The sequence below is a fragment of the Nelumbo lutea genome, chromosome 1 (genome assembly GCF_056320005.1).
Source record: "Nelumbo lutea isolate HS-2025 chromosome 1, American lotus-T2T, whole genome shotgun sequence".
Classification (NCBI taxonomy): domain Eukaryota; kingdom Viridiplantae; phylum Streptophyta; class Magnoliopsida; order Proteales; family Nelumbonaceae; genus Nelumbo; species Nelumbo lutea.
The window spans coordinates 6811890-6883978 of record NC_142684.1 but is presented as its reverse complement, the minus strand read 5'-3'; the positions used below and the strand labels follow the sequence as shown (position 1 = coordinate 6883978).

Below are 72089 nucleotides of genomic sequence, written 5' to 3'. Positions count from 1 at the left end.
ATCGATTTCAGTTTCAGAGCTACTCTTTTCGTTGCTGGTAGCACTATACATCAAAGAGTTTAAGAAATAGTAAGAAAAGGAGAATTCGATTGCTACTTGTAATCCCATTGCTACAGATCTGGGCGTCCCATTGTGAAGTGATTCTCGACAACAAACAGGTGTCATTCTTGCTTCTGACTTTAATTGGAGATGCCAGGATCCTCAGATATCCCCTTGAATGGTTGATTTGAACCTATTGAAACCTCCTATATCTATTAATCCATATCAACAATATTGTTCTGCTTTGCTTCAATTCCTTATGATATTCCTTGGCTACATATGACCTTCACTATATGATTTAGATCGTTGACAGTAGAATTATACAATTTGTTTTTCTATATTTTACTTGTCTTGATGTTTGTTTTGATGTTAAAACTATTGATGATGCATGGACCATAGGGGGAATATGGATTTACTGTTAAGGGTTGGGATTGTTGAACAGCCAAACTTCTTTCAATATTAATTGAATTCTCTAAACATAAGTTGGGGAAAATTTTATGGAGATGTGGTGATTAGTTTCCTAAATTGAGTAAAATAACCCAATAATCCAAAAAATAAGAAAAATAATGATAAAAGTAAAATAATAAATAGGTAGAAAATAAAAATGGGAAATATGAATAGAATAAAATAATAAAATTAATTTAAATGGTTAGTTAAATAACAAAAGTAATAAACTAATGCAAAATGGGATGGACAACATGAAACATGATTTTTTTAGGGGGGAGGGAGATGGACAACATGAGACATGAAATTTCATCTAGTTCCCCCAAGAAGAGAAAAATTATGCACACATCCCACTAAAAGAAGAACTTTGTATTCTTACAGTCATTGTTTAAGAAGAATGGCTTATTCATTTTGCAGAAATTGTAAAAAAAGAACTTTTCTTAAACACCAAAAACAACTCTAATTGCTCCTTGTTTAAGAAATGATCTTGAGGTAACATTTCTGTTTGGTTGTACAAAAACAATTTTCATGTTTGATTACATAAAGAAAATTAAAACGAAATTGATCTATTTGGTAAATAGAACATGAAATCATTGTCTTTTTTTGATTAAGAGATGCTCACAGCATATTGACCTAAAAGCATGTATGAAGCTTGGGTATCCAATTTGAACCCAACTAAGCCTAGCCTGAGCTTTTGCACAGGTTGGACTGGGATTTGGTCATGTCCTTCCTAATAGCCAAAGCAGATTCATCCCTATCATGATAGAACAAGTTACTAGGAGTATGGGAGGGGAGTGGAATAACTGGAAATCCCATTTTTTTCAATCCATTTTACTGCTAAAATCCATTAAAATAGAGTGTATATACCAGGAAGCAAAACGACAAGGAGAACATCAAAGAAAACACAAAACCATTTCACTGTGATATGGTGCAATTCACAATTGCCATTCTGTTATGTGTGTGTGTAATGAGATGGATAAGAGCCAACGTAGATATTTGAATAAAACAAGAAAACTATTGAACAAGTGCAAACCTGTTATTGTCAACAGCAAGGTTGAAAAGTGCCATAACTCCAAATTCCACAGCCTTCTCGTTAAGATCATGAACAACCAACCCCAAAAACCGCACAAGGGCCTCAACAAACCCATTGGCTCCCATAAAAATTCCAGTCTCTTCATCATCCTTCAGCAAGTGTCGTATATGTTCCACTAGTTTGAATTACATCCTTAGGTCATTTCCTTCATACAAGACAGTCAGGAAATTCTCATACACCTGAAACAGGTCTAGTTCAGAGTTTTCTTTTGGGTCAGGCATATTTTCAATCTCATTTCTTTCAATCTTCTCAACAATCCTATTCTCCTCAACAAGGCACTACCTTGATTCTCTTCAACTTATAGGAGTCAACACTCTCTATGGATCTAGAATTAGTTCATTCGCACTCAGATAATGCAAGCCTCCAGTGGTTTAAATCAAGACTTGTGAATTTTCTTGTTCCAGGTATCACTAAAATGTGGCAGCTGCAAGGCTTGCACAACACATTGAGTAGGGAAATGAAAATGGGCTATTTATCAGCATTGTGGCATCATGTTCAGTCCTTGTTCTGGATGCAAGCATTGGTTTCACTACTCAATTTTATGAGCTTTCACCTTATTTTCTTCATAAAGCAAGTAACTACTTGCACCTTATTTTATGAGCTTCCACTGTTTCATGTTCATGTTTGGGAATGCTTGGGCATGGACAAGTGGGTTGGTGTGTGAGGGGCAAGGAGTGTGCCTGTTATGGACGCATTCCTCGGGAAGACGTACTGTCGCCACCGGCAGCAACAGGCACCTGACCCACCGCCAGCAGCAGCAGTGATTCAATGATTCTCATCCTACCCAGTTCAGCAACAGCAGCCTTATCTAGATTAGATTAGATCATCTTGCTTGTTCTTATCTTATTCTATTGCTCTTATCTTATCTTGTTAGTACCTTATCAGATTAGGATTAACTTATCTTATCCTTAGCAAGATAGAACTGGAAGTCTCCCTATTCAGTAAGGAGACTCCCTTTGATTAGGACTCTTGTAATCTCCTATTTAAGGAGATCCCATTATTGAATGAGGAAATCAAATTTCCAGTCAAGAAAGAGAGTAAAAGGAGAGTTCGGTGATCTCTTGGACAAATCACCTCTAGGACGCCAAGATAGATTCAGCTAGGAAGGGGAGGAACAAGGGAAAACAAGAACTTTTCCCCGTGGACTGACCCGTGATGAGATCCTATTCCCGGGCCCATAACAGTGCCTGTGGCTTGACTCAATTAGTTTCTTGAACTTGTGCCAACATCATGGAATGCCATCAAGAAACTATTAAATTGACATAGCTTATATTCCCATTGACATATTATCAGAAGAATTTCAAAGAAATCTCTACTTCCAACTTTACCTTCTCTAGATATGGTTATTATGTTTCTCACTAATATTAAAAAAATCACATTCCTTGAGCAAAGCACAAAAGTAGAGTTGATTTAGTTCCTAATTTTCAAGCCTTGTCTTCTGTTAAGTTGATTTGTTTCATATGGATGGAATTTGTTAAGCTTGTTAAGTGAAAATTCTGCAACTGGGAAAACCAATATAGTTATTTATGTTTTTTTCCCTTTTCTTACAGGTTTGTAGCCGATGCCTATATAGGGAAATGTGACAGGGTTTGGTCTACTGACCATATGCTGATCAAATATTGGGATTTTCTCTGGTTATTAAGAAAATACCAAGATTGAGACTTAGTGAATGGAAAATGATTTGGTTGTTTACATGGTACATAAATTTAAGAATGTCAGCTTTTTGTGTTTGAAAAATGTGAGAGCTAGATCTATATGATGTTCTGATTCCTTGAACCACAATCCGTGTTTATATTCAGAGAACACAAAATGTGAGAGATGGTTGTTTACATGGTTCCTGGGTTGGCTTCTATCCAATCACCCCCAATTTTATGACAATCCATCTACAACTACAGGGGAAAAGGAGAAAAGGGGGAAACCGTAGAAATAAGGGACACAATGTGTATGATTTGTTTCACATGGACTTAAGCTCAAAGGATAAAATTGGCAAGAGGTGAAAAAGATTACAAATTTACGCAGAAAAGTAGGTTTTGCAAAAGAACATGGGAAAGTAATGAAACTCCCTTACCTGAATAAATTAAACAAAAAAACAACATGGGTAAGTATACTTACCCAGGTAAATGTATTTCCGAAAAAAGAACAGGGCCATAATAGTAAATTAGAGCTAGGTAAGCATCAGTTCACGTATTGGCTTCACCGTAACGGTGCGATAAATGTATGTTGCAATCAGCATTGAGCACGCCGATAGTATCACTCAGTAAATGTGTAAATATGCCAATATGGAAAGTTCCCTTTTTTTTTTTTTTTGTATTAATCAATGCCTGACACTCTATAAGGATCGTTACTTTTTAAGTGAACAGTATGTCATCACATCCACAGTATAATATTCATTTTTGCTTGAAAAATGAATTTTGGGATGGGATAAGTTCTGAGATTTTGCAACCCATGGTACAGATAGAATACAGTATTAACCCTAAACCCAGCCCTCTTCGACTCACATATTATTGAAGGCATAGGAACTTATATATAAGGTGTTGAATTTAATGATATTTTTGAATTTTATATGGATGACAATTGATAGTTTATGTGTTTTCTATATTTTTAATCAAATAATTAGAAATTTTGATGTTTGTTCATATTTTTTTTTACTTATTTGTTGGTTATATAATAGGAAATTAGATGTAGATTCTGGCTAGAACCAACTTGCCCACCCTCATGTCGGAGGGTAGGGTCAGGGAGGTTATCTATTTTTAATTAAATTATAAAAAAAAATGTAAGGAGTTACAATAAAAACTCTCTTATGTCTCTCCTCCCTGGTCTAGACCCAAACTGATATCAAAATCCAAATTTGCGGATCCAAACCTAACTAAATTTCAATTCAAGCCTATAAATTTGCATGGATTTACTTACTAGTTTATTCGGGCGAGAAATTACAATTAAGTGAGCCAATATTCTGTAAATGAGGTTGAATTTCCTAAAATATGTATCATTGCAAGCTTTGCCAAATTAACCACAGGGTATGGGAAAATATTGTTTGGTGAATGATGTTACCAGAGGTCAAATGCTGAAATTAAAACCAATATTCTATGAGCCATTATAAGAGGGCTTCTGCTTTGGTTGAGGTGCATTGGTCGAGCCACTTTGAAGGCTAGGTGAGATAGTTTCACCGGAAAGTGGATTTTGTGACTTATATAAATGTAATTAGGAATGGCAACGGGGTGGGGATCATATTCTCCGTTCCTGACCCCGATTATAAAAGTAACCCCTGTCTCCATCCCCAACCCCATCAGGGATAAATTTTGTCCTCCATCCCCGATCCCCAACAGGGATGGGTTCCTCATGGTAACCCAAATTCCCGAAATTTTTTATATATAATAGTATTTATTTTAAAAAAAATTACTTAAAATAAATAAATATTTTAAATTATAAATAATTTTTTAAATATGTTTTGATATATATAATATGAATAATATAATAATATATATTTAATATATAATATAAATAATATAATAAATATATATATACATAATCGGGATTGGGGTGAGGTGGGGACCTCAATCCCCATCCCTGACCCCGACCCTGATCGGGGATTCTTACTAATCCCCGTCCCCATCCTGCCAAAACAATCCCCATTTCTGATCCCATCGGGTCAGAGAAGTCGGATCCCCACCGGGGATGGGAAAAATTGTCATCCCTAAATGTAATTCTGAATTTCTAAATGCCAGAAGCCACTGTGTGAATGCCCTCCCAAACGGTCACTATATATATTTTGGTTACCAATCATTTGTTATCCTTAGAGTGTGGTATCAGAAGACACTCACAAAATAGGGGATAGTGAAGTTTCTTTTACTAAGATTATCTCGACTCTCGAGTTGGAAGTTTTCTAACCCATATTTTCCAAAGAAAAAAAAAATAGTATGATGTGTCATTGAGTTTTCCAAACGACACTTACATAAGTAGTTTCTTTTGTCTGATAGTCCACCACTAATGAGGGCATATGTTGATTTACTTGTGATTAATTAGACCGGATTTGACTTGTAGGCAATATCCATTTGTTCTACAATAGCATCTTGAGAGAGGGGGAATGGCTTTAATATTTGTTGATGATTGAAGTAGAATATATAAGATACTCTATAAGCTGATTATTCCAATTCTGATTGTGAATGATTTGATTCACACAGTAAGCGGTTTAGGGAAGGGGCCTCGGCTAATGAAGCTTATACAACAAAGGAATTGAATAATCACCCACTTGTCTTCGCATAGTTGACCATTACCCATAAGTCTCTACAGACCTTGTTTTAATATTTGAATCTCCAATGAATACCACTCCATGCCAAGGAGTCTTTAAATTTAGTTCTAGTTTCCAATATGTTGAATCCACGACTTTATTTGTATAGGGAAATTTGAGCCCACAACTGGTTTTGGTTTCTCCTTGATCTCCATGCTAATTTAATAAAAGCAGAGTCAGATTGTAATGTAATGCACTCATTAATATATATATATATATATATATATATATTAAAAGGATTGGGATGCTCTTTCCGTGCAAGAAATGGAATCTACTCGTGTGAGTAGATTTCCATCTGAGAGCAATCCATTTCCTAATTATCTAATTATGTTGTTATATACTTATCGAATTATATAAATATATAATAGTTATTATAAATATTGTTAATTCCATTTTCTATTAATTATATAAATATATAATAGTTATTATATATAATTATAAATATTGTTATTATAATTATCTAGTTATATAAACATTGTTTATATGATTATCTAATTATTGTTTATATAATTATTTAATTATATAAATATATAATAGTTATTATATCGAGCAGTTATGTCAGAACGGCCGACCATTCGACTTAGTAACTGGACCCTTGACCGGTTCGAATCGTTCGACCCAATAACCAGACCCCTAACCGGTTCAGTCTCTGGGTTGGTTTTAAAAACCATGATGTTATGTCATTCAAGCGTGTGACTCATACGACCCGAAAATAGAACCGTTTTGGCCACCGGCTTTTGAGTTGACAGTTTGAGCGTCCGATTCGAATGGACGGCCCGTTTTAACAACAAAATTTAAAAAATAAAAAAAAAACATCCAAAAACCATCGAATGGGTCAACGGATTGACGGTTTCGACCACTCGGGTCAATGGGTCATTGACCGATTCAATGGTTTTTGGCCAGGGACCGTGATTGGGGTAAAATGGAACTGTTTGCTTGGACGATTCCCAATTGAAAAAATAAAAAAAAAGGACAACATGTTTTGACGACAAAAATTACAAGCAAAAAATTGAGTGTGTGAGGTCCATTAAGCAGTACCGTACGTGTTATGTCATTTGAATGTGTAACTCATACGACCTAAAAACGGAATTGTTTTGACCACTAGTTTTTGGGTTGACGATTCGATTGTTCGGTTCGAACAAATGGCCCGTTCTGACAACAAAAATTCAAAAATAAAAAAATGACCAAAAAACATTAAACGGATTAATGGTTCGACTGCCCGGGTCAATGGGTCATTGACCGATTCAATGATTTTTGGATAGGGACCGAGATTAGGATAAAACATAACCGGTTTCCTGAATGGTTCCCAATTAAAAAATAAAAAAATGGCCAAAAACCATTTTGCAGTCAACGGGTCAATGGTTCGACCGCTCGAATCCATGGGTCATTGACCGATTCAACGATTTTTAGCCAGGAACCAAGTCAATAGATCAACAGGTCGATGGTTGTGCAGGGCCCCTCCGCTAGTATATATCTATCCAAATTAGCCAATAAACTTTATGTTAAGTAATAGTTAACCCTATAGAAATGGAAATTGTTTTCTCATTCTATTCTACCTATAGCATGAATTGTTTGTTTAGGGATATGGAAGCTCTACATAGCATGACTGTGAATTGGAGTTATAATACCATTAATTAGTTTATGTCGCCTAGCCATGCTCCAACCATTAGTTTATGTTTTATATTGTTTTGAAGTTCAATGAACACACCCATTGTTGGCCTTTCAATGAAAACCGGAACACCTAAATATTTCTCATTTCTATAGAGTAGGGAACACCACACTATGAGCTAGGACCCTTTGAATTCGTCGTGGGATGTTTTTTGAAACAATTATATAATTCAACAGGATTGAATAAAATTAATGGTTTTCACTAAAATGAGTGCAAAATTTTTTCTACATGTGATGTTGTTAGATTTGAGGTGTCTTAGACCGAGGGAGCAATCAAATAGTCTTGCTAATTGGACATGCCAAGGTGGAAGGACAAGGTCGCGCACCAAAGTCTACAAAGACAAATGAGTCAAAGGCTCGAGGAGCAGTCCCTGGGTAAGTAATTCCAACACTCAAGTCAGTGGTGAGAAGTATGGGGTGTTCAAGAAAACTAGAAGGCAAAAGTCTCGTACCTTGAGTGGGAGGTTCCTATATATAATTGAGTGTTAGATTTGTGTTCTGATTCGGACTCCGGGTTTGTTGGGATGAAGTCACCTTCTAAGGGTATGAGGGTTCATTCCGTCTTGGCCCGGATTCGAGAGACTTATTGAATACTAGAGGACTATGAGTTGTGGTGTCTGGGGATAGTGAGAGGGCCACTTAAGCGCGGCTTGGGGAGATTTGTGTGTATTTCTACAGCTTGATGGCTGGCCTTAGGCTTCCCTTAGACTCCGTGGTAGTGGTAGTGCTGAGGTGGTTCCAAGTCCTACCCGTCGAGCTAATATTGAACTCGTTTTGGTACCTAATCGGGCTATTCTGCTACTGTACCCTTAAGGAAATAGAGATCACCCTGCTGAAGTTCAGTTACTTCCTCCACCTGAAGAAGCACCAATAGGATTACTACTATCTGTCAGCCAAGCTGAACTTCAAGGTGCTCATCAGGGCTCCCTCCTCCATTAAGCATTGGAAGGAAGGGTTCTTCTTCATCAAGCATCGAGGAGGTTGGTCATTCCCTAAGACTCTAACCATCCTGAGGACCAAAGACAAGGGGCCTTCCCGATCCGAGCTATTAGAGGAAGAATCAGCCACAATCAGGAGGATAGTGTGGATGTTGACCCTTGTTGGGCTGATGAGCCCATTTGCTAAGCCATCTCAGTCTGGTTTGTAAGTTGCATAGTTAATCCTTAGTAGGCTTTCATTTTAATAGCCATCTTTGACTAACGTAGTGCTTTTTGTGCAGATCCTAATATGGTGGGTACTGAGGACCAAGCGAGGCATATGTAGGCCATGGCTGCAAGGAAGGCCTAGGCGGCTAGGACTTCGGGCTTGGTAGCCGCTAGCGCAGAGACATCACTCTGTTCTGGTGAGGGGCTCTCCATCAAATTATGGTGGTAAGCCCGGTTCCACTTGTTATCTTTAGTTGATATTCCTTCTATGTGCTAATTGGGCATTTTGTAGTTTGTGTGTTCAGCCATCAGCCTTATCGATCGCCTTCGCGGGTTGTGGCGACTATATAAGGCGAGGGAGGTCGAGAACATCCAACAGAAGGCAGAGCTGGCCAAGTTGAAGCGTAGAGTTGAGGAGAGGGACAACACCATTTGTAAGATGAAGAGTCAGGTTCACAACCTCAAGGATGCTCGTGACCAGCTGAGGAAGAATCTTGAGGAGGCCAAGGCAAGAGTGACTCGAGCAAAGGAGGAGGGCTTCACCAAGCACAAGGCTTCAGAGGCCTACCAGAATGAGCTAGACAACAATGCCACTAACTCTTGGCAGGAGGGGTTTGCTCTTTGTCAACGGCAAGTGATGTGCTAGTTCCTAGAGTTGGTCAAGGTTGTTTGGGGATTTAGCCTGTTCGAAGCTGAGGGATCGCCCCAGGAGACTATCAGGGTGGCCGACGACCCTCCCATAGAGAGCTGGTCTTCGGTCCGGCCTTTGTTTTATGGTTCTTTGGTTTCTCTCTTTTTTTCTTTTTTCTTTTTTGTTGTATATAGCTCAGTATGCCGAGCACTCAATCGATGTAACCCTCCTTTTGTCAATGGAATTCTGCAGTTCTCTTTTAAGCATGTTCTTTTACATGGTGTGTCTTTTTTTCTTTCCTCTTTTCCTTTTCTTGCCAAGGTCTCGAGCTTGTTGGTTAGGTGTTTGAAACCTTATGGCAGCCAGGGTCACCGGCTTGGTAACCTCAGTCTTATGCTGGCCGAGGTGCTTCCAAGTTCTCAGTGTCATCTGGGGCTTAGTGTCACCTGGTCTTCAACAGCTCACGCTCTTTGGTTGGGCTAGCCATGGTCATCGGCTAGCTCAGCCCTGGTCCCAGGGCCAATGAGTGCTTGGGAGTCTTCGGTGGATGACTCCGAGCGTGGAGTTCGATAGTCGTCCTCTTGTCATGTGTGGCAGGGGCATTGTTCCCACCTATATTTTTATGAAGTATAGAGACCTCAGTCGTTTGAAGGTCAGTTGGGTTCTCAAAGTGACGAGTGTGTTGGGCAGAGTGCTTGTGGGTGTGTAGTGCTATGTGTCCCTGGTCGTTAGACTTCGGTTGGATCGTGTGTGTGTGGTAGCCAACAGTTCAAAACAAAGGGAACTTTATTGGTTAACTCTATTAACTAGATGCCCGATCCGGATTACTGGTAGTACATCCTTAAATTGGCCATGTTCTAGCTTTTTGATATAGGTTCACAATCCAAGTTCCCCAATTTGCAGGATCTCGGCCCGAGTACTCTGGTCACTTAGTATGATCCTTCCCAATTGGGCCTGAGCTTCCCTTCTCTTGGTTCAGGTACGATGGCTTTTTGGAGGATGAGGTCTTCGGTCTTGAATGCTCTTCGCCAGAACTTGACGTCATAGTACTTGGCCATCCTTTGTTGTTGTGCCACCATTGTGATGTGAGCCCTATCCCGAGCTTCCTCTATCAGGTCCAGTTTGGCTCAGAGGTCCTCATTGTTGGTCTCCTCATTGTAAAGCTTGGTTCGAAGTGTCGGGGATCCGATCTCTACGGAGACTATCACCTCAGCCCCAAATCCAAGCTGAAAGGGGTTTCTCCTGTGGTAATCTACGATGTGGTTCTGTAGGCCTAGAGTATGCTTGGAAACTCTTCTACCCATCACCCTTTAGCCTTGTCGAGCCTCGTCTTCAAACCATGTTGCAAAGTTCAATTCGTGACTTCACTTTGACTGCTGCTCTGAGGTCGATGCACGGCCATCATCTGGTGGTCAATCTTGAGCTTAGTAAAGAAGGCTTTGAACTTTCGGTTGATGAACCAGGAGCCGTTGTTGGTGATGAGGACCCTTGGGATGCCTAAGCGGTTGATGATGCTCCTCCATAGGAAGCCCTAGGCATTTTGCGCGGTGATGCATGTTAGGGGCTCGGCCTCAACCCACTTCGTGAAGTAGTCCATGGCGACAATTTGGTACTTCTTTTGTCCAACAGTGGTAGGAAAGGCTCTGAGTATGTTCATGCCTCACTATGCAAAAGGCCATGGGCCGGCAATGTAAGTGAGGGGAGTCGTTGGTTGGTGGTGTAGGTTCGAATGCCTCTGGCAACGATCACACTTCTAGACTAGTTGAGTTGCATCTTTGTTCATGGTGGGCCAAAAGTATTCTTGCCGGAGTGCATAGTAGGCCAGGGTCCATGCTTCGGGGTGGCCTCCGTAGATACCCTTGTGTATCTCCCTAAGCATGCAGTCAGCTTCACTTGGGGCTAGACACCATAGATACGGGATAGTGTGCGACCTGCGGTAGAGCAAACCTCGAATGAGATAGTACCGAGCTGACTTGTGAGTGAATTTCTTTGCCTCTGTCGAATACTCAGGGAGTGTTCCGTCCTATAAGTATTGCATGATTGGGTCCATCCTGACAGTGACACCGAGGTCATCTTGCAACGAACTTGCAAGATTTGATGGTGCATCTACTCAGACATTCTCAGCTCAGGGGATTTGTTGTATAGCGAAGTGATCGAACTGCCCAATGAGCTCCTGCACTCTTTGTACATAACTTGCCATGGCGGACTCTCGTGTCTTGTCATTGCATTGACAAGCTGCTTGATCCTCAATAAGGGGAAATCGTACTTCGGGTAAGCTCAGTTTAGGTCGATAAAGTTGATGCAGATCCTCTACTTTCCATTCACTTTCTTCACCATCACCACATTCGCCAACCAGTCCGGGTAATCTCTCGGATAAAGCCGGCATCCAACAGTTTCTGCACTTCTTCGTTGATTACCTTCCACCATTCGGAGGTGAAGCTCCTCTTCTTCTACCTCACTGGTCAGTAGCGTGGGTGTGTTTTGAGCTAGTGGGTTATGACCTTGGGGTCGACCCCTAGTATGTCTACTGCCATCCAAGCAAATATGCCAACATTAGCTCTCAGAAATCAGGTGATGTCACCTCGACTAAGGGCACATGGACATGGTCTTCCATTGGCTAACCATGCAATGACCAAAGCTCGTCTCTCAGGTCTATGCTCTCGACAGAGAGTGCTTTGTTAGCATGGCCATCCTTTGTAAGCTATCAAATGGCATTGTCATGTTGTTCACTAATTTTCTCAGGTCACGTTAACCCCCTGGGAGTTGGGAACTTCACGACGAGATGGTATGTCGAGACTGAGGCTTGAAGTATGTTCAACGTTAGTTTGTTGAGGATGGCGTTATACGGGGATAGGGCACAAACAATGATAAATCCACCATGATTGTACCACTGATGAGTTTGTCACCTATGAGCAACGGTAAGGTGGTTCTCCTCTGAGGCATCAATGACTCTCTTGAGAAGCCGACCAGAGGGGTGTTCACCACTTGCAGGCAGTCCTTTCATATGCCAAGCCATTTAAATGCTTCTTCGAAGATAATTTCAGTCAAGCTCCCTATGTCCACCAATATCCTGTGCACCTCAAAGTTGGTGATCTCCTATGTGAACACTAGGGCATCATCGTGTGGCATCTGCACACCCCTGAGATCATCATCGGTGAAGGAGATAGGGGTGTCCTATCTCAGCCTTTTGGGCTCCTTGGTGTCGACTTAGTGCATCCGCGCATAAGCTTTCTGAGCTAAGTTGCTCTCTCCTCCAGCGTTCCACCTAAGATAACGGCAATGACTCCGTTCGGGGGAGCTCGGTCTGTGGGTGCATTTGCGCAGCCTTGCTCTTCCCTAGGTTTCTTTTCCTTTATGTTGATGAACCCACCAAGGTATCCATGGTGAACGAGGTCTTCCAGGTGATGTCAAAGGTCCCAACAGCTCTCAATCACGTGGTCGTGGTTCCAATGGAAGTCACAATACTGTTCTCGGCTCCTCTTGTTGTTTTGGAACTTCATCTTTTTAGGCCACTTGACAAAACTGTGATTGCATATTTGCATCAAGATTTCTGCTCGTAGCACATTCAACAGAGTGAAGTTGCGATATGAGGGTGGCAAAGTCCTCGGCCTACAAACAGCTTGACGGTCCTACCTTTTACTATCACATTCAGGCCTTTGGTCATCATGGTCTCTGTTCTTCTAGTCGTGGTGATCTTCCTCCCTTTTGCACAATGCCTATGCTCCTTCGACATTCATAAACTTTCGCACATGTTTCATGAGTGCAATCAGAGTAGGCGGAGGATTCTTTTAAAGGGAGAAACTGAATATGGAGGAGTGTGCCCCATTCATAATGGCCATCACAACTACGAACTGGTCTAGGGCTCGGACTTGAAGGGCTTCGACATTGAACGTCGCCAGATAAATTTCTAAGAGTTTCACCCTCCTACCGTACATGAATGAGGTTGGCTAAAGTCTTCTAGTGCCTCTAGCTAGTCGTGAATTATGCTAGGAATTGCTCCTCCAACTGTTCCCAGGAGGCAATGGACCATGGCGGGAGGGAGGTGTACTGGATTTTGGCGACTCCGTGGAGAGTGGCAACGAAAGCCTTGCACATTAGGCCTTCGGATGAGCCGTAGAGCATCATGATGGCCTTGAACCCTTCGAAGTGGTCGTTGGGATCCAAGGTACCATCGTATTTCTCAAACTGTGGCAGATGCCATCCGACAAGGGGGAGCTTGTCAACGGTTTCCTAGATGAAGACAGGCTCCTTAATGGGGTACAACTCAACTGGTCGATCTATAGGTGGTGTCATGTTGTGGTTCATTTGGCTATGTTCTAGCTCATTCAGCTTGTCCCACAAGCTCTTGATCTTTACGTCTCAATCTATCAGAGCAGCGTTCATGGATCTTTCTACTTTGAGTGTTGCTCGTCGGTCGCAGACTGAGCACGACTCGGCTACCGATATAGGGGGATGCAAGCGTAGGCCAAACCACTCCTTCGCGAGTATCCGGGTGGAGCGATGGGAGCATTTATGGACTTCACAACTGTGGAGCCACATCTGAGACTTGGTCCTCTAGGACAGTTGATGTTCTCAGTCCGACTGCACCCTTGGTCAGTCTGAGATGTGCCTTTTGGGGTCCTCAGCTCAAGGACCGACCATCGTAGGCAACTGCGTGGGAGGGTAAGCAGTTTGGGGGGGCTGTCCTATTTTCCCGAGTTTCCATCATGGCTAATATGCGGTCAACCTTTTGTTGCATGGCATTGAACTAGGTGGGGCCGACTGTTTGAGGTTGGATCTCCCGGGGGCAGAGAGCTATTGCACGAGTGTGATCCCTGGGAAGGACACCGGGTTGTAGAGCGGTCGGAGGTGTTTTTAGGCATGGTTGTTGGTAGTGCGTGATAAGAAATTAAGGAACTAGATTTTTGCACAGTTTCCACAGGCGGCGCCAATCTAATGTTGTTCGACCTGAGGTGTCTTAGACTGAGGGAGCAGTCAAATAGTCCTACCAACTAGATGTACTGATGTGGAAGGACGAGGCCACGCACCAAAGTCTATAGAGACAAATGAGTTAGAGGCCCAAGGAGCAGTCCCCGGGTAAGCACTCTGATGCTCAAGCCAATAGTGAGAAGTATGGGGTGTTCAAGATAACTAGAAGGCAAAAGTTCCATATAGGAGGTGCCTATATATAGCTGAGTGTCAAAGTTGTGGTCGGATTCGGACTCCAGAGTTGTCGGGATAAGGTCACCTTCCAAGGGTATGGGAGGTTCATTGCATTCTCAACGATGACACATTTCCTTGTTCGGGCAGGACTCTGCTTCCTTGCAATGCAACCATTGTTGACAGTGCTGACATGGCTCGAGGAACTTGACTATGGAGGGTGACACATGGCAGTCTGGGCTAGCTCAGGCACCGCTCAAACACTAGGACCCTTTGAACTCTCCGTGGGATGTTTTTGGAAACATTTATATAATTAAAGAGGATTTAATAAAATTAATGGTTTCACTAAAATGAGTGCAAAAATTCTCCTAGCTTTGATATGAAGAATTGTTCTAAACCGAGATAAGGATGCTTTAGTTAAGATGATTAAGTCAACGGAATGATATGATTCAAAAGGTGACCATCCTTGGAGAGTCTTAATAGGTTGAAACCATTTTCTCTATATTGCATGTGGGCTCATATCTACTAGCCACAAGTTGTTCCCACATCCTTATTCACGGGACATTACAGCTATGTATTGGGAATATCTCCCTTTTTATTCATATAGATTAGAAAGTTCCAATTCATAGCTATTTGGTCCATGGGTAGAGATGTGGGTACATTTTGTCGATAGTAGATCCGGAGTGATTGCCGGAGAGTTAAAAGATTCTCAAGACATAGAACAAATAAGGGGAGAGTTGAAAGATTCTTAGGACAGAGAACAAATAAGTTGGAGAGTGGGTTTCTTTGTCTTAATTCCCCTTTTGAGGTTTGAAAATAAGATTAAATTCTCCACTGAAGACTATAAGAAATTGAAGCAACACGACATAATTAATTTAATCCATTGAGATGGTATATCTACATGATGAAGCATTTTTTCCACAAATGACCACCCCTTTTCACTCATAAGGAGTATAAAAATTTTTGCAACCGAACGAATACACTACTCTCTTCTGCATGCAAAAACAACAAATTCTGCTATTGATCATCTTAGGCCATGTTTGGTTCATTGCTCTAGGCCTCATTTTCTTAATTCTTGCTCATTCTAGGCAAGAATGAGCAAAAATGAATAACATTAGAGTGTTTGGTTACAAAATTCTTGCCAAGGGCCACATTCTTTTTAGAATGAAAAATCATCTTCATAGCACAAAAATTGAATAGCTTGCGGCATGAAAAATAATCATGCCCCATTTTGCTCATTTCATTCTTTGAGGAAACTTTGCCTACAAAACTGTTGCCATGAATGTTTACTTTTGTGAAAGCACTTTTACAAAAACACTTTTATAAAAGTACTTTTACATGAAAGCACTTTATGAACCCATTTTTAAGAAAACACTTTTATGAAATTACTTTTTTGGAAGAACTTTTACAAAAATACTTATATAAAAGCACTTTTTTTGAAGTACTTTTATAAAAGCACTTTTACGAAAGCACTTTTATAAAAGTACTTTATTAAAGCACTTCTATGAAAGTACTTTTACGAAATCAGTTTTATAAAGAAATTTTACAAAAGCACTTCTATAAAAGACTTTTATAAAAGCACTTTTATGGAGTACTTTTATGAAAGCACTTTTATGAAAATACTTTTATAAAAGCACTTTTATGGAAGTACTTTTATAAGTGTTTTTATAAAAGTACTTTTACGAAAGCACTTTTATAAAAGGACTTACGAAAGTACTTTTACAAAAATACTTTTATGGAAGCACTTTTATGAAAGCACTTTTATGGAAGTACTTTTACAAAAGCACATTTAGGAAAGTACTTTTATAGAAGCACTTTTACGGAAGTATTTTTACAATAGCACTTTTATGAAAGTAGTTTTATAAAAGCACTTGATAAACTTACAATTTATCTATAATTTTTGAGGACTTTAGCATGAATTTTTATGCCGGTTTTATTAATTTTTGCCTTAATTTAGCTTAATGCTAAGAATAGGTTCAGGGATAATCAATCAAAGAAAAGGAAGGAAAAAGGCAAGAAAAGAAGGTTCAAAAAGACCAATTTCAGTCCAGCCCGGTCGTGGAAGCAAGAGAGAGCACTTCGGCCCAAAAAGAGCAAGTGAATTCCTTGAGAAAACCCAAGAAAATAAAGCCTAGCTATGAGGAGAATTCGGCCCAGCAAGGAAGGCCCATTTTTAGCCCAAATAACAGCCTAGAGTGTAGCCCACATGAGCCCAAAAGCAAGCTAAGTTGTAGCCCAAATAGCAACCCAAAGGGAGCTAGGGGCGGCAACTTCTAGGAGTTTCTTGAAGAGAAGGAGGGAGCACTCTAGAAGGTTCATGAGGGGTGTAATACACCCCATTCTAGAGGCTTCAAGAAGGGGCAAGAGCCCCCTTGAAAAACTATATAAGGAGGCCTCTAGGAGGGGAGAAAGTTGTTCAATTGCTTGAGAGGAAGGCTCTCCCACTCTTAGAGGTTCGGCCACCTTGAGAGAAGAGAAGAGAAGAGAAGAAGGCTAGGCGCAAGGAAGAAGAAGAAGAAGGGCTGAAGGAAGTTCAAGACAAGCAAGCTAGAAGAAGAAGGTGAGTTCGAATTGAGAGTTTGTGATTCAAAGATCTTCTGTAATAAATCATTTGTAGTTTCATTCTCTTTTGATTTGAATTCAGTTTCTTAGTTATATGTTCTTTTTTCTTTCTCCTTGTTTCCATTCTTCCTTGATGTATTTCAGCTTGTAAAATTTCAGTTCAGCAATCTAATTCTTTTTGATTCATTCAAATGGTCATGCATTGTATTTGAAGTTTCTTGAATAAGGGTGTGATTGTAGATTAATTCGGCCAACTAACCTTCAAAACTCAGATCTGAATTCTCAGATCTGAGATTGCAAGATCTGAATTGCTTGAAAGAGAATTCAGATCTGCAATTTTCAGATTGGGCGAATTAATCTACAGCTTGGAATTCCTAGAGTGCTTGAGAGAGACTCTAGGAATTCAGATCTACTATTCAAGAGCTGAATTGAGTGCAAGGTTAGAGATAACTTGCACAATTCAGTTGGTGATCAATTCAGATTTGAATTGATGCCTTAGAAGTGTTTGAAGAAATGCATGCATGGGGATTAGATTCTTGCTAGAGATAGAAGAACCGTCACTCATGCATAGGATGAACATGCACTTGAGAGAGGCTGTTCATGACCTTGGGGTTTCACCAAACCAAGGCTCAATCATGATTCATTCGAATGATCCAAATTGATAGATTGCTGAATTCTGAGATTGACATTTATTGCTTACTCTTCTAACCTGACTTGAAGGCAATTGGGCCAATGATTTAGATAGATTTTAATTTAGGATTTCTTAGCTTTCATTAGAGTTTTGATTTATTTGTTGATCAGATAAGAAATGTTCAATTTAGTATTGGTAATTGTTTCCTAAATCCTCGTGGGAACGATACTTCACTCACTACTTTATTACTTGAACGGCTAGTGCACTTGCTAGTGTCACAATGAGCCACACATCAGCACTTTTATGAAAACACTTTTATTAAAGCACTTTTGCAAAAGTACTTTTACAAAACATCTATCTCAAGTGGTAAACATTGACTGTTGGAGACCTACGCTGGTGGTTTGTGAAAACCGACACGATTTTTTATTTATTTTTTCTTTTTTTGAAGAATGAAAATGAGCAACGTAGGACATTTGTCAGTATGAAAAGAATTTATTTTTAGGAAAAAATATTTGATTCATAACAATATTTTCTCATTTTGCCTATTTTTACCAATTCTTTTCCATTTTAAAATTTCATCTTGGATAAAAATGAAAAAAAATGAAAATTAAACCAAACATGACCTTAATTTTGCTTCCCTTTCTTTCTGCAGCAAAGAAGTGATGAGTAAGTATAGTGTGTGGCCGAGCTGTGTGTAGCGTAGCTACTCCTGAACAGTACTACAAAACTAGCCTTTCTTGTAGTCTTCTCAATTTTGTCATAAGCCTTTTATAGGTCCAATTTAAACCCATCATTACCACTTCTACCCTTTAATTCTTAACTTAAGATTTCCTTATACCTATGGATTTGTGGCCAATTTGGTTTAAAATCATGAATTTCCATCCTCCAGAGGATATGAATCTAATTAATTAGTACAAATAGAATAAGAATTAGATTGTTAATTAACTTCAATATAATTGATTGGATTTGTGAGACAATAATAGGATATGGGCCATATGGCCTATGATATATGAACATCAAACCTAGATTAAGGACTTTTATTCTACTTCAATTCTGTCATAGATCTTGACCTAGTTCATATATCTGAAATCATGACCGCAATTTCAAGCTAGATTCTTGTTAGAGAAAACCAAGTGCGTACACAAAACGTAGGAAAAATTAATATTTCTAAGAATCTATTTTCTCACCTTTTTCCTAATTAATTTTCCATTTTTCTTGGTATCTGTAAGGTTATGTTTTGATAGAAAATAAAAGAGAAATAAAAAATTGAGAGGAAGTTCCTAACAAATTTTGTAGAATTTCTTAAGAAATTTCTCTCAATTTTCTGTTTCTCTTTCATTTTCTATCAAATCAAACACAACGTAAGGCTTTAAGTAAGTTGTAACAACTTTAAAACAAAAAACATTTGTTTCTTTTAGACAGAAACTAAACCCTGGTTTGTGATTATGTTGGCCTGGCCTAAAATGTGGACCAGGCTGGGCTTGGACTTCCAGCCTGAAGGTTGGGCTGACAGTAACATGCCCTATTCCATTTTACTAGACCCAGAACATAATTAGGGTGTATTACTCTTCCAACACCTGTGGATTCATTTTCATCGCCTCCAAACATAAACAATGTCCCTAAATTTTCAGAATTGTATGAGAAACAACCCCCACCCTCCTGACCCAAATCATCCATTTGGTTGACTCCAGGTTGACTTCATAGGGCTGATACATAGCTGGATCTAAATTTGATTTATTAATATTTGGACTCAAATAAAATCTTATCTATCAGATTTAGATAAATCGAATTAGGATTGTATTTTGATGTTGAGTGCCATCAACAAATTATTTTAAAAAGAGTGATTTACTAAAACACTCCCTACAGTTTCACAGATTTATTAAAACCAAACCTATAATTTGTTATTTTACTAAAACATCCTCTATGGTTTACAATCATTTTACTTAATCAACCTTATACTATGAACTATTGTGTTCGTGTTGCTATTTAAAAATGGTTACCTTAGCATTTAAACTGAATGGAAAATGTTTTAAGGGCATGGCCCCATGATTGTTTATTCCTAAAGTACCCCTAGGCCATGGCACTTTTTAATAGCTAGATAGCAAAATTAACCATATATAATGGTTGCCACTTGCCAATGTTTTACTTGGGACAAGAATTATATTGTCATTTTTATTGTATTTGTTTGAATAGACATTAAGGTCGAAACTATCATTTTCTACTTACATCCGACAAAAGGTTAGGTTAATTAAGTAAATAGCTAGGTTGCAAATCAAGTGTTTTAGTAAATAGCGAGGTTAATTTAGTAAATAGCCCTTTCAAAAATTGTCAAAATATTATATATTATTAGTAAAGGGTGTGTAAGTAAGTAAATAGCTCTTTCAAAAATTGTCAAAATATTATATATTATTAGTAAAGTGAACTAATGGTTGACTTCGATATTAATTACTTGTGTGACTTGAACCACCTATGATTCTTTTCGTAAACAAACGACATTTAAAACAAAGTTATTATTAATGCAATATAAATTTTACGCAGAAGGCTGAGTTTGGTTTAATTTGATAGAAATTAGAAAATAAGAGATAAGGAAAAAAACTAAAGGTAAAAAGTTCCTAAAAAGAACTTTCCCTCAACTTTGATATCAGTTACAGAGGAATCGATCTATTGATCTAATCTCATTTGTTTGTAAGATAAAAGATAAATTTACTCTGAAACAATGAAAAACAGACCCATTACACAAACAAGAAACTACGTACCTAACCTTTTAATCCCTTGAGAAATATTGATCTAGTTCTTCCATGGATCAAAAGATACTAATCTCTGATCTCGTGCTGGCAAGTCTGGTCTCCATGGGCAACATCGGAAAGCTGAAGTGGTCAACTAAATCACTGTCAACACGAGAAGCTTTAAGGCACTGAGCGGCTCAAGCTCCTGCCGATCGAAGACCAGATCAGAAAGGTTGAAACCAGACATGACTGGAAAAAGATTGAAGGTCACAACAACAACAACAACAACCACCCAATTCCACTGTGTTGAGGTGCCATGAGATTGAACATCACTGCCTCAAAACAAAACAACTAACACTGAAGATAAGACACCGACCGACTGAGTTATCCTTGATGGGGTGGATCATGAGTTCATGACCAAGACTAGGATTGTAAGCGGAAATAAGCAAAGAAAGCAAAGAGAAGGGACGCGATTATATATATCCAAGAACTGGTTATGACAGAGTAAATTACACGCAGGAAATACTGAGCAACGTAAAAAAGGGCGCTTAATAAATAGGTAGCATTGGAAAGCAAGGCCCAGAAAGAATTGATAACCAGGGAGAAACAACCACGTAAGAAGAAACGGGTACTGGATCTTAACACAGAGAAGAAATTCCCCAAGAAACCAGAACTCGAAACGAGCCTACCGAACAGATAAACGGTGATAGACCACAAGAATTTTCCGGAAACCACTACCAGAATCACGAAAAGAAGCAACTGCAAGATAAACGAAACACGACCTTGCCGCAGCTTAAGCCGAACCTGATCGATATCAAGACCAAGCATCCTGATGTGGTCGATGTGGTTGGATCGAGTTTCTGAGAATCTGCAGGTATTTATGTTAGGGTTTAGGGATCGATATGTGTAAAGAAAACCACTGTATTATTGCATCATCGTTGCATTCTATATTAAAATGCCAGAGTGGGAGTCCGAGGTCGCCATGGTTTTGGTATCTAACAGAAGTGCAGAAGTTGAGAAGAATCAAGTTATCTGAAAGCGCTTTTCCACCAACTAAACATAAAAAATAAAAATAAAACCACAAATTGATTTTCTATATATTTATCATTGACCATTTCTTGTCTGAGTAAAATATAAAAATCTCGCCTGCCTTCCCTGTAATTTCCATTACTGGTCGTTGGTACATCTTTCAGCATAATTCAAAATGCCAGATTTGTTCTTCTAGACTTCACTCAACTGTCTAGTTTAAAGAGTAAGGCCTTGTTTTAATTATTTTATTAATTTTTAATTAATTACAATTATTATGTTATTAAGTTATTATTTTAGCTACTTTATTATTTTTATTTATATTGTAATTATTCTAATGCTTTTATTAATTTTAGTATTATTTGTTTAATTATGATTATTTTTAATTATTTCTTATTAAAATGACCTAAAGGAGGTAACTGCAAGTTTTTTAAAACAATGGAAAGTTTTTTTGTTAAAATGAATCATTAGGATAGGTTTTTTATATTTTACCCTTTTATCTAAAAAAATAAATCATTGACCATTTCTTATCATTGACGGATGCATTGACTTCATAATATGTTAAAGGCTTAAAGGAGATCAGCTTCGCATATCCCATTTTTCTATGGGTAAAATACAAAATCCTCCCCTTAAGTTTTTGACAATTATAAAAATCTCTCTTATAATTTTATTTTAGCAAAAGCCTCCCTTAAAGTTTTAAAAATTTGGATAAAAACCTCCCTTTCGTCATAACCCAAACAGAAAACATTTATATTTACAAAGTTACCCCTGAGACTAACCCAAAGAGAAAACATTTCTATTTATAAAATTACCCTTGAGGCATCATTTAAAGATTGTGTAAAGTGTATGGGGCAAACACATATTCTTTGTTGGATTTTAATCTCATAATATATTAAATCTAATGGGTTTGATTGGTCAATTACATGAGAAATTGTACTTGCACACTTAATTGAAAAATTAGTTTTTCTCTTATAAAACCCAATTTTGAACTTGTCTCACATTAAAAAATTATAAGCTTTATTTTTAGTATTTTAATAGGAGCTGATTTATGCTCCTTAGAAATAGTAGATGAGAGTATGGGAGTTTGATACCGCGCAACATGCATGCATGCGTGTGTGCGCGTATATGCGGCGCAATGAGGCGCACTTTGCTCGCACTTGCGCGCGGCTTGCGAAGGGCGGCTTTGGTTTCGGTGCAATGCTGACCGTTGGTCACCATTGATGAGATCAACGGTCATGATTCGACCGGGTGTGATCAAGAGGCACAATTCAAAGTTAACAGTCATTAACTATTAACTACTTTTTAAACAGTCACAATGTTTGAAATTGTGACTGTTCAAGGTGCCTTCTCTGAACTAGCATCTACATTTTCTTCATACATCTTCATAAACTATTTAAGGAGCATGAATCAGACTTCAAAAACACACATTTTTGAAATCCACTTTCTCTCTCCCAGTCCGGTCTGCTACAGTATCACAGAAGGTTTCTCTGGAGATTCTTCAACTTTGTTGGTTGCAAATTCTCGCCCAAGGCTTTGTTGTATCCTGGGAACGGATTTGACTGTAATCCAACAGCAAACTCAGTAAAACTGAGTGGGGGCAAATAACATTCTAAAGAGAGTGTTTTTAGACGCGCCTCAAAGCTTCTCCTCCAAAATTACAGTGACCCCATTTTCCAACATTCTCAGCCTCCTCAGTGTTATTTGGTCCCTCATTTCCTTCCGGTGAGTTTCTCAGAGAAGAAAATCTGATTTTTCCCCTAAACCTAAGCTTCCATTATCTAACTATTTGTCGTTATGCTTGTTGGATTGTTGGCTTATGGAGTATTCTTTTTCGTTAATGCAAGTGGGATGTTTAGATGCTGCAAATAATAAGGGGGTCAGTCTCTATACTCTCCGATGCCGGTCTTGGGATGGCCATGTTCTGGTTAGGTGAGTTCAGTCAACGAATTTGAATGTGTATGAACTTTTGTATAGACAGTTATATTACAGTGTTAGAGTTAGCTTGAGCGTCGGCCGGATACGAATGACCGGCGTTAATAACTTATTAACAGTCCCCTACGCTCAATCCTGGGTTTCTCAGCCATTTGAAAATGGCAAAGAGAACATGGCCATCTAATTTGTGGGCCATGGTTAATGATCTTCTCTAGCCACAACAAGATTGAACAGAGAGCTGACTGAGGCTTGATGGGATTAGTCATTTACTGCAAGCGACAACTTCCTTGGATGGCAATGCCGGTGGAATTTCTGGTTGTGGCTTCCATTGCTATTGGCTTACGAGGCCGGTTCCTCCACATCGCAATTTTACAGGTCGAGCTCCCTCAAGGGATCGTCCCTTTTGTCTTCGCCAAAGAGTATAACGTTCATCTAGCAATAAAGAGCTAAGTTCAGATTTGATATGTTGTTAATTTACCGTCTTCAGAAATTGATGTTGTTCAACATTTAAATTTTAGGGTGATGTTTGGAATGTTAATAGCACTGTCGATCACATCGGTTTATTACCGTGTTCAAAGATAATGTTTTAACGCTACTCGAAGAAAAGAAAGAAGGCGCAAAGGATTTGGGGGTGTGTGATACAAACAAACAAGTGTCAATTTTCCCTGGATTTGGGTGTGTGATAAGGGTAATTTCGTAAATGTAGACGAGTAATTTCGTAAATGGTGATGTTTTCCGTCTGGATCATTCATGGAAGGAAAATTTTTTGTCTAATTATTAGAAATTTTAAGGGAGGTCTTTGTTAAAATGAAACTATATGAGAGGTTTTTATGATTGTTAGAAACTTCAGGGAGGTTTTGATATTTTATCCTTTTCTATTCCCCCACTAGACAGCACCCGACAATGTGGGAGAGCATGCCAAAATACAATGTATTGGAAACATCTTCGGATAATAGTACCTAAGTTGTGGGGCTCTTGTGGGGGGCTGATTTGATCCCATTTTTCTAAGGGATAAGTAGACTATACTCCCCTTCAGAAATTTGGAATTTAAGTCCTCAATCAAAAACAAATTAAGAGAGATGAGTCATTGAGTTGAATACATCAAAGAGGAAACCAAGGATCTGTTGGAGAGACCTCTGGAGTCAGTTACGTGGCAATTCAGGTCATTAGCTCCAATCTGGTACTTCGATTCTTTAGTCTCAAACTGGATTAGATATTAAGGTGCATCTACACCAAGGTGGGTTTCGGGCCGAGGTGGCTGAATACCCGAGTTCCAAATACTGCGAACTAGGCTTATTAGGTTGAATTGTCATCCTTTAATCAGATCATGCCTATTGGCTCAGCTCAGGCTTTCCCAAATAAGCCTGACCCGATAATATTATATATAGTAAAAACATATAATACATAATATATTATATAATAATAAAATTAGTAGTGAAAAAGGTGTTATATGTATTATAATATATATATAATATTTTATTAATAATATATAATTAATATAGTATAAGATATTTGTCTAGATCGGGCTTCGGGCTTTATGTAGGATTGGGTTTGGACTCAAGATCTATGCCTGATGGTTGGGCCGAGCTTGGGCTCAGGCTTATTCATTTTCTATTTATAAAGAGGAAAAACCTAACTCGACCCATGAGCAGGTCTAGTTACAACCTCTTTGCAAGCTTTTTTTTTTTTTGTGGCTCCTTTTATGCATCAATTATGGAATTGTTGAAATAGAAGTGGATAGTGATAATGAAGTTCTTGTTCAAATCACCAAAGGAACTATCTCTCATCCTTGGCCAGGGCCTATTCCTAAAAAAAAAAAAAATCTTCCCACTAATCTTAGAAAGCTCATGCATGATGATTATATTAATGTCCCTCTTTTGTTTTAAATGGTGAGAGCTTTTTCTTTTGGGCTTGGGGCAAGGCAGGCTATGTCCTCCCCTATTATATTTAATTTTCCTTTTGGTAATGGTTAATAAAATTTGTAGGTAGTCATCCCTCCACTTGGAGTAAACTTTAGGGTCTTTTACTAAAACATCTCTATAGTTTGCAATCAATTCACTTAACCAACCTTATGTTATGAACTGTTTGTGTTACCATCTAGAAACAATCACATGACCATTTAAACCAAGTGGAAAATGTTTAAGGGCATGTGCCCATGGTTATTTTTTCAAAAGTACCCCTAGGACTTCTTAAAATAATGAACAAAATTGACCAAACAAAATGGTTGCCAATGTTTTATGAGGGACAATGATGGCATTTTTATTTTGTGTTTCTATTCATAAAATTTGTTTGAATGGAAATTAAGATCTTTTTTTTTTGGGGTAGAAATGGACATTAAGATAAAAAAAAAATAGTCATTTTCCACTTCCATCTAACGGAATGATGATTAAGTAAATATGTTGCAAACTATATAGGGTGTTTTAGTAAATCACCCGAAAATAACTTATATAAACCTGAATATATTGATTCTTTAGTAAAAGTACACATTCAAATCAACTTAACTAATAGATACAATGGGTACATTGCTAAAACTTCCCCCAATGTTTTTGACTGTTGCTGAAACCTCCCCTGAAGTATGGTAATTGCAATGACCTCCTCTGAACTTTTTGAGACAGTTGCAATTAGACCCTCTAACAAGAGGCATGAAAATGTCCAAAATACCTATGTATTGCCTTTACATCAATCCCTCAAAGGTAAAATTGCAATTTTAAGCTCTCTTTTTTTGTTGTTTATAAAGTTTGTATTGTTTTTAGCATAGAAACCAGCCTCAATTAATAGTAACTGCATGGATATTTTGGATATTTTCATACCTCTTGCTAAAGGATTTTAACAAATGGGTCTACTTGCAACTGTGTTAAAAAATCCAAGGGAGATAATTGCAACTACCAAACTTTAAGAGAGGTTTCAGCAATTTACCCTAAAAATTTTTATATATAAATACATATTAAAAATGATTAAAATTGGACCAATTGTGATTAGATGGGGTGGGATCTATATTCGTTCTAATTATGAATAGACTGAATTGAGATCACCCTTAGCTAGATCGAATTCGATTTTGAATTCAGATCACACATACACCGTTTACAGCCATAGGATTAATAGATCAGATGTTAATATAGGGACACAGCAGTGACTTTTCATGACTAATTAAGAAAAACAAAAGAGAAAGAGAAAAACTTGCCAAAAATTGTACCTAATACTAGATTTCTATTATCATATACATGCTCTCTCTCCTTATTAGCTCCATGTTCGAGTTCTGGCCATTGATATGCTCCGTTGAGCACACATGAGTCTAGTTCTTATATTAAATTTCCATTAATAGAAACAAAGTGGAAAGACATCTATTTCAACTACCAATTATTTGATGCTAACAAATTAAGAGAAATCTATACTTACTTTAAAAGGCACAAATGGCCTCTAGAATATTTTTGGAATTTTGAGGACAAAATTTATCCCTCTATAATTAAATTTATTGATAAAAAATGATGGTAAATATGGTAATTAGTTATTGATATTAAATGAGTTGAAAAGAGATAATTTTAAGATATTCAATGCATTCAACTCTCTCTCATTAAATCCAACATAAGTTATTAGCTGCATTCATGTTCATTTAATCATATATTTAAGTCATTTTTGTTTTTTCTCGTCATTAAGTTCTATTAATTAATAATTCAAATAACATAAAAAGCTTATACTTTTAAAATCTATCTAGAAAAATAGTGTTTTCATCTAGGTGGTGGTAAGATATTAAACCATTTTGGGTCAAATGGATCAATCCATGTTGCCATGATTAAATAATAAAATAAAAACAAATAAAATGAAAAAATAGAAATTAAAAAATTTGGGAACATTTTTAATATACATATTAAACAATAATAAGTATGATAAATAAGAAATGCTTTTATTAATGATAGAAATGGAATGTTGTTGCCACAATTAATTAAATAATAAAATTCAATAATAGATACAATGAAAAAAATAGAAATTAAAAAAAAAATTGGGGACATTTTAACATACACATTAAACAATAATAAGTATGATAAATAAGAAATGTTTTATTAATGATGGAAATGGAATGTAAAATTTAAAATAAATTGAAAATAAAAATATTTTCTTATTCTCTCTCATTAAATCCTATATTTAAGATATATTTTTCTCATCATTAAATTCTTGTAATTAAATCCACGAAATTAATTTTAATAATATAAAATAAATATTTTGAAAAGTAATTTCAAAACAAAACCATTTTCTTTCCTCTCGGTGGTGGACAATAGGGGTAGCAAATGGGTGGGTTGGGTTGGGTTGGGTAAGGGTTGAATATCAACCCACCAACCCACCATGACCCATCACCAATCATAGTTAGAGGGTCATAACCCACCCTAACCCTAACCCACCCTGACCCACCCATATTGACCTTTAATCACCCTTACCCATACTAACCCACCTACCCTCACTTATAGATACAAAAATGGGTCGGGACTCGGGATGGTCTGTATACGCAAAATAATAAATTTTGAGAGATTAATCTCTCTCAAGACTGTCACCTGACAAAAACAAGTCAAGTCAACTTGTATACCCGAAAATTCAAAAATTGCAGATAAATGCATAAATTTGAAGAAAGTTTATAGAAGATGCAAAAAAAATTACAAAAAACTATAGAAAAATACAAAAAAAAACAAAATTTATGAAAAATACTAAAAAAATAGAAAATTCATAACTTTTGCAGAAAAAATCAGAAAATATGCAAAAAAAAAAAAACAGAAAATTGTAGGGAATGCATGAAAAACACCAAACAATGCAAAAATTATGGAAAAAAGCACAAAAATTGTAGAAAATGCAGAAAAATACCAAAAAAATTTAGAAATTATAGAAAAATACCAAAAATTTGCAAAATTGCAGAAAATAACAGAAAATGCAAAATAATGCATAACTTTTATAAAAGTTATTTCTTAAAAGTACTTCTATAAAAGTGCTTTAATAAAAGTACTTTCATAAAAGTACTTTTATAAAATACTTTATGCGTTCATAAAAGTGCTTTCATAAAAGTACTTTTGGAAAAGTGCTTTTATTCTTTATAAGTGTTTTTGTGTAAAAGTGCTTTCATAAAAGCACTTTTCGTGTAAAAGTGCTTTCATAAAAGCACTTTTCGAAAGTGCTTTCATAAAAACACTTTTATAAAAGTACTTTTATGAAATAAAAGTGCTTTTTTATGTAAAAGTAATTTTATAAAAGTGCTTTTATGTAAAAGTACTTACATAAAAGTACTTTTGTACTTTTGTAGATGTACTTTTATGCTTTCATAAAAGTGTTTTCGTAAAAGTACTTTAATAAAAATGTTTTTGTGTAAAAATACTTTTGTAAAAGTGCTTTCATAAAAGTATTTTTTTTATAAAAGTGCTTTCATAAAAGTATTTTTTTATAAAAATGCTTTTATGCTTTCATAAAAGTGTTTTCATAAAAGTACTTTCATAAATTGCTTTTGTAAAATTACTTTTATAAAAGTACTTTCGTGTAAAAGTGCTTTCATAAAAGTCATTTTCATAAAATTACTTTATAAAATTGCCTTTATATAAAATTGCATGTGAACCCGAAATTATGTAAATCTATTTTATTTCACTTTTATTCACAAAATGAGATGTGGCATAGTGGTTTGGAATTGTTATGAGATATTAGCATTAAGGCTTAGGTTCGAATCTTTACAATTTTCGTTTTTCGAGATTTGGCGAGTATAGATAAAGTGACCCAACCCATCTTGACCCACGCAACCCAATCCATCTTGACCCTAATGGGTACCCTCAACCCAACCCACCCTAACCCTTGTCTACTGACCCTAATGGGTTGCTCGACCCATATTGACCCACCAATAGATTGGGTGGGTTTCAAGGTAGGTGGGCTAGGTGGGTTAAATGGGTTGGGATCAAGATTGTCAGCCCTAGTGGACAAACAATTCGCCCATTTGTGATCAAACAGATTAATAAATAATATCATAATTAAATAATAAAATAAATAAATATGAAATGTAAGAAATATTTTTATTAATGATGAAAATGGAATGCCAAATTTAAAATCTACCTAGAAATGAAATGATGTCGTAGTCAAATAATACAATTTTTAAAAATACAAAATACAAAAAACCACAAAAATAAAATAAAATTGGGTTCAACTATGATATGGAAAAGATATGATATCCCAAAAACATAAGACCAATCAAGTGGAATCATAAACGTGGTAGCCAATCAGGTGTTATTGAAGGAAGGGGAAATCCATCATATGGATGGCCGAACCATGTTAGATGGCTGGGCAAATTTTCAAAAATTTCTTTTACCCTAATGGGAATCGTATTACCAGTTTTAGAAAAATTACATTTTTCAAAGATCGTTCTTGCACCGAATCGGACCAAATTTGAAACCAAAAAAAAATGGAGAAGAATAACTGATACGGATTCCACACATGTAGTTCCCAAAGTGGGTGTTGACGCCCAAAGAGGGTACCAAAACCAACCTCCACTGAAGATGGTGCAGCTTAGGATGAAGCTGGTTCAACAACGCAGTCCTTCAACAAGAACTGCAATCCAATATCTTCAATCAAGCAAGGGGGATGAGCATGAAATAAATCTGATGTTTTCTTGCAAAATCATATATCAGAACTGATCTCTATCAGTTCAAGAATGGAGGCCGAATTAGGGTTAGGGCAGCAAGAGCAAAAGGAGAGAGAGAAAACTGAGAGCAGTGTGTAAACCTGGAGCAGTTCACCCTCCTCTATTTATATACCTTAAAGGGCAGCTCTCCTAATCCAATTAGGAGCTTCCTAATCCAAATCTTTATTTGGATCTGGACTCTTTAAGTGGATAAGACTTATCCTCTTATCCTATCTACTAATCCAAGTCCATATCCATACCCAAATTCGCCCATGTCACATGACTGCTTTAAGTTGTCGTGTGACATCCTGATTAATCCAATTAATCATGGGCCCTAGGCCCATTAAGTAAATGGCTCACGTCCCCTTTTAGTTGCTGACTAACTTGGCTCTCTTTGTATAGCGTGGGACCCCAACATTGACCTCACAAAAGCCCATTTGGTTTCAACCTAACTTTTGTGACAAAGCCTGGCCGGATTCACTGCTAAGCACAGTGAACCCCTGAGTCCATCATTATGGGTTCTTAATGGGCCCAACATTTACACTAAATGGTCTTTAAGTCCAGCTATCTTATGAAGGCCCAAGGACAATGGTTTTTAAGTGAGATTAGCTTATCAGGTATAATAACCCTAAATGATCTTACACTTGACCTATCAGCCCTTAATGATCAAACATTGCCTGACAAGAGAGGACCTCTCCCTCGGTTGCAAGGTGCACTGTTGCACTCTCTGCTCGGATGAATCCCGGGAATTAAAACATTTTGCAAACTTTTTCATAAAAACATAATATATACATATATATTCATAAAATATATTTTGCAATACAAATCTCAAACACGATTGAAATTGACTGTCGGTAGTTTTGGTTTCCGTCAAAGAGAGTGCAGTCCCGATCATTTACTTTATCCGACAAAGGGATTGATCTTGTCGCTTTGATCACCCACTCGAGTGAATTCTTAGAATGCCCCAACATACCCAGGTTTTGACCCCCTCTAAGAATCTCACTGATTAGCATATCAAAGATAATATAATCCGACACATAGTGCAGTACCATAATCAAGTCTAGGGGTTAGGTGTAACTTTCCAATTTTGCCCATTAGTCTCCAAGGTCCAGGGTATAATTGGAAAATGATATGGGTTCAATGTTTCAAACAAATACACACTACATGTGCTTCGGGTCTCACCCCGGCAGTTGAGACAAGACACCCCAACTAATTTGGCAACACATTAGTATCAACATTGACAGGATAAACTTCCCCAAGTCTATCCAATGGCTGAGAACATTCTAAACTAACACAAGTCTCATAAGTGTCTACTTTAAGGGTAATTACAATAAATGGATATATATACATCAATTTGATTGGAGCAAAGGGCATACGCTATCTAACAGTTATTTATCAAAATTCATGGGTGGGTTTTTATTGATCAAAACTTTCTATACCATATCTTTCCCATATAATAGGTTTTCCCAATAAAAAGATTGGGAAAAATTTGGGCACATATATAATGTTATATATTTATAAAAAAATAAATTATTGGGTACATCTCTAATATTATGCATTCATTATTATACATATAATTTTATCAATGATGAAAATGTAATACAAAATTTAATGTCAACCTAGAAATCAAATTATTTTTCTTTTTGGGTTGTGGGTTAGTGGTTTGGGCCAAATGATATCATAGACAGACAAAAATTAAGTGTGATAAGTAAACATTATTTTATATAATGTAAATGAAATATATAGTTTAAAGAGAAAATTATAGTCAAAGCCAGTTAGTTGTACATTTAAAATTAGGTTGCAGGTTGGCACAAAAACCAACAAAACTCTAACAATCGACTTTATATTCCATATTATAAAAACCTCAACCATGTCATTGGAGGCTTATGTGGCTATTACCAACATGGGACTCTTAATCCATGTTGAACACAACAAAAAGCCTATACTAAAAATAGATTTTCAGTTTCTCTCCCACTCCCTCTAAGCCAGTTAGTTGTACATTTAAATTTATGTTGCAAGTTGGTCTAAAAACCAACAAAACTCTAACAATCGACTTTACATTTCATATTATAAAAACCCCAACCATGTCATTGGAGGCTTATATGGCTATTACCAACATGAGACTCTTAATCCATGTTGGACACAACAAAAAGCCTATACTAAAAATAGGTTTTCAGTTTCTCTCCCACTCCCTCTGTCTCTCGATCTCCCTCCATTCTCTCTCACTCTCATAGTCATCTCTTGATTTCCACTCCCATTATCTCTCATACTCTCTCACCTTTAGTTTGTAGCCAAATCAAAACCTCTCTCTCTCTCTCTCTCTTGTTCTCCCTTAGTCTTTCTCCCACTCATTCTCTCATTCTTTTTTTTTTCTTACAAACTTATACAATATTAATCATGCTGTATAAAAGAACTAAAGGAACCAACCACTTATACAATCAAATTATAAATTTCTATCAAGTTGGTCTCATGTCATTTTATGCGATCTGATTAATACCAGATAAGTGTGTAAGAAAAAAAAATAATGAGAGAGGGAGTGAAAAGAAACTAAGGGGGAACTGTAGAAATTAAGGGAGAATGAGAGATCTATCGAGAAAGAGAACAAGAGATATATAGGGAGAATGATAGGTAGAGAGAGAATAAGAGAGAGAGAGAGAGAGAGAGATCAATCTCCCAACATTAAAGGGTAATTTCAGTATAAGCTTTTTGTTGTGTCCAATACGGATTAAGAGTCCCATGTTGGCAACAACCACATAAGCCTCCAATGACATGGCCGGGGTTTTTATAATTTGAAATGTAGAGCCAATTATTAGATTTATGTTGGTTTTTAATTTGTACCAACCTACATCCTAATTTTAAATGCACAATCGACTTTGGCTATAATTTTTTCTAATTTAAAAATAATCTAAAAGCAAAACTGTTTTCTTATCTAGATGGTGGGTCAATGAACCAACTTTTCAAAGAAACCCATGATGTCATAATTGAATATTAAATATTTAAAAAAAAGATAGAAAAAAATGAAATATACAGAATATTGTAAAAAATATTTGAGAACATTTCAATTCTAATGTTATATATTCATCATATTAAATAAAAATAATTGTTAAAATAAAAGTTATTTTTATTTATGATAGAAATGAAATAAAAATTTTAATAATAATAATAATAATAATTGTTATTTGCTACAAGCATTTAAGTTTATTTTTAATCATATTGTTACTTTTGTTAACTTTCAATTTCTATCTTAACTATGATATTATCTAAAATTCAAGTAATTAATATAAAGAAAAATTATTAACATTCAACACATATGTTTAATTATTAGTATAAATAAAAATGTAGAACAAAACACACAAAACAAACACAAAAATTTACCATCATGCAATGGAGGTTCATAACCAACATCCTCTGTTTTTACAAACTCTTGTTCTCTTTCTTGGCCTTGAAGATACAAAATAACTTTCTGTGCAAGATATAAGACTATTTATATGAGAAAACCCCTAAACCATATTGACCCCACAAAATTGTTAAGAAATCGATATTGATAGGATATATCCTATATTGAAATCCGTTGAAAAATGTAATACAATTATTCGAATTTGATTTTAGAAATTATCAGATATCCAAAGACAAATCCAATTCAATTTTTTTAATTTGATTGAAATTGAAATAAAAGAGAATCAAAGAAAAAAAAAAAGAAAAGGTTTAGGTTAGGGTTCGGTGCATACTTTGCTCGTATAATATTTGGCTCCATGTGACTGTTGACCTGTTGTCGTCCGTGTTTTGCAACCAACATCTGTCATTGTTCAATGAATTTTTGCAATGGTTGAGGTATGGACTATGAGAAATTATAGCGAAAGTCAGAATGATCCATTTAATGTTGGATGGAGTCGGTTGAGACAAAGTAGAGAGCCAAAACATCCATATTTTCTAAGCTCTTTGACATGGATAAGGGGCGAGAGAATATTTTGGCAAAACTTATCAAACACAAGGTAAGGGTGCAACTTGGGTGAGCCAAAATTGAATTCAAATTAATTCAGCCTAAAATTTTATATGGATTGAATTTGGATTTTCGATTCTTAAGTCTAAGAATTTGGGTTTTTAATTTTTAAAACTGGGTTTGGACCTAACATTTAAGTAGCCTAAATCCGACCCGATATTATCCCCCCTGACTTAATGAGCGAGAATGACAGAATGTGAGTCAATGTCTTGAACGTGAGAGTTAATGAAAGGGAATTGAATAAACTTAAATTCCAATAGTGTTCAAATTACATTTTCTGTATTTATAATAACGATGGGTTATATTTTAAAAATAAGGGTATTTTGGTAAAAAAATTTAAAAATTTGAAGATGTTATTTGTATTTTTGTAGTAATATAAATTTGTATTCCCTTCCAAATTAAGCCTAAGGGACAACATTATAGATTTTTTGCCATTTCAATTTCACTTAACGCCAAAAAATGTTTTACCGAACAAAAGGAACAAAAGGACATGAACCCACAAAAATTCAGTAGACTCGAAAAAAAAAAAAAAACTATTTGTGTTTGATACTGAAATCTGATTCCCAGAACAAATAATCAATGCAATCTAGCGATGTAGGCCATTCTGTCTTAGTTCTCTGCGCTAATTTACAACTCACGAGTCACAAAATCTAATTGGTGGTGGTGGACCATGAACAAAGCATCTCTTTGTAATTTGTGACTGTGAATCCAGTCTCTCTCTTTTACGAGTCTACATGGCCAGAACCCAGAAGCTCCCTCTCTGGCCGTTCCTGGATACGCGTCTTCGCTTTAATTCTCACGCAGCGGATCTAACTCCAGCGATTTTGACGCCCCAAAAAGGATTTCGTCTTGAAACACTTCCAGGAAACATCCCCAAATTAAAATAATTGAGGAATATTAATTTGCTCAGTTGATTCCTGAAACGCTCCCTGTTTCCATTATTTTCCTTGTCTCCCTCTCCCATACTATTATATAAATATCGCCTCAGCGCGCTTCTTACTAATTCTTCCCCTTCTCTAGTCTCAGTTCAGAAGCTTCTCTTCCCATCTCACTCTCTCGGATCTCTCTCTGTGTAACTTATTCTTCTGCTTGTAAGAGCTGTCGAACGGCATTCTCGTTCTGTCATTCTTTTTGCTGTAAAATCTTGTTAATTTTGTATTTTTTTTTTTGAATATAGAGATCATGGATTTTTAGGGGTTTAACACCTTTGAATGCTTTGTTGCTTTTTTTGATAATATTGTAGGAGTTTTTTTGTAGAGAATTTGGAACTGTTATTGATTGATTTGTTTTTCCGAAGTGGCAGTCTTTTGGACTGTGGGGGTAGCTCAGATCTTCGGTTTCTAGGGTTTCTGCATTTGCTTCCTGTATTGGGTTCTGATTGGAAGAGGAACAGCAGTTTTGCGAGACTATCTTACTTTCAATCTGGTCTTTTGTCTGAAACCAGAATTTTCATGCAAGTTGTAGATCTCCAGTATATAGGGTTTGGGGAATACTGGGCTCGCTCGGATTGTGCTGGTTATATAAGGAGAAAAACCTGGATTCCCAATTTCTAGGGTTTAGGTTATTGTGGAAGAAGTGGCATTCATTTTCTGGGGCTTATCATCTCTTGTTCCGTTCGGTTATCAACTGGTCTTGTGGGAGATTCCTATACTTTGAGGGGTTTTGATCATGGAGAAGGATAAATCCCCGTGCCATGGTGGAGGTTTACCACCTCCTTCATCCCGCTATTCTGGTTTTCCTTCGGCTGGGAATAGTTTCAATGTGAAGTCTGAGCCCTCCGCATCTACATTGCCACCGCCATCCCCAGCGTCTACTTCAGAAGCAAGTCATTATGGTCATGCAATGTCCTCTGATTCCAGCCGTTTTAGCCATGACATCAGCCGGATGTCGGATTTTCCCCCTAAAAATATTGGTCATCGGCGGGCTCAGTCTGAGATCCTCAGTCTCCCCGACGACATCAGCTTTGACAATGAGCTTGGTGTCGTGGGTCCTGGAGACGTTCCTTCGCTGTCGGACGAAACTGAGGAAGACCTCTTTTCCATGTATATTGATATGGAGAAATTTAGTGCGTCTTCTGCCACATCTGGATTTCAAGCAGGTGAGACGTCTACTGCGGCACCGCCACCAGCACCAGCACCAACAACTGCAGCTCCTTCTGCCCAGAATTTATCTGTTGGGTCTGATGAGAAGCCAAGGGTTAGGCACCAGCATAGTCAGTCCATGGATGGGTCAACGTCGATCAAAACGGAGTTCCTTGTTTCGGGTACAGAAGGTCCTTCTGCGGCAGAAACCAAGAAAGCCATGTCAGCCGCTAAGCTTGCTGATCTTGCTCTCATTGATCCAAAGCGTGCAAAGAGGTGGGCTTCTCAGTCATTCTGATAAGTAGTGTTTATCGAAAATCTCTGTATTACATAGTCTTTCTTGTTGCTTAATTGGGCTTTACACATTTTTCTTCTGAAGTATCTGCAAAAGTGTCGAGATTTGTATATTTATACGCACACACACGCAAGGATGCCCGTATCTGATGCATTATGTTCATTGTTAAGCATTTTTATTATTGTTTTCTCTGTTGTCAGTTTTCTGCTTTTGGAAAATATTATGGTAGATATTTTCTTGATGATTGGATTTTGATCCTATACATTTATTTAAGGCATGCGTAGAGCCTGGGATGTAGTTGGGGAAGCAGAGTCCTTTGAGTTAAGGACCATATGTGCCTAGCCTTCCTTTGCAAGGGTGCTTATCATTGTTCAATTGAACCATGGAGGCAAGCAGATTTAGAATTTGTCCTATATCTACGTGGCAAAAGAACCAGTGGATCATATCATATTTTCTTGATCTTCCCAGCTACCTTTTTATTTTGGGAGTTATTTTCCTCGTTCATTGGGATATCTTGGGCTTGTCCTAGCCTTCGGTGAATGTGAATCTTGGGGGGGGGATTAGGTCATTTGTGCGGATGGCCATTTGTTGGGTTAAGAAAGAAAGAAATAGAAGAGCTTCTAAGGATTCTCATAGACCATCGGTGCACCTTTGTGCTGGTATGTGTTGGTTTTAAATGGATTGGATTCTTCTCCTTAGTGAGTTTGATGGTCCAAAATGAAGAGGTCTTGTTCATGGATGGCTTCTCATTTTGGCAATGGGCCTTTTCATACATCTCTTATACACTTTTAATTACTAGTAAGTTAGCATGTGCTTTGCACGTGGCAATTTTTGACGATGATGATGACAGTAAATAATATGTTTCCAAAATTTTCTACAATTATTTGTTATATTTCTATTGCTATAAAATTATTTTTATTTGGTATACTTATTTTTGTTTAATATGACAAACATAATATTATAGATGTGCCCAAATGTTTACAATTTTTTGTTGTAATTTTTATGCTTGTGTGCGTTTTAATCTTTTTTTTATTTTTATTATTTAATTATGACAACAAAGGTTGACACAAAAGACCCAAAAGATTCAATTATTTAATTGAATTTGGGTTGGTTTTTAATTTGTATTTTATTTCTATCATCAATAAGAACGATTATTCTTTGTCACACATATTTTTCTTATAATGATTAACTAATATATGATTCAATGAAAAAATGGGAGTTAATACCCTGAATATAAGACCTAACGAGGGGGAATTGAATAAGGAGAAATATAGTAGTTAAAATTATATTTTAATCAAGACTCAAAAATAGGATTCAATAAATGTTAATGGTAGTTAATATCTTACATATAAGACTTAATGAAAGAGATTTGAATGGGGAGAAAGGTGGTTGTTCAAATTACTTTCTATCCTTATGATTAAGGAGGAACTAAATTAAAAAATTGGGGTATTTTAGTCAAACAAAAGTTTCTACACTTTCATTCACACTTTTAAAAATAGTATAGATTACTAAAAATGTAGTGATGGCCTTATAAAATTTTAATTTTAGTTTTGATATTATGAGGAATTGAGGGTGGGACTTGGTGCAATGGTTAGGTTGCTCCATTCTGGGTGACCAGAGTTCAAATCTTGGAAATAGCTTCTTTGTGTATCTGCAGGGGTAAGGCTGTGTAGACTCATGCACTGGGCTGCTCTTTATTAGCCCCTGTTTGGGAGTGTTTATTCTAATAAGCACTCATAAGTGCTCACGAGTGGTTGGTGGAAAAGCACTTATTTCAAAAAGGGATAGTATAGGTATTTTAAAATGATCTGGCGGGCCAAGATGGGCCAGAAAGGAAATAAATAGGTGCTTAAAAATAAGCTCCAAATTTGGGCCTCTTGAGTAAGTGCTTATTTTCAGGAATTAGCACTTATTCAGGCTTATTTCCCAAATGCAAATAAGTGCTTGTTGGTGTGGTCTCGGCCCAAACTAAGCATTCCCAGACATGGGCTTAATAGTTTTGATATTAATTATGATCACATGATTGTTTTCCAACTTTAGCCTATTTTGTATAAGATGTGCTATGATCATTTGAAGAAGAGGCATTTTCCACATTAAATTTTCATAAACCCCTTGCTTGCTGATTCACTTGGTGTGTCATACATATATTATATGATGCTATAATATTTCCTCATTGAAGATACCAAAACGGGCACTGACAACAGGCAGTTACACAACGCTTGGCTTTTGCCAAACTCAATACAACTTTTGATCACTGGTAGAGGGGGCAACCCCCTGCCAAATAATTTTATTAGCCAGTTATGTTCTTAGATTTTCATATATAATGGCCCCATATTTGTAGGAATTATAACAAAGCTGCTCCCAAACTTAACCTTTCCAACTTCCCATATTGACACAGTCCCATAAGTATTGCTTTTGTATCATGAAATGGCATTATAAAAGTTTAGAGAGAGTACAGAGTCTTGACTATTGAGCCTCTAATTTCTCTTATATTAAAGGGATAATTTTATATTGTTCCTCCCCTTGTTGAGATATTTTTTTGAATGGATAGAAGAAGAAATGCATTGCCCTTTTGTGTTCTACATGATGCACCTAAATAAGTTGGCCCTATAAAGAATATTTTATTTTGTTTTAGTGCTCTTTATTCTTGAGCCACATCACCATATTATACTTTATTCTCCATTTATACTTGACTGTTGGTGTTTTTTTTTCTCATATTTGTCTCTCCTATTTCATTTTACAGGATCTGGGCAAATAGGCAGTCAGCTGCAAGGTCGAAAGAGAGGAAAATGCGCTACATATCTGAACTGGAACGGAAAGTGCAGACCCTGCAAACAGAGGCAACTACACTTTCTGCTCAGTTGACCTTGTTGCAGGTATTGTTTTTCCTCTGAAAAGTCTCTTGCTTTCCAAGTGAATCTTAGGATGGAAGTTAAGACGAGTAATCAGTTACTACTGCTTAAACTCTGGTTTCGTTCCAATTATCTCCATATTCTTTGGGCTTGTATTTCTTGCTTGTTTGGACTTTGATTACCCATGCTCAATAAAATAGCTCATTTGGCTAGATGAAGCATGTTTCTGACTACCTTTTCTGGATCAGTTGTTTCTGACTGTACTTTTTTATGGGCTTCTCATGGATAGAGAGATACAAATGGACTGACTACTGAAAACAATGAGCTGAAACTCCGTTTGCAAACCATGGAACAACAGGTTCACCTGCAAGATGGTAAGGGTTCAATTTGACTTTTGGTTTATGGCATAAACTTTTCTGCTTTGGTATACGTTTCACTAATCACTAATTCTTTTACATTTTTAATTCATAAATCATTGGTTCATACTTCATAGTATAATCTCATAGCTAACCAGGTTGCTGACTATGCGTGTGGTTTTCAAACTCAATTGACCTAGGGCATAAAACTAGTTTCATGCTTTTTATAGCAACTGATGTCTAAAACACACTAATTATTAATTAGATGATCCAAATGTCTGATAATCAGATCTATTGCTTAAGTTTATATGACAAGGACATTGTATAAAAATATGATCCACTTTGAATGGTTTTAGACATTTTTCTACTGCGGCTCATATGCCTGTTTTATTATTTCCTCATACTGACCAGTGAGATGCTATGTTACCCAGATTCAATGACATGTTTGGATATGGTGTCAGATATGAAATTTATTGAAGTATCTGGCATGATATGACACCACTGTGAATGTATCTCGGTATCACAGATGAGATGATCCCACATCAAAGGATGGTCCATATCAGATTAAGAAGAAAACATAATCTTGAACAACAATTAAAGTCCCATCAAAGTTGGAGCCTAATCTAATAGGGGCGCAAGTTGGGTATATTTGAAGAATAAACACAGCATTTGGCCCCATATAGTAGGGATAAGGCTTAGATGATGTTGATGAAGCATTAGGCCCAACCTCATTCAATTTTTAGCAAATTAAAAATGCTCAACCCGAGCCCACCCAAGTTGCACTACGACAATGTAATCAATCTTGATGTATGCTGGAAGTTGTAATTTTTAACAAATAACGAGCATGAGGCAAAAGTGAAGTCAATTTCACAGCCAAAGGAATGTTCTCAAGGGCAGACAGATCTTGCATGAAATTATGGTTTGTTTGTTTATGGAGCAACCATGAGAGTGTGATAGTATAGGGGAAAGGATCATGTGTAAGATTTGGAGAAAGCTAATAATAATGCTCATTATGGATCATTGTGTTATGGAAAAGCAATTTGGTCAAAAATGGGAAATTATGTAGTCAGGGTAGGTTATGAGTTGGGGAATTGCATTATACTTATCTTGCTCTCCCTCAATCCCTCTTGGAACCAACGCTAGGAACGGGCCTCTTGAGGTGTGGGCTCTTGTCAGGTGAGACATATATGCCATACCTCAAGGCATGAAGCTATGAAGTGGTGAGCATCAAAAGCAATGAGTTGAGATTTTCTTTTAACATAAGATTCTTATTTTTAATTTTTTTTATGAACATTTTTAGTGAGAAGTACTGATACATATTTTGAAGATTGAAAACTTAGATCTGCTCGGGAAGAATTTGAAAGCCTGCTGAACTCTAGGTCTTTATGATTCAAGTTTAAGTACCCGTCCTCTCAAATAATGATGATATTGGCAATCCATTTATGATTTAAATCCAAATGCCCTTAACCTTGCAACTCAAAGACAACTCTTGCCAGTCCATCTTGCCTTCATGTCTCTCTATCCCACTTCCCTCTTTCTCTCTCTCCCAATATAAAAATGCCCTCTTCACATATAAGCAACATTTAGCTACAAGTCATTCTTTGAGCCTTTTTACAATTATAGTATGGGTGCTAGTGATTGTACAAGGATTTCAGTGAAGATAAACACAAGCATGTGATTGTTGATCCTTTTATCTAATTCCAGATTTTGCTATTTCTCCATTTGTAAGCGTTGTAGATGTCAACAACACAACCATGTGAAGAATGACAGCCAAGATAGATTGACTGACCTCAAGAAACAATAAGAACCAAGATCCATCTCTAGAATTTTCAGCACGAGTAGCATGAGGACTCTTTGCTTTTGTCCTTTTCCTGAATCCATTGGCTCTATACAATGACATTGAAATGCTCAGTTTCTACTTCTATGGTATTTCTTTACTTTCAGTCCTAGCATAAATCTTCAGTCTCCACAGCCATTTCCCTAACAGTGCCATATTCCTCTTCTAAATGTTCCAATTCCTAAGCCAATAAAATTTCTTCTCTCCTCTCTTGATTCCTACAAAAAAAATTTCTCATTAGTTTCTTTCAGAATTTTACAAACCCTTTTTGGAATTTTGAACACTGAGAGGAAGTAGACAAGCAAGTTGGCCAAAGTTGATTTGATTAAGGTAACTCTGCCACCCAAGGACAAATAATTCCTCTTCAATTATCAAAAAAAAAAAAAAGAAATAATTTTCTCTTCCAAGAGGCTAGTCTCTTTGTAAATCTATCCACCATAGGGTTCCAGAAACTTGTATTTCTCGGGTTATCACCCAAGGGTAATCCCAAGTAAATTCATTGGCCACTGGGAAATTTCACAACCCAAAACTATTGTACAATTGAACACCTCCCTTTCATCCATATTGATCCCCAATACACAACTCTTATTAAAATTGATTTTTAGATTGACATATGCTCAAACAATTCTTCCACTCTCACCAGCTGTGAGGTCATCACCTTCACAGAATAAAATGTATCATCAACAAATTGAAGATGGGTAAGAGGCACTCTATCTCTTCCCACTCTCCACCCTCTCACCAGCTGTCTTGAATCTGCTCTCTGGATTAGCTTCCCTATGATATCAGCCAATAAAGTAAATAAAAAAGAGGAGAGAGGATCTCCCTGTCTAATTCCTCTGATAGCTGGAAAGTGATCCAGTACAGTTCCATTTATCAAGATAGAATAGTGGCAAGTTCTAATACATCCTTGAATCCACTTACACCACTTATCTCCGAACTCATAATTTCTCATCATCCCCCACAAAAAGTCTCAGTCCACTGGGTCATAGGCCTTCTTTAGACCAAACTTACAAACTAAACCTTTTTTTCCAGTTCTTTTCAACTCTACACCCTCATTAGTTATTAAACTTTGATCAATGATCTGCCTATTCTTTAAACAGTCTTGATTTGGGGAGCTTATAGAGGGAAGCGCAGAGGTGTGTTATTTGGTCATTATAGGCCAAATAACACCAATTGTCAACATAAAAAAATGTCTTGCTGACCCATTCAATGCCCATTGTCCCGTGGAGTTCTTTCTCAGCAATTTCCCAATCAGCTCACAAATCAGTGTTAATTGTGCGATAAATCTGTGATCATACTGTACATGTTCAAGCCCTAATTTTCTTATCAGTTCTCGGTGGTGGCATATCTATAATTGCCTTCGTCAATCTCGGATCGAGATCTAAACTATACATGTTTAGTTGTCTGTTCAATTTGTATCGTATTTATTTTGTTGCTTATCAATTATTTCTTTATTAATTTCTGATTGTTCTTTATAAACTAGCACACAATTTGTGTCATGTGTATATGTTTTTTTTGTATGGATGCCATGTGTATATGTTTGTTGAAAGTATCTTTATGTTCTAATGCATATTGCTGTTCTTAGGAGTTCAGAGGCATAATGTATTTCATCCTCAGGATAGGTCAGAAGGTATCTTAGTTTTGGCAGATTGATGTCTTTCCCCACCTTTAGGAGTTCAGAGGCATAATGTATTTCATTTCATCATCAGGATGGGTCTTCTTTTTTTTTTGGGGTCATATCATCAGGTGGAGATGCACCAGCACACATGGATTTTCGATCAGTAAGGGCCATTTCATAACAGCTGAACTGGACTGAATGACTTATTGCTTGTCTTTTAGTGAATTGGTTATTCTGGAGGTTGCGAGCACCTTGATAGCTGAAGTTGATTATTATGTGCTCAATATTTTACTAAATTATTTTATCCACTCTAGGACAAAGTAATAAGTCATTCAGTTCAGTCATTTCATTCATTATCAAATGGTCCATAAATTCCATACATTTGAACTTGATGGTTGTTTCCAAGATTGAATTGAATTTTCATCAGCCTGTTTACTTGTCTAGGCTTTTAGGTTTGGATAAAATTACTAAAGCTGACTGTTGGTCCTTACGGATATTGGTTTTCCCTTTCTCCATTATGGTAATCTGGTGGTAGGGGTTAGTGATTGGCTGGGTATTGGTTATCTTACGCTCTTTCATCTTGTTAGTTTAGGAGGCCTTTTCTTTTTCTTTGTTTTTGGCCAATCTGACGATTTCATTCAAGTGGATGCTTTTGTTGGCCAATTTTATGCTGGATTCTCTTGCCTGGATCTCTGCTATAGTGGAGTTATACATGTGAACCCATTTCTCTCCTTTATTTTTGGGTCTGAAGCCTTGCTCTTTATATTCTTTTGCATTCTTTATTTTACTCCTCTTGGCGTTTATGATCCTATTTTTGTATGAAAACATCTTGTTAGTGTTATAGATGAAATTAGAAAAAAAATCAGACTTTAGTCGTTTGTAAGACGGTAGAAACCCTGTTCCATGTTTCTACATGGTACTCCTATTTGTTGTGGTTTTTTAAGGTCAGAGAAAAGTTAATAAGTCAGATGCTAAAGATTGCCTCCATCTGGCAGGCTTCCAAATTGTTAGTACGGTGCAGCTTGGTCCCCTCCCTCTGGATTCATAAAACTGAATTTCGATGGTAGTAGCCTAAGGAATCCAGGGCCTTCTGGGATTGGGGGAGTGAGTGTTCAGGAATTAGGATGGGGTTATTACTGCCATGTTGTCAGGCCCAATTGGAGAGGGTGACTTTCTTAGGGCTGAGATTCTTGCAGTTCTGGAAGGAATCCAAAGAGCAAGGGGCGCGGAGTTACAGCAATGAAAAGAAAAAAATTTAAATGGCTGAGTAGGGATATTGAGGTGAAGAGAAGTGCTAAATCAATTGCTGATGGGTTAGCCAAGCAAGGGGCGTTTAGGGAATATCTGTTTTGGGCTAATTTTCAGCTTCTTTCTTTGCTTTTTGTTGTTGGAGAATTAAGATAGTTTACCTCCTCCTTTGTAATTAAAGTTTCACAAAACTTATTCATTAATAAAGCTTATTGTTATTGATCAAAAAAAAAAAAAGATGTGGGTCAATTTGATTAGGGTTTTACAACTTCATCTGATTTGATGGAAATTTTTCATAAAATTATTAGAGCTTCTGGTTGCTTTGGGCGAGTGTAGAACTATTCTTACCTATCAAGTATAAGTGTATAAATTTCCACTGGTTTCCCTGGTGGAAACCCTCAAAATGTGGGTTCCATCATATATATGAGTGGCATGGAAAGCACGGAACCAATGTTTCCCCTTCACTTGCCCCGTTGATATCAGTTCAAGTGTCTGTTTGTCTCGTCTTTCATAAATCATAATTATCTTACTCTCTGTTTGTGCTTTCCTGATGATAGCCTTAAATGAAGCGCTGAGGGATGAGGTCCAGCGTCTAAAGCTGATGACAGGACAAGCCATTTCTAATGGTGAGACCATGATGAACTACGGCTCTGCATTTGGTGCCAATCAGCAATTCTACCCCAACAATAATGCGATGCACACTCTCCTAGCTGCACATCAGTTTCAGCAGCTCCAGATTCATTCTCAACCACCGCCGCAGCAGTCTCATCAACTCCCGCAGCAGCAGCAGCAACAACTTCAACAACAGCAGCTCCAACAGCACCAGCAACAGCAACTCCAGCAGCAACAAACTGGGGACTTGAGAATCAAAGCTCCCTTGACTTCACACCAGAGGGAGAATACATCAGGGGTCAATTCTGCATCCAAGGACTGAGGTGAAATGGGTCAGATGTTGAGGGTCTGGTTACCGAAGGGGATGCCAACTGTTCAAAGTCTCTAGGTCTAAGTTAATCGGTTATAGTTTTTTTCGACTTTTTAAGGTAGGACTTAGGAGGGGCAGACAGATTTGCTTTCATAAAAACTAGTGTAGTCTTAGCTGTACTTAAGCAGGTTGCATAGCTTGGTCAGTTACATCTATGCAGACGTGATATTCTTTTTAGCAGTATTCTATTTAATTCAATTTTTTAATGGGATTCCTTGTATCATTTCACCCTGCATGAAGGATAACTTCTGGTTTTAGCACTTATGTGAAGGTGCAGGGGATGGAATCCTTTTTTTTTTGTGCTTTTTTTTTGGCCAAGTTGATTGTTTCCAATCCTATCATCCTATGTTCACATGGCCACCTGATTTGGTTCGGGTGTATCCTATACTTTTAGACCTTGTTACCAATGCTAGCGTCCGAACCACATCTTTGACATTGTTATTTAAACATATCCACTGTTATGGATTTCGTGGAGAGTTCAAAACATATTGTTTTAGGAATTAGGATTAAAATAAATATTAAATTATAGTAATAACATTAAGGTTGCGTTTGAGGTGTAAATGTGAATTGACGTAAAACTCAATCGTTGCTTTACGTTAACACCCGTTTGTTTCTAGTGTAAAATTCTATATTCAGTTCATTTTTGTAGTTGTTTATTTTTCATGTAAAAGTTACATAAAAAAATTAATGTAATTCTGCTTTTTAGTTGATTTTTACATTATTAATCAATGTAAATGATACATTCATAAAATCCATGTACTTTTTATAATCATTCTCACTTAAAATTTTTCAATAGTTCAGGCAGATTTAAATTTTTGGACTTTTATACGATGGGATTTTTTATCAATTGATTTTTATTAAGGTTCAAAGTCTTGACATGTATCATCGTTCGGGGACCCCTTCAATATGTCTTTATAGTGGATGTATCGGGGGTCTAACTGGTTCAGGGGGTGGAACCCTAAACCGATCTCCCTGAATTGGTTTCAGAAAAAAATAATAAAAAATAAAGTATAAAAAAAGAGTATCGATTCGTCGGGTTTATCAGTATTTTGAACCTTGATTTTTTATATGGTGAATTTTTCCATTGCATTCAAACGCAGTTCAAGCTTTACCTTTTTATATAGAAAGTGAAACATAGAAGTTACAAGCCACATCAGGAAGCCCGATCCCATTAAAGCAAATATAAGCAAGAGAACTGCAACTGAAATGAGAGGACGAAATTTGGTTTGTAAGACCATGGTTGCCTAGCTAGTCTAGTGAAACATTAACTTCTCTAAGAGTATATGTATGTATGTAATAGTTAACTCTATCTGCTGCAATGTTGATACAGCATTCTTAGATGATAGGCTTAACATTTCAAGTGGAGGTTAAAACACCTTGAAGGCAATTGATAACTAGCTTAGAATCTCCTTTAGTGCTGGTCCTTCTCCTTTTTGACTTGCTCTGCAACTGGGGGTTCTTTTAAGGTTATTTCTTGCAATAACTCCAATTGCAGATCTTCCTCCTTACCTTACTAAGGCATCAAAATTTTTCTTGATGCCATCATCTTAGGGGGCTTCCAATTGATGAGTTGGGATTGTCTAAGTGTATTGGAGTAGCTTTCTTTTTTATAGTAGATTAAAACATATCCGTTACATAAACTTTTTGCTAACTCCTTGACTACCTAAGGGGGAATATCTATTTTAGAAAAATCTATTATTTCTATTTTTCCATATATAGCATAGCATTGTACTGATCATTCCATGATTTCCAGTTATGGTTATTTACATTTTTAATCCTTGTCCACCAATCCTCAATGTCTTCATTTTCCAGGGTTTTATACTTCCAAACTCATTGTTGGTTTTGGTAGTGTAAGAAGATGTGCTTCACATTTTCCTCTTCATTACAGAAGGAACATCTTTTGAGTTTCTCTCTTGTTCTTAACTTTTTGTTTAGGAGGAGATACGTGAAGTAACAAATTCTTGGAGGGCATTTCAGCTCATAGGCCTTCAAAATAATCTCATATTCGGATTCCTCGCTCTCAGCCTCCAGATTATATGCTGATTTAATAGCGAAGTCTCCCTTTGTTTCAAGTTTCCATACCATTTTATCACAAGGTTCAAAGTAACAATATGTATCGGTAGATATGTATTATTTCAGGAGCTTCCCGATATGTTTCTACAGGAGGTGTATCAGAGTTTTAACCGATTCAGGGAGTGAAGTCTTAAACTGGCCTTCCTGAATCGGTTTTGAAAAAAAAAGTATCGATATAACCTAATATACCCCTACCAGCATATCGATATTTTGAACATTGTTTTTATCATACTCTGGATATGAAGGAATAGGGATAGTTTTTTTTTTTTTTTTCATCATTCAATCAGAAATTTTTCTAGAATTTTCTCCTCGTTCCATTTTTTGTTTTCAATAAATTCACTTAATCTGAGATCTTGGTCTTTGACATCTACCTCCCTGTTGTGTCCGAGTGGGTGGTTGCCCATCCATTTGTTAGTCCAAAACTTGATGGATTTATCATTACCCATTCTCCACCATATACCTTTCTTTAACAATTTCCTGTGTTTATAGGTGGAGATGCAAATGGATTGAATCGGATTTGAATTAGGATATATCTGAATCTGATCTGACACTGTTAAGGGTAAAGGTGAGCATAATTAGGTTAAAACCGAAAAATCGAATCAAAATTTTGGTTTTGACTTAATTGATTCAGTTTAATCGTTTTTTGATTTGGCTTTAATTGCCAAAATCGATTTTCCTATATTTTGGTTTCAGTTGTCATAGTTCACAAATCGGTTAACCGAAAAAATAATTTATTTTTAAAGTTATATATTTTTTTAATATTATTGATAATTGATACATAGATCGGTGCATAGGACTTAATAGAAAGTGGAAATTGTCCAGCCCAATACGAGGAAACTATAAGGTTTAACTAAAAAGATTAAGAAAAAACCTTTTCAGGTCTTCCTTTTCCTTTTTGAGCACGTCAGTCTCTAGAGTCTAGTCTATACTCTCTAAACTCTCACCCTCTCCTTTTCGTCTTCTTCTTCTTCTCTTCCTCAAACTCCTCCGGTTCCAAGCCTCAAACTTTCAAGCTTTCAAAGAATCCAAGTCTCCCAGTCATACTCTCCAGTCTCATCTTCACCTTTCAAACCCAGAATTAGAAGTCAGAAGACTCAGAACTCAGATGTGTCAGAAGAGAGTGAGACCAGCAAGGCAACGAGCTAGCAGATGCAACCAGACGATATAGATTGCAAGGTTGCAACCTGCAACCATCTTTAGAGATAGGAAGGCTTCCAAACTACAGGTAATTTTAAAATCTTCCTCTTCTATGCTCTGGTTGGGGGTGGGTTTTTATTTTGAGTTTTAACCAAAATAACCGAAATAACCGAATAAAATTTTGGTTCAGTTTGATCGGTTTCAATCACTTTCGGTCTCGGTTCAGTTTTAGCCTATGATCGGTTGTAAAAATTTTAGTTTTTCGGTTCGGTTTTGAACCAGACAAACCGAATGCTCACCCCTTGGGGGGAGATCTGGTCAGATCTCATAAACGTGTATTTGAATTCGAATCCAAAGAGATCATTAGATCTTCGGATCTGATCTGATTTTATTTGATTTTTAAAAAATAAATAAATTATTAAAAGAAAAATATATAACAATTTAAATAAAGAAACACTAAAATATAAGTATCTTCTCAATTATTTTGATCATGCTTTTGTAAAAAAATAAATAATACAATAAATTTATAAAAGTGCAATATAAATAATATATTTATAAATAAATAACATATATATCGGATCGAATCTTCTCGAATTGGATAGGGGTGATCCGAATCCAAACCGATTTCTGGTCGAATCCTATTATTTGACTTGATCTGATCCGAAGATCCGAAAATCCGAACCGAGAAAATCCAAATTCAACAAAATAGGATCAGATCATGATCTAATCCATTTGCACTTTTAGCCTTAGGTACCTTTCTAGGCCCATGAATTATTTATTTCTCTATAATTTTCCAAAAATTTCCATTCTTAATGTATTTTTCTTTTACTACTCTATTGTGTTGGGTTAATGTTTTCCATCCTAGTTTTGCTATGCATGTAACATTAATCCAAAATAATTTTTTCAGACCCCAACCTCCCTTGTGTTTATAGAAAAAGTATCTTTTCCATATGATATCGGATGAGATAGACCAATCAACTTCCAATATTCTGTTTCGGTGAATACGGGTTGTCGCAAGTAACATGTTTCAAAAACAACAATTAAAATCACATTTCAAAAAAGAAATACATTTTAAGAAAGACAGAAAAGTATGGACCGTCATTCTTTCTAATATCTTCAGCTCACCACCCCTCTTGAATCATTGCTGACAGCAATGGTTTCTCTTCGGTGTCACTTCGTCACCCTTGTGCTGCTTCAAGTGATCCTCTTGCTCTCTCACCCTATCAAATCTGATGGTAAGCATTGTCTCTCTTCTTTTCTTTTCTTAATTTTGTTCTTGCAGATCTTTTACTTTGATGGGTTTGTCCTGTTTGGTTTTATTTCTCTATCAATTTATATATGTTCATCGTTCTTTCATTCCTGCATGATTTGGGTCTTCATTTCAAATTCCAAGCATATGGGATCTCTTTATCGTCAGTGGTTGCATTGCAAGTCTGAGTTTGCCGATTAATGGGATTTTTCTGATAGAATAACATTCGTTTCATTGGGAGGAAGATCTTGATGCCTGGTTCTCCTAAAATGTCATGAAGTGACGATGCAAACGCATTGTGTCTGAAAAGGGACCTGGATAGGGGAGAAAAATGCATGTTGCAAATATCCATTTAACTGGGTATCATGTTCTGCAGTGTTACTGATTCTCTCTCTCTCTCTCTCCCCCCGCCCCCCCCCCCCCTAGTAGTTCAATGATTCAAAGAATTAGTTTTGAGATTTTTTTTCGTTTTTCTTGCTGGGCTCTTGTCTGTCGGACAAGTTCTCTGGGAGGATACAGGAGAAATACATCCGTATTATTTGCAAGAGCATGATCATTACTAGATTCTAGTCTAGGTCTAAATTCTTGTATTTTAGATCTAGATGTCGTTGGGAAGGAGATAACAAAAGATGGGAACTAATAATGGGTCCTTCAAGGATCTAAGGCTTTGCATCACCTTATTAGTTGTCTCAACTACGCTAGTTTTGTCATGAAATAGAACAGGAGAAGGTTATCTCGTGTCTGGAAGTCTATAACAAATTGTTTAATGTGTCCTGAATCTGATTCCCACAATCTATATCTTGAATTGCTCATCTTTCTTGTATGTCCATAATTTCAAAATGGATGCATTAAAAATTAATGTTTGCAGCCTTAACCCTACACATATAGTATTCTTTAAGTTGGAGAATTGCTATTAGCCACCTTATATCCACATTCCTAAGCAACTAAAACAATGACCAATGTCATACCAAGATGCATGTTGTGCAAGTCCCTATTAAAATTTAAGTGTAGGCCTTGGCTCAATGGTTGGGTTGCTCCATTGCAACCTGGGTGACCCAGGGTTCAAATCTTGGAAACAGCCTCACTATATGTGTAGGGTTAAGGCTGCAAACATCTGTCCCTCCCCAGACCCCGCATTGGTGGGAGCCTCGTGCACTGGTTGCCCTTTTTGTTCTTGCTCCACGAAAAATCCCTACAGTCCAAGGTTTAAAGTATCGATACGATATGCATTTCGTCCGTATCGTATCGGTATTTAGAAACAACTGAAACACCGTTTTTTTTAGTTTTTTTTTTTCAAAGTTTGGTTTTTTGGGAATCTTAAAATGTGTTTTTTATTATTAGAAAAAGTTGGGAGAGATGTTTCGGACCGTATCTTTTTCAAAAGATGCGATACAATACGCTCGATACGGGGAGTATCGTATTAATACTTTAAACCATGCTGCTGCAGTCCTGCCTAAGCCGTGATGCTAGGGCTGTCAATGGACCAGATATTGGTTCAACCCTATCTGGTCCAGCATGAGTCTACTACATATTGATTGAACCTATTCAATCAATGTCTTATTGGACTGGACTGATCCAATTCAATGTCTTATTGGACTGTCCAACCTATTCAAATTGGTTTTAATTCAGATTGCATCCAATCTGAACCTGGTCAATTGACATCCCTACTCTTATATTCTGTCAATGGACTAGATATTGATTGAACCTGGCCCAGTCCAATATAAATCTATTACAGATGGACATTAATTTCTGGACTGGTCCAATTCAATATGTCTTATTGGATCATCCAATTCGTTCAAATTGGTTTTGATTTGGACAGGTGAAACCCAAAGCTGGTCCATTGACACCCCTACGTGATGGCAGTGTATTGTCATAGATACAGATATCAAGAATTGGGAAACATATTTACGTTTTTTAAAAAACTAGCCATGGGTGTGGGTATAATTATTGCATCCATTTCCTAAAATTAGATTGCCTCATTATCTTTGATAGTGTTAATGAACAACTCAGTATTGATTATCAGGATGAATGTCCTTTTCCACTATTCCCTTGCCTTCCTACATAAAATGAGGATATGCTGAAAATGTGTCAATGGTGTATCTGTGCTATATCCCATCCCTTATACCCACATCCAATTCTGTGAATGCAGGTAGTTTTAGCCACATACAGGTAACTGGGTGTCATGGAGTATGAGTTGTCTCTCCTGGAAATTGAGTTGTTCATGATGTCAAGCTCCATAGAAGTGTCAACGGCTTCTATGAAATCATTCTTTGCAAATACTTAGCTTTCTCAAGATGCATTCATGATTTCTGTTCTTTTTTGTTTCACTTTTCTTTTTTCCTTTTCTTTTGGAATGATTTACCGAAGATACCCCCACACCTACATTAGGTTAAAAAATGCAGAACTGCAGAGATTAATGACTTACCATTTCAGAATGCAACTTGGTTTTCCCCAAGAACCAATCAGTGGATGAAGTGATGAACAATTACTCTGATCATTTACCATCCAATAAAAAATGATGCAAAAACTAGTAGATCATTTTAGGTCATTGAATGATTTTCTTCTTAACATTTAGAGAAATCAGCAATTATTGGCAAATGATAGCTATAATATTCCTTTTTTAACTAATACTGTTTCTGGCCTGTAAGCATTTTTTTTGCTCCTTTTTCTTAAAGGAATTAAGAAAAAGGACTAGAGGACTTCATCACAGTACTTTGGGCAATATCTTGACTCAACTCAGCTTAGTCTTAATCCCAACTATTTTGTATTTGCTACTTCAGAACACCTAAGATGAAACCTAAGAAATAAATTTCAGACATTCATCTAATATAAATAAAAAATGTGAGAATAACCAAATACCCTTTTAATCACTCCTGCCACAAATTTGTACACGAATAACCAAAAGCCCTGTCCAACCATATGAGGTCAGCCACATGAATTCTATTCAGCTATGTTAAATGCCATATTCGTTGTTAACTTGTGGGGCCCGCAAATCATTGCAAACTACTTCAATCCATAGATGTTGTTTGCACATGGCAATCTTAATCTACTTTTCCTTATTTTAGTTTCCTGTATAGATCTATAGCATGGCCATAAATGTGGCATTATTTTTCCAATTCATGTGCACATCATTTGTACATTAGACTTGTTTTAGAGAGGAATATGTTTTCTTGGTTAAAAAATTTAGGCATCTGGGCATGTACATGGAAAAATCAGGGCAAAACTAAAATCACAGAACTATGATTTTGTATTATTTATGAATGGATCATGACACATAAAACATGGAGCTAGATTCCACACTTTACAGCAAGTGAACACCCTGTGTTTTATCGCAATTTTCTCCTGCATTTTTTTTTATCAGAAACAAATCAAACAAATTTTACTTAGATACTATTGAATGAAAGGTATAGATATAACAAAGCTACAAGAAACTTAACACATGTACCTATAAAAAGCTAACTTTTGACTGCCTATCTCCAACGAAGACCAAACCGTGCCCATAATTATATGTATAATTCCTATACATCTGTTAAACATATGCAACCAAGATGTGGGAGTTTGATTTGGCTTTGGTAGGCCCACCCCACCTTCTGATTGGGCCCCAAAGTGTTCAACTCTTGATATGGGCAAGCAAGGGCATGGATATGTGATGAGTGCAGATTTGGCCCTCCAGTGAAATTGTGACACGTGGCACCTCGTGACAACTAGGAAAACACCCAGCCAACAAATTTACGAAGTTGGTGACCCATCCGGACACCAATCTGGCCAGCATGGCGTGACCTGCACGCGGCCTGACGCGCCTGCGCGACTTGCGCGAACTGCGCACGGCACGCGCGGCCTGCGTGGCGTGCGCGCGGCCTGCGTGGCGCGCGCGCGGCCTGCGCGAACTGCGCACGGCCTACGCGAGCTGCGTGCGGTGTGCGGCCTGCGCGACCTGGCCGACCTGGACCAGCCTAGCGCATGATCCGGCCAAGGCGCCCACCGACTGACACAGGCGCCAGCTTGACGACCTAGTCTAGACACTGACCCGCCGACTGACACAGGCGCCGACCTGACGACCTGGCCTAGACATTGACCCGCCGTGACGCAGGCTCCCCTCTGACAACCCGGCCTAGGCGCCGACCTGGCTGCCTGACACAAGTGCCAACCGCCCGACCTCGAGGAGTTCACCACCGTACCCCGGTTCTGACAGGATGCAACGAGTCTTACCGTTTGGAGGCTTTTCACCCACCTAACCCGTGAGGACTCCGGTATATAAAGACCTCACCCCCCAAAGGGGAAGGGGGGGAAAAAAGGGAAGTAACCCCTGCTCTCTAGTTCTTTCATATTATCTTCAAAGCTCTCTACAATAAGAGTGCTAACTTAAGCGTCGGAGAGCCCCCACCGGGAAAATACCCCTGGGACCTCTGATTCAGTTCTCGCAGGTCCCTCATCTCCTGCAGCCTACAAAGGAAAGAAGACCACCTCATGCTGAGGGCAGTCGGATTGCGCCGCACCAGGGAGCTCCAAAATTCTCTAAGGCATTGGCCACCTAGTAGGCAGCTCGCCACCAGGCAGTTCGCCACCAGGCAGTTCGCCCCCAGGCAGTTCGCCACCAGGGAGTTCACCACTAGGCAGTTCGCCACTAGGCAGTTCGCCATCAGGCAGTTCGCCACCAGGGAGTTCACCACCAGGCAGTTCACCACCAGGCAGTGTTCCACCAGGCAGTTCACCACCAGGCAGCTCGCCACCAGGCAGTTCGCCACCAGGGAGTTCGCCACCAGGCAGTTCGCCATCAAGCAGTTCGCCACCAGGCAATTCGCCCCCAGGCAGTTCACCACCAGGGAGCACCACCAGGCAGTTCGCCACCCGGCAGTTTGTCATCAAGTAGCTCTCCACCAGGGGGCTCGCCACCGGGCAGTTCGCCACCAAGCAGTTCATCACCAAGCAGTTCGCCACCAAGTAGCTCATCACTAAGGCACACCACCACCGGGTCAAATAACGAGGTACTTAGCCAAAAAAATTTACATCACAAAACATTGGTACGTGGCCGACAACGGTTACATCAATTGGTGCCATCTATGGGAACACGCTACGAAAAGCTAAGTTCTCATCCTACAAAAGCTAAGTTCTCATCTTACCAAAGCTAAGTCTTCACTTTTTTGAAGCTATCACTTTATAGTTTACATTTTTTATGAACTCAAAAATTATGCAAGGAGCTAACAGACTAAGTAGCTCTACCAACCTTACTTTCAATTCAGATAATGCCTCATCAGTCCTCTCCGCAAGGTCCCCCCTACAAAGATGAGCTCTTTGTGGCTTCCGCGGGAGTTGACGACCAACAGACTACATAGGCGCCCTTACCGGTCGAGCCTTCCAAGGCTCCCATGTGAGCTGGTGACCTAAAGTTAGTAGTGCTACCCCCGAAGGTCGAGCTCCTAGTAGCTTCTTGTAGGAGTGGGTAACCGACATTACGAAGCTGATGCAGCACAATCATAGCTCGACACCTTACAGGCAAAGCCTACGGGCCACATTACTGCTTAAGACCCGGTCGCCTCTCCGGCACGGGCAAAGTCAAAAAAGAATAGACTACGAGTCACTCCCAAAAGCCTACGGGCCACATTACTGCTTAAGACCCGGTCACCTCTCCGGCACGGGCAAAGTCAAAAAAGAGTAGACTACAAGTCACTCCCAAAAGCCCACGGGCCACATTACTGCTTAAGACCCGGTTGCCTCTCCGGCACGGGCAAAAGTCAAAAAAGAGAGTAGACTACGAGTCACTCCCAAAAGCCTACAGGCCACATTACTGCTTAAGACTCGATCGCCTCTCCGGCACGGGCAAAAGTCAGAAAAGAGTAGACTACGAGTCACTCCCAAAAGCCTACGGGCCACATTACTGCTTAAGACCCGGTCGCCTCTCCGGCACAAGTAAAGTCAAAAAAGAGAGTAGACTACGAGTCGCTCCCAAAGCCTACGGGCCACACTGGTAATTGGATCAGCACTTACTAGCTCATCGACTTACGGGCCAAAAGAAATCTACTCCCTTCGCTGAGTTACTATCAGCTCGGGAGTGGGGGGCTATTGATGAGGGCAGATTTGGCCCTCCAGTGAAATTGTAACACGTGGCACCTTGTGACAACTAGGAAAACACCCAGCCAACAAACTTACGAAGTTGGTGACCCACCTGGGCACCAGTCTGGCCGGCCTGGCACGACCTGCGCACGGCCTGACGCGCCTGCGTGACATGCACGCAGCACACGTGAACTGCGCACGGCACGCGCAACCTACGCGGCACGCACGCGGCCTGCATGAACTGTGCACGGCCTGTGCGACCTGGCTGACCTGGACCAGCCTAGTGCATGATCCGGCCAAGGCGCCCACCGACTGACACAGGCGCCAGCTTGACGACCTGGTCTAGACACTGACCTACCAACTGACACAGGCGCTGACCTGACGACCTGGCCTAGACATTGACCCGCCGACTGACGCAGGCACCCCTCTGACAACCCGGCCCAGGCGCCGACCAGGCCACCTGACACAAGTGTCAGCCTGACGACCTCGAGGAGTTCACCACCGTACCCCGGTTCTAACAGGATGCGACGAGTCTTACCTTTTGGAGGCTTTTCACCCACCTAACCCACGAGGACTCCAGTATATAAAGATCTCACCCCCCAAAGGGGAAGGGGGGAAAAAAAGGGAAGTAACCCCTGCTCTCTAGCTCTCTCATATTATCTTCAAAGCTCTCTACGACAAGAGTGCTAACTTAAGCGTCGGAGAGCCCCCACCGGGAAAATACCCCTGGGACCTCTGATTCAGTTCTCGCAGGTCCTTCAGCTCCCGCCGCCTACAAAGAGGAGGAAAAGAGGGAGTTCTCGCAGGTCTCTCAGCTCTCGCCACCTACAAAGAGGAGGAAAAGATGAAGTTCTCGCAGGTCCCTCATCTCCCGTAGCCTACAAAGGAAAGAAGACCACCTCATGCTGAGAGCAATCGGATTGCGTCGCACCAGGGAGCTCCAGCATTCTCTAAGGCATTGGCCACCTAGTAGGCAGTTTGCCACCAGGCAGTTCGCCACCAGGGAGTTCACCACCAGGCAGTTCGCCACCAGGTAGTTCGCCATCAGGCAGTTCGCCCTCAGGCAGTTCGCCACCAGGGAGTTCACCACCAGGCAATTCGCCACCAGGCAGTTTGCCACCAGGCAGTTCGCCACCAAGCAGCTAGCCACCAGGGAGTTTTCCACTAGGCAGTTCACCCCCAGGCAGTTCGCCACCAAGCAGTTCGCCACTAGGCAATTTGCCCCCAGGCAATTCGCCACCAGGGAGCACCACTAGGCAATTCGCCACCAAGCAGTTCACCACCAGGCAGTTCGCAACCCAGCAGTTTATCACCAAGTAGCTCTCCACCAGGGGGCTCGCCACCGGGCAGTTCGCCACCAAGCAGCTCTCCCCCAGGGAGTTCACCACCAAGTAGCTCATCACTAAGGCATGCCACCACCGGGTCAAATAACGAGGTACTTAGCCAAAAAATTTTATATCACAAAACATTGGTACGTGGCCGAAAACGGTTACATCAATATGCGAAATAGGGATATGATAATTTCTTAAAATCCAGGACTAGGTTTAGAGAACAAGTATCCCATTTAATATGCTAATACTATGCTTCCACTTATAATTTTATAAGCTCATTGCCATTTTTTTAACTTACATCTTGTCAAATTTACAGAAATTATAATATACAAACACTTTTTATAGTATAAATTTTTAGACATGCCTTTTTTGCATATTTTAGAAGTGTTAATTCCATAAGTGTCTATGCAATATCCAGCATCGTATTGGGTACACTTTGTGTACAAAAGGGGTACACTAATCATGCACTTTTGTCTGGGTATTATAAACTAGTTCCATTGTCAGGCTGGGGTTTGTTGGGAAACATAAGCCTGGCTGAGCCTGGTTTGTTATGCTTCTTTCTACTTCTAGTTATGGGGAAAATGGTGAACAGTTTTCTTATGTGCTTGTTAGTCAAAATGAAATATTTAAATAAACTAGAAGATAGTTGCAAAATACTTGTCTGGGTATTATAAACTAGTTCCATTGTCAGGCTGGGGTTTGTTGGGAAACATAAGCCTGGCTGAGCCTGGTTTGTTATGCTTCTTTCTACTTCTAGTTATGGGGAAAATGGTGAACAGTTTTCTTATGTGCTTGTTAGTCAAAATGAAATATTTAAATAAACTAGAAGATAGTTGCAAAATACAGAAAAAAAAAAAAAGTAAGCTTTTATGCTTTGGTAGACCATTTCAAACACATTAAGACTGTTTTCTGGTGGTTACTTGACATTTCATGATTTATTATACCTTTCGCGCTAGTTGGTGACAAAACCCTTGGGGTTTGGGATTCAGTCATTTGATTATACCTTTTACCTCTTATTTGTTCTTGTTCAGTTTACAAATGATATGAGAAAACCCTTGGAGTCCTGATCTCCTTAGGTGACATAAGGTGCAGGATTATGCAGGATTATTGTGTTCAAAAAAGATATCTTAGGGTCTATTTGATTACTGGGAAAATTGGACTAAGAAAGGATGGGATGAGAAGAGGAAAAATTATTTTTCTCAGTTAGTTATAATGTGTTTATTTGCTAAGAAAAATTTTGTGAGAAAATCCACTTTCCAGTGTTTATTTTGCAAGATAATTTATAGGAGAAAAACCATGCTCAACTATAAAAATGCATGTGATTTACTTTTATGACAACTTGCACCCCCAAATGTATGACACATACGATTGAACTTGCCACATGGCATGATAGTGTTATTAAACTTGCTCATTCAAAAATTTTATTAAAAAAGAGTAAGAAATGCTTCATTATTTGGACCTACTCATTCATCATAGAATTTGTTCATAGGTCTACTCAATGTACTCATCCATAAAAAAACCTATGCATGCATTCATAAAAGAAACTACTAGGAACTAAAGTTGCTCCATTATTTGGACCTGTTGGTACGTCAAAGAAGTTGCGTTCAATAACCTATTTCATCCAAAAAGTCATACATATATCAATAAATCATTTGAATTTGTCTTTAACCTGTAATTAGTTTATCAATGTTAATAGTTCAACCTATTCATTCCATGTAGTCATAATCATCCATATACCAATAAATCCATTGTGGTAAGATATAACCATTCATTCCACCTAATACAAGTAGATTGACCATTGCAAAAAAAAGGACAACAATCAAATTGCCAATGCATCCCCAAAAAATATACAAAATGGATGCAAAAGCTCAACCATCAAAACAAGTTTTTGTCATATATAATTAGTACCTAGTTTGTTAATAAACGTGAGTTATAATAGTTTAAGTCTTTTATCCATCCCTTCAATATGGAGGCCTTAACTTCATTTGAAGTCACACCTTCCTCAAATGTGGCTCTACTCCGTAAAGTGTCATAACTCAACTTTCAAACTCAGCTAAGAAGTCATATGCTTTGATAAAAAATGCCACTAAACATCCTTCTAGGCTCATAACATCGACATACACATTTTCCTTGCTAAATAAACTAAACCATCTCTCAACTGCAAATGCAAGTTTCTCGATATGTGTAGCAATGTCTTGCACTTGTTCAACAATAATTGAAGCATATGACTTCTGTTTTCCTAAAACTCTTCCTTCTATAGAACTACTTGCCTCGACTGGCCTAACTTGAAGGTTAGGATCTCCAAAATTCTTAACCTCATCAATGTCATCAAAAACATGCTCAAGATTCGATGTTGAACTAGTGGCAGTTGTAAAAATTGCATCTTGCTTATGTATCTCCTTGACTTTAAAGGCACCATTTCTAGTCACTTGATCATTTCCACATACCAATGCCAATTGGTCATAGTTTGGAATTCTTTTTCGTCTGAACTGCTTTGCCTTTGGATGTGCTTGCTCATTTACCATGAGAGTTCCATAATAAGTCACTTTCCATACTAATAAGTCATCTTTCATACTAATTTGTAAACCAAGTGTTTAAAGTAAGTGTTGTTAATCAATTTTACCTCGATATATGTAGACCAAACATCAGGTGTTGCATCTATTGTCTTTGTTGAATCATTCTGCGCAAAGCCACTTTGATTCAAAAGGTTTTTTAATATTGCAAAATTCTGCTTGATTGTTTTCAGCCTATTTCGTATGTGTTTTTGAGTACATTCAACTGAAATTCCTTTCTTGGAGTTCTCCATGTTATGTCTCTTGACAATTTTGTCTATGTAAATAGACTAGGTGGCCGCTAAGAGGACGTGCATACCTTTTCAAACAAAGGGGATGTCTTTATATAGGTAAGCTACTGTGCAATCTATGAAGCGCATCCAAGATCTCCAGCCCATCTGGTTCAGAGGTGGTTTCATGCCCATAGGTGGACTCTGCATAAATGGATAGTGTTCATCCAGTAGAGACCGAAATGGGCAAAGTGATAAATGGTTCTTCCAGCGTGGCATCGTGATCCCAAGGAAGTCAAAAATGCCAACCCGCTTAATGAGGTCCCCTGGCACATCAGGTGGGCTACTTAACCGAACCCTGGTGGCTCTATGAATGGGGAGGCACATTCTTCTTTCGGAGGATATGCAATTCTACAGCGGATTGGATCCTTTTGATGCCAGTACTAGGATGACTTAGTGCATCCTTTAGGTATGATCTCCTTTTTTTGATGTCTCGATTCTCTTTCCTTTGGGGCCTTGCTTTCATTAGTTTTTCTTTTCTCACAAGCGAACGCGATGGCAAAGTGTTGTTTAATCAGGCGAACATAGAGGCTCTGCAAGCTCAATAGGAGAAAGCTCGCTTCAGCATTGAGGTAGGAATGGAAACGGGTAGGGTACTTGTAAAACCCCTTGACCAAACATTTTTTACTAAAAAAAAGTTTCTTACCGCTTGTAGTGTGACTTGAACCCAAATCAATTATAGCGCTAAGTCTCTTAATACTACTTTAAGCCAATAAGCCATCTCATCTTTTTTGTTATTTAATAAAATAAAATATATTTTATTAACTTTTGTGTTCATAAAAAAAAATCAATACATGTATACGATTAACAATTCCAACTAAAAGTTAAAAGAAATAATATTTATAATTAGCATTTTATAACTAAATGAAATAATCTATCAAATCCAAATTTACGTCAAATGATGATTTTAATCCCAAAAAAAAATTATACACATAAAATATTAATAATAGAATAATTATCTTAGTACTTAAAATTTATAAATTTGTGCATGATATATAATATAATAGGTTCATATTTATGTAGCCTGGGTATCGGGTATCGGGTACCCTAAAGTCAAAACCCAAACCTTATAGGGTTTTAATCTAAAATCCCAAACCCTATAGGGTTTTGATAAATGGGTCCTATTAGGGTCGGGACGAGTCGGATACCCAAAAATTCCTATGAAATTGCCATCCCCAGTTGAGGCGGCTCACCGTTGTGCGGAGGAGGACCGCCAACACTTTATCGACCTTAGTACCGACATGTAACGTGAGCTGGAGGAGGCTAGAGTAACCATTGCCACCTTGACAGATGAAGTGTGAATGAAGGATCGTCAACTAGAGGAACGACACACCAAATATGCTGAGGATATTCGTCATGCCAAGGTCACTTCCATTGAATGTTTCCGTACGTCACCCGAGTACACCCGGGAAAAGATCGAGAATGTCCTTGCCTCAAAGATGAGATTCAAGCTATGAAGACGCTACCTTAAGTCCTTGCACCCAAACTTCAACTTTGGCAACCTGTCTGTTAGGCCAATGCCAGACGAGCTAGTTGTGTAGGTCGACCACAAGAGCCTTTAACTCCAAGTAAGGAAGATGAAGGGGTTGGCGATGGGTCAAACGATGTTGATGGCGAGCTACAATACGATGAGGAAGAGTAGTAGTTGGTTGGGAAATTCTTTTTCATGTTCTTCTGGAATTTGCTACTTCCTAGAGCCTGAGCACTCTTTTTATCTTCTCAGAACCTACGTGGTCTTTAATCACTTTTCTTTTCCTTTCTTCTATCTTATTTTTACATATATGTACTCTTTTATAATGAATTCGAGTTTTTACATATACTATGCCCCTCCTTCTTGCCATGCACTTTCAATTGCTAGAATATAAGCTAAGTCTCAAAACATTTGGTATTACCAAGGTAACGAGGTGCAAGAATTGCCTAGGTGCCAAAGCAACTAAACTCATAATTTTGTCCAAGTCAAAATGTTGCCAAGGTATCAAACTACTGACATGTCTTAAGGTCGACATAGGGGGCCTTAGAGCTAAAAAGCAATTTGGCTTCCCCTTTTGTACATTTTAGCTGAAGTGCTCATAGGTTGGCTGGACCAGGTCGCCAAGGTAGGTGGTCCTATATTCACACTTAATGAAATATTATAGTTTTAGTGAATGCAGCTCAGAACTTCCAAACTCTTCAAAAGTAATACCTCCTTAGGTTATCAATGTTCCATGCACGGGGTACATGCCCCCTTCTAATGTTTTAAGCTCGTATGTAACTTCACCAATCACTTTGAGAACTCTATAAGGGCCTTCCCAATTTGAACTAAGCTTTCCTATGCCGGGCTCAGGTACCATAACTTTCCTGAGTACCAGGTTGCCAACTCTAAAATGGCATCTCTTAACTTGGGCGTTATAGTATTAAACTACTCGCTGCTAGTACATTGTGGTCCGAATATAGGCCAAGTCACAAACTTCTTCTACCAAGTCAAGGTTAATCCATAAGTCATCCTCATTGGCCTCCCATACATCTTGGACTACAAGGTTGACACATCGATCTCAGTTGGACTTATAGCCTCGGTCCCGTAAGTTAGATTTAAAGGAGTTTCTCCAATCACCGCCTTGATAGTAGCTCAGTAGGCCAAGAGGACACTAGGCCACTCGTCCATCCACAAACCTTTAGCTTAGGAGAGTCGAGCTTTAAGTCTGTGGAGTATCACACTATTCATCACTTTGGTCTTACAGTTTGCTTGGGAATGGACCACCGAGGTGAAGTTTTGTTGTATTCCATCTTGGCACACTAATTCTGGAACATGATATCCTCGAATTGCTTCCCGCTGTCTGAAATCAATACCTTGGTGAGTCTGAATCTGTAGATGATGCTTTTCCAGAAGAAGTTCTGCACTTTGTGAAATAATCAACCATGACGACCAAGAACCTCCTATGTCCAATCGCAGGTGGAAAGGGACTGAGGATATCTATCCTCTACTGAGCGAATGGCCATGATTTGGTAGCTCTCTCAAGTCGGCGGTGGGCTGGTGTGGTATGTTAGCATTCCGCTGACACTTGTTGCACTTCTAAACCAATTATACTATATCTGCCTTCATTGTAGGCCAATAATAGCTTTGTCGAAGTGCTTTTTAGGCAAGCACCCTACCCCCCGGGTGTCCTCCGCAAAGTCCTTCATGGATCTCGTATAGCACCTAACTTACTTCAGTCAGACGCAAGCAGTACAGGTAGGGGAGCGTGAACAACCTTTGATACAGTTGCTCGCCTATGATTACATACTGAATTAACTGATGATTTACCCTCTGAGCTGCATTATGCTCCTTAGGTAGGGTCCCACAACACAGATTATCAATGAGCAGATCCATCCAACTCAACTCTATAACCAAAACGGGAGTGATGGTGTGCTATTGTAGGCAACCAAAAATAAAACCTATACTCCTAAAAATACATGTAGTAGTGCGAGTAAGGATCGTTCCCACAGAGAGTATCTAGCCTAGTTTTATGCTACGTGAACAAGGATGGGAGTTTTGAGTATAACGAAAACAACTAAAAATAAATAAATAAGGAACAATTCAAATTGAAGTATCGAAATCAATCAAAAGAGCAAACTTTGGTTAAGTCCACATCCACCATCAGAATTTTACAACTAATCATCGATGCAAAAATATATCAATTCACACTTTGAATATTCACCGTTGGAACTATTTTCCTATCTCTCCTTGGTCACAGTTAATTAGAAAACATATGATCAACAATAGAACTCACGAATTGAGAATGAAAACAAGTTTCATTTCACCATTCATAACCATACCACAAATCCGAACACCCCCACACTTATTTCTTGCACACCCATACATATCATAATGATGAACAATGCTCCACTAGCTCTACGACCTGGGTAAAGGCACTGTTTTTTTTTGGATTTAAAGCTTGTAATGTGGCTTCACAATAAACGATAAAGGCCAATAAAGCTCAAAGGGGAAAAAACTTTATGCGCTTAGAAGACACTACCAAGTGCACTAGCCAATCAAGTAATATAATGATGAATAGACTATCGTTCCCACGATGATTGATCCAACAACTACTAGTATTGAATTAGCCTTTTGTTATCTGATAAACCGAAAGATTAAACAAAGAAAAACCTAACTCCTAATTTACAAATTACCCTAAGCAGTTTCGGATCAGACCACCTTTAATGATAAGAAGAAGTACTACATGCAAGAACTAGCAGAACCGGTTTAGCAATTAAATCTTTAAGCTGTCCAACCAAAGTGAATTCAATCTTGGGTTGGCTAAAACCCTAATTGTATGAGCAACCTCTCTCGAGCACAGCCCACTCTATCTATGAACAACAATTCATATATCTCTATCAGAAATTTAATCACCACAGATGTATTAAGAACAAAGAATTCGAAGGTCATCAATTCAGGTATGAATAAATGCCAAACGAACCATGCAAATTATCTCTAAAATGCATTCAATCCGTTTTATTGATTAGATGATTTGATTACCTAAACCCTTTCTCAAGCAATTCAAGCAATCCAAGAAACAAGATTGTTCTATTAATCGAAAACCCTAATCAAGAATCCCAATAATGAATCACAATCAATCGGATCTGCTAAAATATTAATTACATATCAAATTTGAAGTCCATCATGGTTTGCATAAAAGAAATAAAGAAAGAAAGATTCAATAAAGAAAAATCATGAAACTCTAATCGAATCTAGGTTACCAAATTGCATAATCAAAAAGAAGACAACCTAAGATTTCTGCATCAATCTTCGATCTCCTCTTCAATTTGCATTTAGCAGCCTTCTCTCTTCTCTAGTAGTTCTTCTTCTTCTTCTTTGGTTTTGTCTTCAGGGGCCCGAATCCTAATTCCCTCTTTTTCTTTTCCTTTTATACTCTTCCTTTCAGCCTCTTTTTCCTTCTCTAGAGTCAGCCGCCTTTTTGGAGCCTCCCTTAAGGCTATGGTTGGGATGCTTTTCTTGGTGGGCCGAACTGCTGTTCTCCCATAACGTTTCAATTGGGCTGCAGTTGGGCCTCTCTCCTTGGTGGCTTCAGTGCTTCCCATGGGGTTTTGGCTGGGCTTTTCTTCTTGATGGGCCGAAGTATACTCTCTTCACCCTAGATAAAAATGATGTGTAGCAATAAAAATGATGTATACAGCAATAAAGGAAATTATGCTCAATTAGAGTAAAAACCATTGCAAAGCATCATTAAAACCATGTATTCAACAATAAAAATGATGTGTAGCATGCACACACTTAGGATTCAACAAAGGGAATAGTTTATTACAAGGTAGGTTATTTGGCTTATGTAGCTTATAACAAAAAGGGCCTTATGTTCATGCATGAATGTGTTAATATGACCTCGAAGAGAATCAAGGCAAGTTCTAGAGGAACAAATCCATGAAAGAATATCTCACATGAAAGAAAATAGTGAGACCGATATGGATGTATCAGTCTAAAGAATCAAAATCTCACCAACTTTTGTCTACTAAATTTAGTCACTACCATTCTCAAGGAAAATAACTAAGTAATTAATTATAAGTTAGAAGATTACTTATTAAATCATGTTATAAACTTTTCAAGCTTAATTGAATGTTGCTCTTGACGTACACAACCAAAAATCGTTGAAAATCACGAAAACAAAGAGCAAAACTCCTTTTAAAAAAACAAAATTAAAACACAACCTAAATCCCCTCCCCCACACTTAAAACTTACATTGTCCCCAATGTAAGGTGAAATGCAAAGAAGAGGCAAAAATAACCAAAATATAAATGCAAAAATAAGAAGAAAAAGAAAAAATAAACTCCCCTTGGGTTGATTCCCAAGCAATGCCTTTGTTTATTGTCGTTAGCTCGACTCAATGCTTCCTTTTTCAATCAGTATAAATCGGATCCTCAAGGTCCAATTGTCCCACATTCTCTACTTGGAAACTTTCATAGAAATGCTTAAGTCTATGGCCATTCACCTTGAACACTTTGGAAGTTGCTAAACTTTGAATCTCAACTGCACCATGAGGAAAAACATTAGTAACAACAAAAAGTCCAATCCAACGAGAACGCAACTTACCCGGAAACGAACAAAGCCGTGAATGGTAAAGAATGACTTTTTGACCAACTTTAATCTCCTTCCTATAGATCATCTTGTCATGAAAATCCTTTGTCTTTTCCTTGTAAAACCTTGCACTCTCATAAGCATCATTGTGAATTTCCTCTAACTCTTGTAGTTGCAAGTTCCTGTGTTCTCCACTTTCATCCATCTTCATGTTGAAACACTTGATAGTCCAATAAGCCTTGTGTTCTAAGTCAGCTGGAAGGTGGCATGGTTTCCCAAACACCAACCGATAAGGTGACAAACCAATAGGCGTTTTATATACAGTCATATATGCCCACAATGCATCATCCAAGCGCAAACTCCAATCTTTTCTACTTAGATTGACCGTCTTTTCAAGGATGGACTTGATCTCTCGATTTGACACTTCCGCTTGTCCACTAGTTTGCGGATGATAGGCAATTGACACTTTGTGGGTCACATGGTACTTTCGCAGCAAAGTCTCCACAGTTCGATTGTAAAAGTGAGTGCCTCGATCACTTATTAGAGCTCTTCGAATTTCAAACCTAGAGAATATGTTAGACTTGATAAAATATGTAACAACTATAGAATCATCAGTCCTGGTAGCTTTAGCTTCCACCCATTTCGAGACAAAATCAACAGCAAGCAAAATATTAACATAACTGAAAGATATAGGGAAAGGTCTCATGAAATTGATGCCCCAAACATAAAAAATTTCGCAAAATAGTATGAGGGTTTGAGGCATCTCATTCCTTTGGGATATATTACCTTTCTTTTGACAATGATCGCATGACTTACAAAATGAATATGAATCTCAGAATAAATATGACCAATAGAAACTACATTCAAGCACTTTTCTCGCTGTCCTCTTAGCTCCAAAGTGACCTCCACAAGCATAGGAATGACAAAAGGTTAGAATATAAATAATTTCATTTTCAGGAACGCACCTTCTTATCACTTGATCTACACAATGCTTCCATAAGTATGGATCATCCCACACATAGTATTTGGCATCACTCTTGATCTTATCTCTTTGAGCCTTAGACAAACCAGGCGGTAATATATTAGTAACCAAATAATTTACAATATTCGCATACCAAGGTAATGTCACACTTGCGGATAAAAATTGCTTGTCAGGGAACGTTTCCTATATAGGAAGTTCATCCTCCACATGAACTAAATGACTCAAATGATCTGCAACATGATTTTCTATCCCTCTTTTGTCTTTGATCTCCAAATCAAATTCACTCAAGAGAAGTATCCATATTATTAATCTTGGTTTTGCTTCTTTCTTCATCATCAAATAACGAAGAGCTACATGATCAGAGTAAACAATAACTTTAGTACCAAGCAAATAAGATTGAAACTTTTCTAAAGCAAAAACAACAACTAAAAGTTCTTTTTCAGTAGTAGAGTAATTTCTTTGGGCATCATTCAAAGTCCTCGAACATAATAAATAGCATGAGACGCTTTTCCAATTCTTTGGCCCAAAACAACGCCTATTGCATAATTACTTGTGTCGCACATTATCTCAAAAGGAACGTTCCAATCAGGAGGCTAGATAACTGGGGTAGAAGTCAATAGTTCCTTTAGCTTATCAAATGCCTTTTTACATGCCTCATCGAACTCAAAAGCCACATCCTTTTGTAGCAACTTGCATAGGGTTAATGCTATTTTGGAGAAGTCCTTGATGAATCTTCAGTAAAAACCTACATGTCCAAGAAAAGAACGACTTCCCGCACACTAGTGGGGTAAGGTAAAGATTGAATAATATCAACTTTAGCTTTATCTACCTCAATTCCCCTAGATGAAACAACATGACCCAAAACTATACCTTGGTCAACCATAAAATGACATTTTTCAGAATTTAACACAAGGTTAGTTTCTATGCATCTTTGAAGGACAAGTGTAAGGTTATGCAAACAATTATAGAAGGAGTCTTCGTAAAGTGTGAAATCATCCATAAAAACTTCTATGATATTCTCAATGTAATCTGAAAATATGCTAATCATACACCTTTGGAAAGTGGCTAGGGCATTGCAAAGGCCAAAGGGCATGCGACGATATGCAAAAGTCCCGAATGAGCATGTAAAAGTCATCTTTTCTTGATCCTCTAGAGCAATTGAAATCTGAAAATAACCTGAATAACCATCAAAAAAACTATAGTAAGAATGACCAGCTAACCTTTCAAGCATTTGACCAATAAAAGGTAAAGGGAAGTTGTCCTTGCGAGTTACAGCATTTAATTTTCTATAATCTATACAAACCCGCCAACCATTCTGAACACGGGTGGGAACTAATTCATCATTTTGATTTTTCACATTAGTTATTCCAGTCTTTTTGGGAACCACTTGAACTGGGCTAACCCAATTGCCATCCGAAATATGATAAATCACTCCAACTTCAAGAAGTTTGAGGATCTCCTTCTTCACTACATCCATCATGGGTGGGTTCAATATTCTTTGTGGTTGGTAGGAAGGTTTTGCTCCCTCTTCAAGTAAGATACGATGCATGCATGTAGACGGGCCAATTCCTTTAATGTTCGCAATTGTCCAACCAATAACCGTCTTATGCTCCTTAAGGACCTGCACAAGCTTTTCTTCTTGCGGTGCACTAAGTTTACTAGAGATGATCACTGGTAACATCCCTTCCTCTCCAAGGAACATATACTTGAGGTGACTGGGGAGAGACTTCAAATCTAGAATAGGGGCCTGCAAGACAGAGGGAAAAGGTCTCTTGTTACAATGTTAGACAGAATATGCCCTTAGCTCCAATCAGAATGGTGTACCTTATGACATTTAATGTAAATGAAAAAAATACATATTTGATTCATGTTATTATGGTGTGTTTTTGTGTAATACCCTTAAACTGGACACATATGAGACTCGTGCTAGTTTAGAATCTTCACAGTCGTTGGATATATCTAGGAAGATTTATCTTGCCAAGGCTGACACTGATGTGCCGCCAAGTTGGTTGGGGTAACTTGTCTCAGCTACCTAGGTGAGACCTGAGATACATGCAATGTGGGTATTCCTGAAACCTTGAACTGGACCAGAATTTCAGTATTGCCTTGGACCTTGGAGATAGATGAGCAAAACCGGAATGTTACACCTGACCCCTAAACTCGATTATGATACTGCACTAGGTGTCAGATTGGGTTGTCTTTGTGCCAATCAGTGAGATCCTTAGAGGGGGTCAAAACCTGGGTATGTTGGGATAGTCCGAGAATTCATCTGAGCGAGTGATCATAATGACAGGACCAACCCCTTTGTCGGACAAAGTAAATGATCGAGGATGCACTCTCTCTGATGGAAACCAAAGATGTCGACAGCCGATTTCAACTGTTGAAATTTGTTTTGCAAAATATATTTATATAGAAATATGCATATATATATTATGGTTTCAAAATGTTTGCAAAATGTTTTAATTCCCAGGATCCATGTGAGTAAAGAGTTCAACATTGTACCTTGCAATCGAGGGAGAGGTCCTCTCTTGTCGGGCAGTGTTTGATCATTATAAGCTGAGAGGTTAAGTGTAAGGCCATTAAGGATAATACCTGATGGACTAATCTTGCATCTACCCACAGTCCTTGGGTTTTTATAAGGTGGCTTGACCCAATGACCATTTAGTGTAAATGTTGGGCCCATTAAGAGCCCATGGTGATGGACTCAGGGGTTCACTGTCACCTATAGTGAATTCGGCCAGGCCTTATAACAAAGGCTAGGGCTGAACCCATGTGGTTGATGTGTAGATCAATGTTTGGGTCTCACGCCATACAAAGATACCCAACTGGGCAGTAGTTTGGAGGATAAGTGAGCACATGGACTTAATGGGCCTAAAGCCCAATTCGAACTGGTTTAATATGATTAATTAAAGATGGGTGATTATGGGATTTAGATCAGTAGATAGGATAAGGGATTGTCCCTTCCACTCAGAGATTCTAGATCCAAATAGAGATTTGGATCAGAAAACTCCTAATCAGATTAGGAGGGCTGATCTTTATCTACATATTAAATAAGGGATTATCCTTATCTCTTAAAGAGAGTCCAGATCCAAATACAAGATTTGGATTAGCAAACTCCTAATGGGATTAGGAGAACCTCTCTGTAAGGCTATAAATAGAGGAGAAGGGAGAACCCCAGTTCATCCTTCAAGATTACTGATTCAAGAGAGAAGAGACGCCATCTTCTGCTCTTACATTCTCTTATTGTTGCCACCATTGCCAATTCAATCTCCACCTGTAGGAGCGATCAAGAAAGGTTCTTCATATCAATTTTTGGAAGAAAAAATTATCTGAAGTCGTGCTCACTCACCCTCCATCAAATTCTTGGTGAAGAATTAGGTTCTTGCTAAAGAACCACCCTGTTGATTCTGCTCCACCCTACGCTATGTCATCTTCAGTGGGAACAGTCTTTGGTGATCTCCTTTGGCGTAAACACCTTCATTGGGAGTTACTAGTACTCTGTATCAGGTATATCCCTCTCCTACCTTTTGGTTTCAGATCTGGTCTGCTTGAGGGTTCAAGATTGATCATTGAAAATGCAGTTTTCTAAAATAGGGAATGTGATTCCCACATGGGAGAGAGAAATTTTTGAAATTTCGCCCAACCTACCTGCAGGGTTCGAACATCCATATGATGGACCTCTCATCCCTTCAGTGGCATCAGAGCCAAGTTCAAATCTTGAACCAAAATTGGTCATATCTAAAACTGTGCAAATGGGCAGAAGGCGTTCTACCCGATTTGCGCAGATAAGAGATTTTCTAGGAAATCGGTTCCCAGATTAAGGGCTATTGATCCAAAATTAAATTTTATAAATCTGAATTATATTTAGAATGGTTCTTTATATTTTTCTTGATTTATGGGTTGTTCATACGGTGGAGATCGTAATCTTGATTAGCGCAAGAAATCTACGCTTTGAAGTTCTTTCACATTCTTCTCTGTAATTATTTTTTTTTTTTAGACTGAATGTATAGGAATTTGATTTGATGTAATATTAATAGAAAATTAGGGTTTTTCTATTTTATTTCAATCAAAATCAAAGCAGATTGCGCAAAAGGAAGGATTTTCGTGGATTAGGGTTTGGCTATCTGCGATTTGTAGTTTGAGAAACTACAAGCCGCGAACTAACCTCTGTTTTGTAGGGTAGCAGATCTATGAACAGCCCTTCTACTGATTCTTGAATGTCTTTTATCAGTAATTTAATTTCATATCAAAATCTTGAATTAAATCTTGAATAAAAAATCAAACCCTAGACCATTCGAACCAGATTGGACCAAACTGATTGGACCGAATTTGTGGTTCGATGGGGGCTGTTTTCAGCCCCAATTTCTTATTCTTGGGTCCTTGTGTTGATGTTTAATTGCAAGATCTAATTCGGCCCACACTTGTAAAACCCAGTTTTAATGTGTTAAAACTACTTAAGCCCATTAATTGCATAAAAACTATATTGGCTGAACTGCTCTTTGCTATTCAGCCCATATACCTAAATAATATTAATCAGTAATATTATGAATTATTATGGGCTTTAATAATGGGTTTTACAGATATTAATTGATTGGATCAATTTTGTTCCTACATGTGATGTATGGATGTGTGATGTGCAACGTTCATGGGCCATAAGCACTTGGCCCATGATGATAAGATAGTGGATCTTGCACATACCGTGACTGAATGCACATCATTGCCATGGTGTCCTTAAGACCATTGGATGATCTCCTTTCATGGTGGGCCCCATACCTCCTCAAAAGGAATCGTGCGGAACCCTAGTCATTTAGGGCCTATCAAAATTTTGGTTTGACCTAAATAACGAGGTGCATTGACCTAAATAACCATAGCCGTTGGCATTTAAACCCCTCTCCATCCAAACGTAGGCAAAACTGAATTGTAATGAAGTTTTACATCGGTCATGATTACTATCTACTTAAAGTTATTGATTTACACCGATTGCAAATGCAGACTTACTTGTAAACATTAATATAGTTAACCAAAGAGATCCCCACCTATATCTAGAATATATTATTAAATAATATAAAATAAATACGTAGGTAATAATAATATAGTATTTATCAATTCTATATTTTAAATTTAAATAAAATAAGGAGAACATAAAAAAGG

At 38.0% G+C, this 72089-nt stretch overlaps 2 protein-coding genes and 2 long non-coding RNA genes across 6 annotated transcripts in view; 3 read left to right on the top strand and 1 right to left on the bottom strand.

Moving 5' to 3' along the window:
- LOC148873361 (uncharacterized) overlaps nt 1–3406 on the top strand; it is a 3820-nt gene extending 414 nt beyond the window's left edge. Inside the window, exons 1-2 of the long non-coding RNA XR_016105272.1 lie at nt 1–158; nt 3127–3406. The exon at nt 1–158 is cut by the window's left edge and continues 414 nt beyond it. This is a non-coding gene — a long non-coding RNA (uncharacterized LOC148873361). The remainder of the gene's footprint in view (nt 159–3126) is intronic.
- A 31156-nt stretch (nt 3407–34562) lies between these two features.
- LOC148873360 (putative transcription factor PosF21) lies at nt 34563–45494 on the top strand. Of its 2 annotated transcripts, none has more exons than XM_088964889.1 (5): nt 34563–35052; nt 35265–36318; nt 39081–39213; nt 39479–39563; nt 44806–45494. In XM_088964889.1, the coding sequence occupies exons 2-5, from the start codon at nt 35630–35632 to the stop codon at nt 45180–45182; spliced, it is 1284 nt and encodes a 427-aa protein (XP_088821015.1). In that variant the 5' UTR covers nt 34563–35052; nt 35265–35629; the 3' UTR covers nt 45183–45494. The 2 variants fall into 2 exon arrangements, with proteins under 2 accessions (XP_088821015.1, XP_088821016.1); XM_088964890.1 differs by having other exon boundaries at nt 34718–35052; nt 35259–36318.
- Nucleotides 45495–48174: 2680 nt separating this feature from the next.
- Nucleotides 48175–61640, top strand: LOC148873359 (uncharacterized). Of its 2 annotated transcripts, XR_016105410.1 has the most exons (4): nt 48228–48528; nt 49592–49675; nt 59913–60322; nt 60401–61640. It is a non-coding gene; the product is annotated as an uncharacterized LOC148873359 (long non-coding RNA). The 2 variants fall into 2 exon arrangements; XR_016105409.1 differs by lacking the exons at nt 59913–60322; nt 60401–61640 and adding an exon at nt 49834–50429 and having other exon boundaries at nt 48175–48528.
- Nucleotides 61641–65777: 4137 nt separating this feature from the next.
- LOC148873358 (uncharacterized) lies at nt 65778–68640 on the bottom strand. Its single transcript, XM_088965581.1, has 2 exons — nt 67688–68640; nt 65778–66636 (listed from the first exon to the last, which is right to left on the bottom strand). The coding sequence occupies exons 1-2, from the start codon at nt 68638–68640 to the stop codon at nt 65778–65780; spliced, it is 1812 nt and encodes a 603-aa protein (XP_088821707.1).
- Nucleotides 68641–72089: the final 3449 nt, after the last annotated feature.

What these genes read in the sequence shown, in the direction of transcription:
- LOC148873360 (XM_088964889.1), top strand. Translation starts at nt 35,630, where the DNA reads ATGGAGAAGGATAAATCCCCGTGCCATGGTGGAGGTTTACCACCTCCT. An exon ending in GATCCAAAGCGTGCAAAGAG is followed by an intron (nt 36,319 to 39,080) that starts GTGGGCTTCTCA and finishes TTCATTTTACAG; the next exon opens with GATCTGGGCAAATAGGCAGT. An exon ending in ACAGGTTCACCTGCAAGATG is followed by an intron (nt 39,564 to 44,805) that starts GTAAGGGTTCAA and finishes TCCTGATGATAG; the next exon opens with CCTTAAATGAAGCGCTGAGG.
- LOC148873358 (XM_088965581.1), bottom strand. Translation starts at nt 68,640, where the DNA reads ATGTTCCTTGGAGAGGAAGGGATGTTACCAGTGATCATCTCTAGTAAA. An exon ending in GTCGTTCTTTTCTTGGACAT is followed by an intron (nt 66,637 to 67,687) that starts GTAGGTTTTTAC and finishes TATATCTTTCAG; the next exon opens with TTATGTTAATATTTTGCTTG.